A 72,089-nucleotide genomic window follows, 5' to 3' on the forward strand; every position below is an offset into this window, starting at 1 on the left:
AAATTGTCCCTCAGTTCTTCCTTCCTCACAACTCATCACCATTTCCTCCTGCCACTCTGCCTGGGTGGAGATGAGATGAGTTACCTTGAGGATGCTCGAGGAAGATGGATGGATGAACGCAAATATCAGTGTGCAAATGTGTGTGTGGCAGACAGTAAGAGTGAAATGAATTGCTGGAGAGAGACACGAGGGAAAACATCCTGCCGAATGTTTTCCAAGTTGTTTGCAAGTTGTGCTCTGAGTGATTTGAATATCAGAAGATTTTTTCCTCAGATATGTCGATCGCTGTAACATCCTGTTCTAAATATTTAAAGATGGAGTGTTATGTTGTAAATGTCTACAAACTTGATAAACAGAAAAGATTCCACTAAAAAGGCTGTGCACTATTTGCATATATACACTAACTAAATGACTATAAATTACATGATTTGTCAATCAAATTACATCAAACACTTCAGTGACATAATGCAACACCATTGTTAAATCTTTTCAAAGCCAACCGAAAAAGCTTCAAAGACTGCTGTTAATTGGATGTAGGCAGCTCCAAAAAAATCCCCTTCTGCAGCCATGACATCATGCCTGTAACAGGCTAGGTCCAGTCAAGCATGTGGACATGTTCGTGCCAGAATGGGTACAATGATGCATCAAAGGTCAATTTATGGATTTGTAAATACAATGCAGACATGCATAAAAAGATGAAACACCCTCTCTGAAAAGAGGACCTGGCACTGGACAGCAGGATGAGCAGGCCGGTCAATGGCTCCTATTGTCATGCAAAATGTGCTAACTGAGCGATTTCAAACAGATCTTGCGACAACACAATTAAACCATGGTGAATAAATAGACATTTGAAAGTCGGCTGAACACAAAAGAACCTCAGAGACCGCCAAAACAGAAGACCAGAGCAGAAGAAAGAGGACAAGCTGTCATAACAATCTAGATCGAAAGATATTTGGGGTCTCTATTCATGCGTGTGCATGTGTGTGCATATGAATTTATGCTTAATGTACGTGTGTGTGTGTGTGTGTGTGTGTGTGTGTGAAGTGGGGGAGGAGCAGTTACGACTTCTTGTTAACCAATAAGAAAGGAGGCAGTGAGGTGGAACCGACAGGAACGTTGCACGCTGCCTCTCCACCCAAATATTGGTGTGTGTCTGCTGGCCTGAGACCCCCAGCTGGGGCCTCCGCCTACTCTGGATGTGGGGACAAAGACGCCTTGATGAAACCAGAATCAACCTTCTCTCACCTTCCCAAGGGGGCCTGGAAAATGCCCCTGCTGGCCGGCTCTGTAAACCCCACAGCCGAAGGGCAGATCAATATGTACCTTCTGTCAGAAACATGACAACAAGATCTGATCTAACAGATCTGCAAAAAAACTGCCTTTACATCACTATATCAAGAGAAGTACAGTCTACTGAATTTTTCATAATATTTGTTACCTCCACTGTAGCTGCATACAAAAACTGTGTACTGTCTGAGGAGACTCTTTCACAGTCACTCTTACATAAATGTCCCTCGCTGCAAATCTCAAAACAAACAAAACATCTTTCTCTCCCATCTTCCTCTCCCATATATTCTCTCTCTTTCAAAATGTGTTTGTTTCATTAACATTGCTTTCATTAAGAAAGACAAAACAAGCCTGACCTTCTGTTGTCCTTCTTTGTGTCTATGCTGGTTGTGGTGTTAAATGTGTCTCTTCATCTTTCTGTGTCCCCCCCCTGACTGTGGGCATCTCTGCTGGCAGCAGTTCTGAGGTTTCAGAGCTGACTGAGTAAGCAAATGAGGAGTAAACAATGTGTGAGACAGATAGACAGCCAGTCAGACAGCCTAACCACTGGAGCGCATGCAGGGGTTGCCTTGTCCCTGCTGTCTGAGCAGGAAGTGTGTGTGTGTGTGTGTGTGTGTGTGTGTGTGTGTGTGTGTGTGTGTGTGTGTGTGTGTGTGTGTGTGTGTGTGTGTGTGTGTGTGTGTGTGTGTGTGTGTGTGTGTGTGTGTTCTTGTTTAACAATATTCGTGGGATCCAAAAACCGGAAATACAGTATACTTGTGGGGTCCGGACAGCTTTGTGGGGCCAAAATGCTGGACCCCACAACTTTAAAGGGCTGTTTGAGGGTTAAGACTTGGTTTTAGGATTAGGGTTAGAATTAGGTTATGGTTAGGGTTAGGGTAAGGGTTAAGGTTAGGCATGTAGTTGTACTTGTTTATGACATACTATACAATGGCTTTTTATGACATACTATACTTTGACCTGTTCATTAATTTCAAGACATACTATAACATTACTTTTTATGACTTTTTTGTGACATATTGTACTATGACTTTTTCATGACATACTATACTAGGACTTTTTAATGATTTTTTTATGACATACTATACTAGGACTTTTTCATTACTTTTTACTGACATACTATACTATGATTTTTTTCATTACTTTTTTGACATACTATACTATGACTTTTTTATGACATACTATACTATGATTTTTTTAATGATTGTTTTATGACATAATAGTTTTTCGTGAATTTGTATGACATACTATACTATGACTTTTTTCATAACTGTTTTATGACATACTATACTATGACTTTTTTATGACATACTATACTAGGACTTTTTTGATAACTTCTTTAAGACATACTACACTTTGACTTTTTAATGGTGTTTTTCGACATACTATACTATGACTTCGTGGTGACACACATTCTTTGGTGGCACACTTGCTAAGTGGTTAGCACTGCACCCAAGCGACAATAAGCATATAGTCACTGACCCAGGTTTGATACCCAGTCTGGGCTTTCGACATGCAATACTATGATTTTTTCCGACATAATACACTTTGACTTTTTAATGGCTATTTTTGACATATTATACTATGACTTTGTTATCACTTTTTTCAACAAACTATGCTATTACTCTTTTCAACATGCGTTCTTTGGTGGCACACTGGCTCAGTGGTCAGCACTGCTGCCAACGGGCCATTGTAGACTCTGACCCAGGTTTGATACACGGTCCGAGCTGGGCCTTTTCATGACGATGTTTTCAACACACAATAATATGACTTTTTTCGACATAACTATACTTTGACTTGTTAATGGCTTTTTCGACGTAATTTACTATGCTTTTTAACACTTTTTTCTATACTATGACTTTGTCGATAAGTATACTATGACTTTTTTCGACATACTATACAATGACTTTTTTCAACATACTATACTAGGATTTTTTTCAAACATTCTATACTATGACTTCGACATATTATACTATGACTTTTTTTATCACTTTTTTTGACATACTATACTATGACTTTTTTCGACATATTATACTTTTAATCTTTTCAACATCAATTCTTTGGTGGTACACTGGCGTAGTGGTTAGCACGGCCTACTAACAGGCAAGTAGTCACTGGCGACTCTGACCCAGGACTATACCATGACTTTTTTCAACATACATACTATAACTTTTTATCACTTTTTTTGACATGCTACACTATGACTTTTTCTATATTATTACTTTGTCAATTAGAATACTATGGCTTTTTTGACATACTATACAATTACTTTTTTATCACTTTTTCAACATACTATACTATGACTTTTTTCGACATACTATACTATGACTTTTTTCGACTTTGATTTTTTCAGATGTACTATTCTGTTATTATTATTCTATATTATTTTAAACATTCTATGCTATTACTTCAACATACTATATTGAGACTTTTTACGACATACTATATTCTAACTTTTTTTCGACATGCTATACTATGACTTTTTTTATGACTTTTTTTGACATACTAAGCTATTAATCTTTTCTACATGAATTGTTTGGTTGCACACTAGCTTAGTGGTTAGCACTGCTGCCAATAGCCAACAAGTCAGTAGTCACTGCAGACTCTGACCCAGGAACGATACCCAGTCCGGACTGACCCTTTTCATGACGTTTCTTTCGACATACAATACTAAGATTTTTTTTAGCACTTTTTTCGACATACTATACTATGACTTTTTTATCACTATTTTCGACATGCTACACTATGACTTTTTTTATACTATGACTTTGTCGATTAGTATACTATGACTTTTTTTGATACACTATACAATGTTTTTTTTTTAAACATTCTATACTATGACTTAGACATACTATTCAACTTTATTTATTTGGTGGCACTCTGGCTCAGTGGTTAGCACTGCTGCCAACAGGCAACCAGCAAATAGTCACCTGGGACTCTGACCCAGGTTTGATCCCAGTCAGGGCGGGGCCTGACATGCAATACGAAGATTTTTCTATGACTTTTTTCGACATACTATACTTTGACTTTTTTCAATACACTATACTATGATTTTTTTTAGATATACTATACTATGATTTTTTCAAACATTCTATACTATGACTTCGACATACTATACTATTACTTTTTTATAACTTTTTTCAACATACTATAGTTAGACTTTTTTCAAAATCCTATACTATGACTTATTTATCACTTTTTTCGACATACCATACTATGACTTTTTTATCACTGTTTTCGATATACTATACTATGGCTTTTTTCAAAATACTAAAGTATGACTTTTTCATCACTTTTTTCGCTATAGCCTACTATACTATGACTTTTTATGACTTTTTTCGACATACTATACTATGACTTTTTATGACTTTTTTCGACATACTATACTATGACTTTTTTCGACACACTATACTGTGACTTTTCCGACATTCCATACTATGGCTTTTTTCAACATACTATACTATTAATCTTTTCAATGTTAATTATTTGGTGCCTTAGTGGTTAGCATTGATGCCAAAAGGCAACAAGCAAATGGTCCGTGCAGACTCTGACCCAGGTTCAATACCCAGTCCTGGATGACCCTTTTCATGACGTCTTTTTCGACATACAATACTATGATTTTTTGCCAACATACTATACGATGACTTTTTCGAGATTCTATATTATGGCTTTTTTTAAACATACTATGACTTTTTTTAATCACTGTTTTCGATATACTATACTATGACTTTTTTTGACATACTATACTATGAGTTTTTTCGACATATTATATATAGTATGACTTTTTCATCACTTCGATATAGCCTACTATACTATGACTTTTTTCAACTATGATTTTTTAGAAATACTATTCTATGATTTCTTTAAACATTCTATACTATGACTTCAACATACTATACTATGACTTTTTACGACATACTATACTATGACTTTTTACCATCCATCCATCCATCCATCTTCGTCCGCTTATCCGGGGTCGGGTCGCGGGGGTAGCAGCTCCAGCAGGGGACCCCAAACTTCCCTTTCCCGAGCCACATTAACCAGCTCCGACTGGGGGATCCCGAGGCGTTCCCAGGCCAGGTTGGAGATATAATCCCTCCACCTAGTCCTGGGTCTTCCCCGGGGCCTCCTCCCAGCTGGACGTGCCTGGAACACCTCCCTAGGGAGGCGCCCAGGGGGCATCCTTACCAGATGCACGAACCACCTCAACTGGCTCCTTTCGACGCGAAGGAGCAGCGGCTCTACTCCGAGCTCCTCACGGATAACTGAGCTTCTCACCCTATCTCTAAGGGAGACGCCAGCTACCCTCCTGAGGAAACCCATTTCGGCCGCTTGTACCCTGGATCTTGTTCTTTCGGTCATGACCCAGCCTTCATGACCATAGGTGAGGGTAGGAACAAAAACTGACCGGTAGATTGAGAGCTTTGCCTTCTGGCTCAGCTCTCTTTTCGTCACAACGGTGCGATAAATTAATAATAATGTATACCGTGTAATACCGCACCCGCTGTGCCGATTCTCCGACCAATCTCCCGCTCCATTGTCCCCTCACTCGCGAACAAGACCCCAAGGTACTTGAACTCCTTCACTTGGGGTAAGGACTCATTCCCTACCTGGAGAAGGCACTCCATCGGTTTCCTGCTGAGAACCATGGCATCCGATTTAGAGGTGCTGATCCTCATCCCAGCCACTTCACACTCGGCTGCGAACTGATCCAGTGAGTGCTGAAGGTCACAGGCCGATGATGCCATCAGGACCACATCATCTGCAAAAAGCAGCGATGAGATCCCCAGCCCACCGAACTGCAACCCCTCTCCACCCCGACTACGCCTAGATATCCTGTCCATAAATACTACAAACAGGATTGGTGACAAAGCGCAGCCCTGGCGGAGGCCAACTATCACCTGAAACGAGTCCGACTTACTGCCGAGAACCCAGACACAGCTCTCGCTTTGACCCCCTCACCCCGTACTCCCGCAGCACCTCCCACAGTATCTCCCGGGGCACCCGGTCATGTGCCTTCTCCAGATCCACAAAACACATGTAGACCGGTTGGGCATACTCCCAGGCTCCCTTCAGGATCCTTGCGAGAGTAAAGATCTGGTCCGTTGTTCCACGACCAGGACGGAATCCGCATTGTTCCTCTTCAACCTGAGATTCGACTATCGACTGAACCCTCCTTTCCAGCACCTTGGAGTAGACTTTACCGGGGAGGCTGAGAAGTGTGATACCCCTGTAATTGGCATACACCCTCTGGTCCCCCTTTTTAAAAAGGGGAACCATCACCCCGGTCTGCCACTCCTTAAGCACCGTCCCAGACTTCCACGCAATGTTGAAGAGGCGTGTCAACCAAGACAACCCCTCCACACCCAGAGCCTTAAGCATTTCTGGACGGATCTCATCAATTCCTGGGGCTTTGCCACTGTGGAGTTGTTTAACTACCTCAGCAACCTCCACCAGGGAAATTGACGACAATTCCCCATCATCCTCCAGCTCTGCCTCTACCATAGAGGGCGTATTAGTCGGATTTAGGAGTTCCTCAAAGTGCTCCTTCCACCGCCCTATTACCTCCTCAGTTGAGGTCAACAGCGTCTCATCCTTACTGTACACAGCTTGGATGGTTCCCTGCTTCCCCCTCCTGAGGTGGCAAACGGTTTTCCAGAAGCACCTTGGTGCCGACCGAAAGTCCTTCTCCATGTCTTCTCCGAACTTCTCCCACACCCGCTGCTTTGCCTCTTTCACGGTAGAGGCTGCAGCCCTTCGGGCCCTTCGGTACATTGCAACTGCCTCCGGAGTCCTCTGGGATAACATATCCCGGAAAGACTCCTTCTTCAGTCGGACGGCTTCCCTGATCACCGGTGTCCACCACGGTGTTCGTGGGTTACCGCCCCTTGAGGCACCTAAGACCCTAAGACCACAGCTCCTTACTGCAGCTTCAGCAATGGAAACTTTGAACATTGTCCACTCGGGTTCAATGCCCCCAGCCTCCACAGGGATGCACAAAAAGCTCCGCCGGAGGTGTGAGTTGAAAGTCTGTCGGACAGGGGCCTCCTCCAGATGTTCCCAATTTACCCGCACTACCCGTTTGGGCTTACCAGGTCTGTCCAGAGTCTTCCCCCACCCCCTGACCCAACTCACCACCAGATGGTGATCGGTTGACAGCTCCGCCCCTCTCTTTACCCGAGTGTCCAAAACATACGGCCTCAGATCAGATGAAACGATTATAAAATCGATCATTGACCTTTGGCCTAGGGTGCCCTGGTACCAAGTACACTTATGAGCATCCCTATGTTCGAACATGGTGTTCGTTATAGACAATCCATGACTAGCACAGAAGTCCAACAACAAACAACCACTCTGGTTTAGATCAGGGAAGCCGTTCCTCCCAATCACGCCTCTCTATGTGTCTCCATCAGTGACCACGTGCGCGTTGAAGTCCCCCAGCAGAACTATGGAGTCCCCTACTGGAGCCCCATGCAGGACTCCACTCAAGGTCTCCAAGAAGGCCGAATACTCCGAACTCTTGTTTGGTGCATATGCACAAACAACAGTCAGAGTTTTCCCGCCCACAACCCGCAGGCGTAGGGAGGCGACCCTCTCGTCCACCGGGTTAAACTCCAACGTAGCGGCGCTCAGCCGGGGGCTTGTGAGTATCCCCACACCCGCCCGGCGCCTCACACCCTGTGCAACTCCGGAGAAGAAAAGAGTCCAACCCCTATTCAGGAGTATGGTTCCAGAACCGAGACTGTGCGTAGAGGTAAGCCCCACCAGGCTCCTTCCCCCACAGAGAGGTGACATTCCACGTACTCAGAGCCAGCGTCAGCGGACCTGCCCAGGTGTGGTCCGTCGAGGCCCCTGAACTTCACTGCCACCCATATGGCTTTTTACGACATACTATACTATGACTTTTTTTCGACATGCTATACTATGACTTTTTTTGTTACTTTTTCATGACATACTATACTATGACTTTTTTCATGACTTTTTTTATTCATTATTGTATATGGTATGGTTTGATACCATGATCTTAAATTAAGGATTCAATACCGATCTTGATTTTGCATGTCTGCCGAAATCTTTATACTAAAGTGACTTAAATGATGAAAAGGTGAGTTAAATTATCTTTTAGGTATGAAAAAACCCTCTGAAATCTTGGATCCATTACTGCAAGTGGCCTTATTGTCAAAATAGTGTGTTGCCATTATAACTTGACGCAGAGATGTGAAATTGCAATCAGTGCGGTTTACAGAGGCAGGCTGTTTTTGTAGACTTGATCCAACAATGTATCTCTCTCTCTCTCTCTCTCTCTCTCTCTCTCTCTCTCTCTCTCTCTCTCTCTCTCTCTCACTCTGTCTTTGTCAAAGCCACAAGTCTTCACTGCACAGAAACTCGAAAATAGAAGCAGTGAAATTAATCTGGTGGAGAGAGAGAGAGAGACACACAGAGAGAAAGAGACAGAGAGAAAGAAAGACAGAGAGAGAAATGTGGACATTGTAACAGGAGTACGCTTTTAGACTGGCCAGGATTCAGCCACAGTAATAGCTGTTTACACAATGGAATAATTACCCAGTAAATTGCAGGGAGGAGATTCGAGAGAGGAGAGGAGATGTGACAGTCAGAGAGTTAATTGTTCATCGTTCAGGTCTTTGATGAGCTCAGTTCTGTGCTTGATTCCTTGTACTTTCACTCAAGCTCAAACATGCAAACACACATCTAACAATTTTACTGCTATTTGCCTGCAGATTCAAATTCCATGTTGCCTATAATGATGACAAGAAAGCTTGTTTTCTTTCTTTGTCTTTGGTTAGTGTTGGAAAGTAAAGTAAGTATATTTACTCAAGTTGTGTACTTAAGTAAAATTTTGAGGTACTTAAGTACAGTACTAGTATTTCATTTTTCCAAAATGTCCAAAAATACTAATTTATGTAGTATAATTTCTTCTTTTCTACCCCATTATTCATATCACGACTCCCCAGATTTATCTTGAGACCCTTTGCAGGCAGCCCAAGCCCTATACACTGGACAGAACTACCTAATTGCATATATAGTAGGTAAAAGCGCCACCTTAATTAATTACAATAGTAAAATGCTATTTACACATGGATGAATTAATAATATAATAATGTCATACTTTGATTCTTTAAGTACATTTTTGCTAATGATAGCTGACTTCAGTAGAAAAGGACTTTCTCTTAATGGAGTATTTGTACATTGTTGTACTTATACTTAAGGACAGGATCTGTGTACTTCTTCCACCTCTGCTCAATATTTCATGAACATATGTGGTTGCATGGCTCTCTGAATGGCATTATTAAGATGCCTCTCCCCTACCATATTTTTCTCCCCCTTACAAAATGGGAGGACCATCTGAAATATGCACCTTGGCAGAATAGGCACACAAAGTCACAAGTCAAAGTCAACACATGCAGTTTCATACACAGTAAAAGGACACAGGCTCCATCCACTGACCGTAGCCGATGAACAACAACTGTTGTCAGAGCAGAGACGAGCCAGCGGACATTCTAAGCAAGCCTGGCATACTTGGATTAATGTGGTAGAAAAATTCTCTTCCTCTTTGTCACAAAGACAGAGCAAAGCCCTTTGTGTTTTTTTGAAGGAACTGAGATGTTTTATATATATATATATATAATTGACACTTCCTCTGACTCTCATTAATAAAACAGATTAATTCCCAGTTGGCCTCATTGCGAGGCTCAAGGGGGTTGCCGAAGGTTGGGGTAGCATGGAGGGGTTTGATATGTTGCCTGAGGTGACACATTTACACACACACACACACACACACACACACACACACACACACACACACACACACACACACACACACACACACTGCTTTCCCATGGGACCCTGACTGGGATTACAGTGTGCACAAAAACACACATGACGTATGAAAGAGTTTTTAAGTCTGATGCGATTGAAAGAATGAACTCAAAGTTAAACTTCAATATTCCGCACATTGATAGCTGTGTTGTAATTCTTTTTTTTTTTTCTTTTTTTCTAAGATTATTTTTTGGGCTTTACCGCCTTTATTCGATAGGATAGCTAGGTGAGAAAGGGGAAAGAGAGAGAGGAAGAAGACATGCAGGAAATCGTCACAGGTCAAATTCGAACCCTGGACCTCTGCGTCGAGGCATAAACCTCCAAGTATATGTGTGCCTGCTCTACCCACAGACCAACCCGGCCACAGCTGTGTTGTAATTCTGATTGAACATGAGGCATGAACACACACACACTGTTAAAAACCCCCCTTGCTTCCCTAATCAAAAGCCCCTTTCCGCTTGGAGAGAGAAAAAAAACTTCAAAAGCCTCATCCACAGCCACACTCCAGTTTCACAGCCTGAAGCTGGAGTGTGGCAGATGTAAACCCACCCTATGGCACATACACACACACACAGAAAGATACACCAAACAGAATTATGGAAATAAGCCGTGTGTGTGTGTGTGTGTGTGTGTGTGTGTGTGTGTGTGTGTGTGTGTGTGTGTGTGTGTGTGGCGACCCCTTCTGTTGCACCGTGTCCGGCTGACCACTTTGGATGAGATGTGACACTGAGGATGAATAATACAATAGAGAGATACTCGGACGTGTCAGCAGCATCTGTCTCTGTCTGGGGCTGACGTGTGTCGTCCTCCCTCCTCATTCAGAGCAGGGAGCAGGGACTTATACAAAACTAATGAAGCAGACACACGTATTAACACACACTCTCATGCGTGCACGCACACATACTGTATAGAGACTCACAAACGAGTGCAGCTCTGACTGAAAGAGGGGTGCAATGTGGCCACACCATGACTAGCATCTCTCATCTCAGATTCCTCAAATTCCCCAAAGAGCCTCACTCCACTTTTGATACACAAAATAAGATCTCAGTGAAGAGGAATGGTTCGGCAGAGGTGGGTCACTGCAAACACTTTCAAGCAAGACCAAACACTGAATGATTTATGATAATGAAAAGCTAGTTATTGCTGGGTGTATTGTTCAGAGTTGTAACTGAACTGAAGTGGAGCTTGTTGTCCTTTTCAAAGAAGGCAATGGTCCAACCGCTGTGCTCCCATTGGCTGACAGACGCCGTTTCCCAGAGGGCCAAGGGAAGGATTATTAAAAGAAAGAAAGAGAGGAATGGGTAACAGATGTAAAGAACAGAGATGCATGAGGATATGAGAGAAGAGATATGTATTTGAACAATAGTGCAGTCTTCTTTTATTTGTGGTGGAACAGGTTCTTGTGCAAGTTACAGGAGATGACAGCGCTTTCATTGGAGCTTGTGTCACATTATCATATTATCCTACTTAAAGCGCTTCAACACTCTGCCAAGAATCTTTGACATGTTAATGGTCTGAAATAAGACCCATGGATAAAAAAAGATTCATGCAGTTTGTGTGGGTGTGTTTACAGTGTGTTGTGCATGTGTGTGCACACACAAGAGTGATTACACTGGGTTGGTAAATAGTTTATCCTATGTTGCGTAAGTTTCTTTCTCAGAGGTGATGAGAACCTCAGCAGACGACTGAAGGCTGAAACTGTGAATAAAGTCAAGAGGTGAATCAGAGGCGCTCTGCATTCAGTGTTATTTGGCAAGAGAGAAACACACCACATTTAATCTGGATCTGGTCACTCCTCCAATTGAACATCACACCTAGCTGAGTTTGGCTACAGTATTTCTTTATATATTTTATATTTATTTCACCATTTTAGTTAGTGATTACTTTATATCAGGGATCTTCAAAAGGGGGTCCTCAGAGTCAATGCAGGGGGCCTCCAATTGTTTGATTTTTTAAGTCTTTTTAAAAATGAAAAAGTCTTAACATGAATTCAACATATTATTAGCAAATATAAATCCCCACTGCCTACTGGCCTATAGGTAAAGGAGTCATACACATCCCCAGATACAGGTCATCCTAAGGATTCACTGTGCCACATGTATGTTTAACATTAAATCACGGTTTATAAAACCATGCCAACAAATAGTAGAAGTATCATTTTATACACTTTACGTTAAAGTAAGGGGTCCCTGCTCCATCTTTCTTTCAGTTAAGGGGTCCTTGGCTTAAAAAAGTTGAAGACCTCTGCTTTATATAATAAGATTTTACATTAAAAAATAACTTAATATCAACTTAAAGATATTATCATAAATGAAACTATAACAGAATATAAAGTAGTTAAAATGAGCTCCACCATGACCAACTACAACAGTAAAATGCTTCATACACATTAAGGCATCAATAATAAAAATGAACAAATTAACTAAATAAGTACATTTTGCTGACAATACTTTTGTATTTTTATTTAAGTACGATTTTAAAAAGCAGTACTTTTACTTATAATGTAGTATGTTTACATGGTTGTATTTCTTCGATTACTGAAGGAAAAGATCAGAATAGTTCTTCACATGCATTTAGACTGGCAACATAATGCCACCTAAATTATTTTTATCAACATGATGACGAAACGTTTTCACTCAACGTATCTGCAAAGTCTAAAATGTTTATACTGAATGTATCCTGCAAAATATTCAGTTTTAAAGCATGATTAACGTTTTCATGATCACGTCTAGCTCTAAAGATTGAGTAAAGATGATCTTTATTAAATACTGAAAAAGTCAACAGTGCCTTGAGGCACAAGACGATTGTCCTCTAACCTTAACCAAAGTGCTTTTGTTGCCTAAATCTAACCACATGCTTTGTTTTATATGCTGACTATCCACCATGTCTTCGACCTGCCTGCGGCACAAGAACATACCACTTCCTTCACTGGACAAAATATTGCCAGTTGATCTAATCCGACAGCAGTTTTGTTTCTTGCAAAACGTATTTGACGGGATGTCATTTAATATTTATAAGTTGACAGTTTGAACTTTTTAAAATTTTATTTATACATTTTGGTTCAAGATATTTTGTAAGAAAGAAGGACATGCATATTGTGGTAAACGTCCATCTGGGTGGGCTAAGTTGCCCATTTGGACAACTAGAAAGACTAAAGTTCAGGGTGTTGGCTCCACAGATCCAGTGCAGGTCCTGCAAGATGCAGACAGGGAGCTGAGTATGCCTGTTTTCAAACAGTGGACAGTATGGAGATATTCAGCTTTAAATGGGCTTTGGAGTTTTGTACCTTTGAACTTTTTTTTCTGTCCTGTTTGTTGGGTTAGTAAATCATATGACACATCTCTGTTTAATGGTATCACCTTTGAGTAGTTGAATAAAGAAGTCTTAAAATTCTTTCTTTCTGCACGCTGGCACACACATCCACCCAGCTTTGTCTCATTCTGGTGTTTGGTGTTGCGGCAGTTAGTGGCCTTTTGCTCTTTTGGCAGCATCTTTCCGTCTTCCCCCCCTCCCCCATCAACAGCGGCCAGACAGCCATCCAACCCTGCCAGCTCTGGTGGGAGGCTGGCGACTGCTCTGTTCCAGCTCCTAAATCAGAGAGGCTGTGTTTAGATCCCCCCTGTAGAGCAGCACTACACTTGCGATGAGCTCTGCTTCGCTCCACTGTCCGAGTCTGTCAGATTTTTCTTGAAAACATTCTCCCTTTTCTCCTTCATCAGCTAATATCACATTCGAGAAATAGACTATCAGGAACAAAGAGTGTTGTGGCGGTTCTTGCAAAAGCACTCAAGGAAGATATCAAAGAGCACACAAAGTTAAAATACACAAAAACATCTTATTTAGACAGAGAAAGCTACTTTTCTCTGCTTTTGATGATGTTGAAAGGCTCGTACTGGAGTGAAGTGCACAACCTCAGGCTACATTCTTCGAAAGGGACAACAAATCCTCGGAGAGTTCTTAAAAATAATACAGGGAGGTTTAAGTGCACCATCAACAAAAGTGCATCTGCTTTACCTGATATAGTGAGACCCTACAGCTTCCTTTTACTCAATTTAGATTCACTTCACATGGCTGGCTGGTTTTAAAGGCCTCCTGCAGGCCTTTTGTTCCCTTTTAATCCAGATATATAGTATGTTTTCCACTTCTAATGCTGATTTTCTTAAAAGCAATGCTCATTTTCCCTAATGTACTTTCAGAAACAACTTTGATGATGCTAAGAAACTTTTACACAAAGCTCCTATTGGTCTTTCCAGAGAAAAACGTAGTTACTTAATTTGCCCACATTTTCACATTCTGACATGAAGAGGGTTTTCCATGCTGGCTGCCAGGAGGCTATTTGTCTTGGCACCAACAGCATTTGACTTTAGGTATAAAAAATGTGTGTGAGTGTGCATTTGTGAGTGTATAAGGGAAGTTCTTTCTACTTCTTTGAAAATCCCACAGAGACCTCCCACACTGCATCAACCTTGAACAATACTGCATCCTGAAATACAGATGGAAAATGCTTAATGCTGTGGACACTCATCTAACAATGTTGATTATGGTACGGAATAAAACTGTGCAAGGGGCCCTTGTTGGTGATCAAATAACTGCCATTTAGACTACAGGCTCTATATAAGAGGAATTTCCTTTGGTCACTAGCAGGAATCTTATTTCACTTTTTAAGGGAGTGTTAGTTTAACATTTTTGAGAAATATACTTATTTGCTTTCTTGCTGAGAGTTAGATAAGAAGATTGCCACCACTCTAATTTCTTAATGGTAAATACAAAGTTATTGGCAGTTAGCTTAGCTTAACTTAAAGACTAAAACAGGGAGAAACAGCTAGCCATGCTGTTTTCATGGATATTATATATTTCTATAGTTTAATATTTGTTTTTATGGTAAAACTGACACCAAAAGTCAGATTCTGGTCTTAACTCAGTTTTGACAAAGTATACTGCCGCTTTTTTGTAGCTCCAGCTTCAAATGGAAAGGGCAGAGTGGTGTCAATCTTGTTGTCTACTCTTGGAGAAAGCAAATAAGCGTATTTCCCCTAACCCTTCCCGAACTATTCCTTTAATCCTAGACTAAACATTGTTTTGTGATCAAATGATTTGTCGCCATGAAACTGAGAAGGACACTTCATGAGAATTTTATGTGTTTACTCTTCTCTGGAACAGGCTGATCTATCACAATGGTGACATTCATCACTTCCTGATGCAGTGTAATCAGCACACAGGCACATGGGAATAAAACTGGAATAACCAGACAGTCACCAGGGTACAGCTGACTGCAAAATGCAAATACTTTGAGCACAAAGAGCGAGTCAGCACAGAGCACACTTCCTGTATAATCCATCTTCCCCTTTCAATTCACCTGAGGCGTCCCTTCTGGCAGAACAATAACCATCCACCTGATCTGATTTCTACCTGCATAACCTTTCTCTGTGGGGGCCCACACAGGGACTTCCTTTGTTGATACAAGACGGAAGATCAGTTGAGCAGCCTTGAGGAACAATGATTCTTATTCATCTGGAGCAAAACTATGAAGCAGACAGCATGGAATCAATCCAAAGTTTACATATCACACTTTACAATCCATGAGAAATAACTCTGGTCAGGATGACATACTGTAATTATGTAACTACACACAGTTGTTTCAGGACACAGACCTTTACTGTTCTGCTCTTTATCTATCACTGATAGCAGCTACAAACTGAAAAATTCAAACCTTATCTTTTACCTTATCTTGGACAAACATCTCTTTTCTAGAATATACCCTAGAGTCTAAAGCAAAGCAGCCTTGGCTGAGAGACATGTTTTCCTGCCGACTATCTTCCGGTAATCACCTTGGGTGTTAGCAAAGAGGAGAGATATAGAGTCCGCTTTGTGTCTTTTCAACAAAAGGATCTTTGTGTCAGCCAGGAGCAATGAAACAATACCCAGCTAAGCATAAGCCATGCAGCACATTCCTTTATAACGTCACTTGCTAAACAGCAGGCACGAGGTTGAGAAGGATGCAATCTTGTTTAAAAACATAGCTGATGTAGGTTAGTGGTTTCCAACCTGGGGGTCCTAACCCCCACAAAGGGTTACAAGATAAATCTGAGGGGTTGCAAGACAAAATTGTTATTTTTTGTATGTTTTGTATGGCAATGGTAGCAACGTCGGTCAGTTCCACCACGTTGGTGCAGACTGAAATATCTGACCGCCACCATGAGGTTCACATTTGTGGTCTCTTATCAGAGGTAAAATTTAAATAATCAGACCTCTTACAACCGATGACACACAAAACCGGTGACGAAGTAGTCAGAAGTAGACACTGCTTTATTCTGTGGGGTCCCATGCCAAAAAGGTTGGGAACCCCTGAATTTGAATTGTGGTGATGCTCAGTGGCCAGGCTGCCCTCTTTTAACGGCCTAACGGCTCATTCCAACATGCATGCTGCCAAAGTGCAGAGAAGCTGTTACATCTGAACGGAAGAGCAAAAACAAATATAAACCAACTGCTGACACAGTCTTTCAAACTAAGATTTGTCTCAGCGTTTTATGAGCCTGCAGGGAGGTTTGTCTGCACGTCTGTCTCTGTGGAGCGTCTATTTGTTTAACTTTGCGGTGAAAAGTGCCTCCGAAACTGAATAACAACAGCCAAGACTCCTGACTTCATGCAAACGGCATTACATAAAATGCCTCTGAGCTGTAAGGCGGTTTGAGTTGAGGATTGGAGACACTGCATGAGAGGGGAAGAAACAGGGAGACATGAAATGGGCAGAGCAGTGGAAGGAGACAGAAACAAAGACGGAGTAAAATGCAGCTTCCCTCCACAGGGGAAGCAGCCTGGAAAAATAATTGTTGAGAGGAGACAGAGGAAAGCCACTAATGACAGCAGACAATAAAAACTGGCAACTATTGTAGCGTCTTCTCAGCCAGAATGACAATAACGCAGGAACTGACAGCCCTGCTCTTAGCAAGGTCTACAGAGGGATTGAACAGCCACAACCACAGCACCTGAAAATAGAGCTTTGTCTGGGAATAGACTGTTATTAGGTCTTCTAAACACTGTTACTGTACCTCCTAGACACTAAGGAATGGCCGGGGTGCTGGCTAATTGGGTGGTCAGGCTTATTTTGACAGGCAGTGAATAGAAAGAAATCTAAATAATGAGGCAGAATTATAGGTCACATGTGGTAGTTGTTGAGGGGGGGGGAGAAAACAAATCCTTGTAAATACAAATTTACTTGAATAGGTATCATTGCATGCTTGACTTTTGCCTAAACAGCAATGATCCAAATATGCAGCAAACTAAACAATTGTTTTTTGTCGATCATGATTTAAAAAACTCAAAAAAAGACAGCAAATACAAAAATCATTTAATTTATTTATTACTAATCTCTCTCTAAGGCAGCAGTTTGTGTCCACAGGTCGTTCTAACCTAACGTCTCGCAGTGAATAAAATAAAACGGTACAAAAATCAGTTTCGCTGTGTGCTACACACGTCATTAGACAGCTCTTGGTAAATAAAAGTTCACAGACAATAATAATAAGCATTATAAACATTAATTTTCCCCTTCAAGTATGCTACTATCCAAAAGTGACTAGTGTAAAATTGGCAGAGGAAATAAAATATGTTCCTGATTATTTACACATTACAGGTCCAATATGCCGAATGAGTGAGTGTATAAAAGAAAAACACACTGGAACCAAGTCGGTTAAAAATGTTTCCGTTTTTGGTGACACACACACGAGATGTGACTGACTTGCTTTAAAACAGAGCAAAGAGGTTAAGCATTTCAGTACAGCAAAAGAACATTTAAGACTTGAGTTGATCCAAACTGTGGCAGCAACAAGGCAGCATCCACCTCTTCTGTTGAGGTTCACATAAAGTCAAGTAAGCTACCTGGAGCAGAACCTAAGTCCTCTTACACCAGTTGTCCTGCTGCCCAATAGAGGTGTTGAAATGAATCAAATAATGCATTGAATCGTGGACATGGACGAAGCTGCATCGATAATTGGCCAGGCCATAATTGATTATTTCGGTTTACAATTTAATGTAGGCTTAACAACCTTTCTGTTTACATATTCTGTTATGTTTTGCACATTCAGGAAGTGCCATGTGCTCAGTGCTGTAGTTTTATGTATCCAATTTATTTAGTATCAGCACTGCAGAATGTTTTTGAAGCTTGAAAAGCTATGAATTAAATATCCTATATGGCTTTAACAGAAAAATGTATTTGACGCATCGTGATAGCGAATCGAAGACATGTAATCGAAAGATCAGTGAAGATTCACACCTCTACTGCCCAACATCTCTCACTCCGAATTACAGGAGACACTTGAAAATACAGGATGTGGACTGACATGGCAATGTCTTGAAAAGTCAAGCATGAAAGGTCATTTTTATTCTTGATAAATTAGTCTGACAAAACAATCCCGATTCAAGCTCCACTAACTTCTCGTCCGTGTTGGCCTTTAAGTCAAGCATTGGCTCAACTACACTGATGAAGAAGTGTGATATGGTTGAAAGCTCTGGACAAAAAAAAAGCTTGTAAGTGGACCTTAAGTTAGGATTGTTTTGTCAAAGTCAGAAAGAAATATTTACATTTTTATTGATTGGTATATTTATTGGTTATACCAAGTATGTTCACAGGCACATTGATATCACATTGTTGTGGTGTTTAAGAGATGGTGTATATACAGTAAATGCAATATCTTCTACAACTGTATCAGATGAGCTCATATCCTGATAATGAAAATGTCAGATGTTATATATGCTAGAATACTGGGGAACTTCAACACCCCATTTGATTTATTGTTTGTGTGCTATGGTTTTAAGGTAATTATAGGTGTATAAAGAGATATTTGTGATCTGGACAGGAGGATGGAAAACAAAAAAAACAGAAAACCCCAAAATGAGACCTGAAGCAGGATATGAGCTGAACTGCAATGTGCTGTAAACACATACTTTAGTACAAGTAGTAAGACTTTGTGGACGACCACACAACAAGCGCAGTGTCATTTATCCTTCATACAAGAGCACAGACAGGAACTCAGTCAGCCGAATGTGTCTTTGGTTTAACCAACTGAAACAAGCAGATGACTTCGTTTTTACAACTGCTACATAATCTTGGTGAAACACCACTCGTGAATCGCAGGAGAAAGACGACAGACAGTGCACCTCAACTTCAATGCTACAACATCAACACACATCAGGAGATTAAATATGCACACCTTCATTTTCAGTTCATTTAAAAACAACAGCATTGACCGATTGTGGTTTTAATTAAACTGCCACGAGTCTATCCAAGCAAGGCGTACCGTATTGTACACACACAGTATGTGTGTATTTTAAGTATATGTTCACATATGCACAAACAGACTTTTGGCTGACTTTTGCATCTTGATGCACATCAAATATCTGTTTTGAATACAAGAATGTGTAAGAGGGCAGCCGGTGCAGAAGATAACACATACAGTATGTACAACAATATACATAAAGACTCAGAAAACCTGCTCAAACTGTAGCTAGCGAACACAGTTCAGAGACAAGCTTACTTGGACTAGGACAAAAAGCTCTTCAGACATCTCTACCCTCCAGAGACTACTTCATGATTCAAAGGTTTGTCACATATATACAGGGAAAGAACATGAATATGGACATCTCCATATTTCTTCTGTGAAGAAAGATAAAGTAAAAATTTTAGCCGATAGTCGTTTTTGCTGCCGGACCCCTGCACCCAGTCACAGCACCGCTTTTCTGTCAGGCACAGCTTTCAAAAACATATCTTGTCAATCACACGAACACAAAAATTAGGACCAAATCCATAAACTTTACTTTGCCTCAATTTTCTGGCCACGTGTCCTGCAAGTCTCTAGAAGACTCATTACATGTTCATACGGTATATGAGGAAGAATGTGTATTAGGAATATGATGCACCATATGAGTAAAGCCACTTCAGAATAACTAAGACAGAGATATAAAACAGTGTTAACACCGTGCTCCAGTATGCACATTTAGGCTTTCTGTCATTATCTGACTTATCTGTTAATCTTAACTGTTTACATTTGGGAATAACACAGAGGCTTTCCTTTACATGTTCTATTAGTATGATGATGGAGCCTATAACCCCAAATTTTCTCTGTTCTCGGTTAAAAAGTTAATTTTGCCCTTAAAACATGCAGCCTAAAATGTCATGACTTGTACAGTAAACTCCGGTTCCACTAAAATGGCAACAGATGGGTTTGTCAAAGACGTTCCTCTTAAAGGGATAGTTTTTGTGCAAGGTAACAAACTCAGCAAGGCCTTTTTGATGTCTACAGGGTACAGTGATGCAACATTTAGTTTCCTGGATGTCTACAGGGTCAACAGCAACTCTGCCAAAAGTTTAGAAAATGTATAGACTTGAAGGTTAATTAAAATGCATAATAAAATGTACAAATGTCTGTATTAAAAGGAGGGATCTTTCATCAATTAGCTAACCCACTTGCTGTTAGAGCTTACAACCATGGTGACAGAAACAAAAATGCAACTTAATGTTCTTGTGAAATGGGGTTTAAAAAAATTAATTATGCAAGAAAAAGTACATGAGTTCATTGTAAAACCCACATTTGAGAAGAGTTACAGCTAAGAAATGCACTAAAGACCTAAAGTAGACCAATCTCACATAACATTAAACTGTACAGACATCATAAAGGCATCCCTGAGTTTGTCTCACTCTGCACGATTTGAAAAAACTGTAGAATTTGCTACAAGCTGAACTCTCCCTTAATTGAAATGAAGCATCATTACACAACAGCATGAAAAAAATTTTTTTAGGATTCACAACCAGTGGCAACACTAAACGTGTATTCCACAGTTCAGCCTTCTGTAATAAGCATGGTTAAGAACAACAACAAAATAAAATGAACCTTCACAATTTTGACAACTGTACACCCAAACAATTCACATTAAGTCAAAGTTCACTCATTAGTCTGGAATTGAGTATTTACACTGTGCAAATGAAAGTGTTCCTATTTTAAGAGTTGGATAGTTCCTGTTAAATCATTCCTTGTGGTTCTAGGTCCAGTAGAAGCAGATGGTTAAGGCCAGGGCACCATCGCAGCACCTTTCACTTTTTCATGCTTCACTAACCAGCCTGACCGACCGGTTTTCCTTTCACATTGTGAAATCCCCTTCAGCTCTCGTGGCTAACGTCTTTGGATTAGTTTAACTTCATTTTAACCTTTTTATACACGTGACAAGAAGCCTTTGCTTTGCCAAAGGTCTCCTCATAATTGTCGTCCTCTTGAGTTAAGAAACTAAAAATTAAATAAAAAAGAAACTGTGGCATCTTAAATACAAAGATGGAGTAGCAGTGTTAAAATAGAAATGTCATCATTCTTCAATAACATTTTTGTTTTCTTCATGAGCCACTGAAGTGCTGACAAAGGCTCTGCTCCGTTATGGATTGCTGTATCTTTGTACAGATATTTAAACCATCGTACCTTATCAATCCTCAATAACACTACACCTGCCCACACTAAACACACCATCAACATCACATTATCGCATGCAAGTGGCTCCTTGGAATGGGACACATGGTTGATTTGGGACCACCAACCATCCCATAATTCTTCTCTTTTTTGTTGTTGTTGCAAACAGTGGTTGATCCGGGGGCAGCAGACTGGACTTTAGAAGAAGATGACGTCCTCCTTATTGAGGTCTTCTGTGGCAATCTTGTAAGGTGGCGGCATGCTGTGGCTGTGAGTGAGCCCGTGAATATTTACCTGGACGTGGGCCTGGGCGTTCGGACTGAGGCCATGCGGCTGCAGATGGGGCTGGAACTGGAGGGAGCCGGTGCTCGGTGAGTGGGGAGGGATGGTTGGAGGCTGGATGGAGGGCTGAGGATGGGACTGTGTAGGAGGCATGGGGGGCTTCTGAACATTTGAAGGGTGGGAGATGCTGATGGAGGAGGTGGGCTGGGTGTCCGGCCCAGCATTGTCTGGAGGACTGAGTTGATCTGTCAGAGACATACAAGAAAGGCTATTAGAGAACAAGGATTAGTCCAAAAATAGCATAAAAACTACCAGCAGAACAGTCATTTATACCTGTTTACTACAGCTGGGCTTACTCAGCCTTACTGAAATCTATCCCCCCAAATCCTGCCAGTGTTTTTTTGTCAGTGGTAATTGTTAGGGCACAGGATTAAACAGATTACAACGTCTGTGTCAGCAGTACAGCCTGCCATTAATCACAGTGAAGCATTTGAAATTGATAGGTGTTTACATGGGGTGAGGCTGGGCATGAATGTAAGCTTTAGACAGGAACGTGATTGGGTGGGTCCGGTTTGCCCAGGTGGAGAATGTGTGTGTCTCAGGTTTGTGTCTGTGGGAACCAAGTTTAATAATGCAGTAGGCAAAGGCAGACGGGAGGAGATTGTGTTTGTCCTGACGAAGCAAAGGAAGGGGTGTGTGTGTGTGTGTGTGTGTGTGTGTGTGTGTGTGTGTTTGCGTTAAAAAAGGTACCTGCGTGGTGATGCAGGGGAAGAGACTGAGGAGGGGCTGACAGCGGGAGCTGCTGGTGGGGGCTAATGGAACGCTTGGCCTTGAGGGGGTTGTCGTCTCGGGCAGATAGCTTCAGCGGCAGCATCTGTTTCATATCCACCGAGGCTGAGAGGAGGGGGGAGGGAGGATGAAAAGAAAAAGGGAGACAAACAGAGAAAGAGGGTGATTTAATTGTAAAATTAGATTGCATTGGTAAACTAGAACAGCCTGGCCTCTCTTGAACACTTTTTGATAAATCAGAGGGCTGACACAATTTAGACAGCTAATGTGATCCTAATGAACCACTTTAATCATGCTGATCAGGTCAAGCTCATGTCAGGTACAGATGGCTTGTACATTGATAGAAAACTGAGTGAGAAGAATCAACCCTGAAAATACTGCACTGTTATACACCACCTGCAAGTCATAAACACATTTTTAAAAAGAGTGAGTTGAATTTGCCCACTGGGGATCAATAAAGGTGTATGTTATCTGTTATGATATGTTGAGGTTATTATGAGTTGGCAACAGATAAAACAGAAAAGTCATACACTCCACCCTCTCCAATTGTTGAGAGAGTAAACATACAGAGGATGGTGCTTTCCTGCTTACAAGCTATTCATTCACACTTTGTGACATTGCAGTATGATTAAAGTCTGAGTGGTGTTTCCATTAAAATATCAGTTACAAGGCCGCCATACTCAGAACTACTCATGTAGTTCACCCTGTGACCACCTGGTATCAAGACGCTCTATAACCACAGGGCCACCGTGCCACCTGTTGATTATGTAAACCTCAGTATCTAACTCCTTACCAGTGCTGTCAGTGCGATGTGAGGCTTTGCCAATCTTGCCTCCTTTCCCTTTGCCGCTGCTAAAGGCGGCCAGCTTTGTGGGGATCTGCTGCTGCACCCCCACCAGTTTGTGCTGCTGGTTGGTGGTGCTGAAGAGATGAAGGGGCACCTCTGTCTTCAGCGGCAGGGTGGAAGAGCTCGCCTCCCGCCGCAACATCACTTCAGGGCGCTCTTGATAGTCGGCTGGTGCAACAGACAGGCTGGCGCGCACCAGGGGCTTCTGAGGGAGGGACAGGTCCGAGACAATGGGGGAGGTGTTGAGGCCAGAGGACATGAGGAGCTCCCCGTTCAGACTGCCAGACAGAGGAGCCACCTAAAAGAAAAGAAGAATGGACGTTATTTGCTGAGAGGTGACTGAAGTCTTCTTTAATTGTTGCAAAAGTCATCATACAAGACTTCAAAATCAGTATTCAAGTTCAGAAAGGACGGCTTCCCAACTCTTCACTGTAATTATCCATATTTGTGGTCAGATTCAGGAGTTGTGGAACGTGTGTGTGTGTGTGTGTGTGTGTGTGTGTGTAAGCAGCAGCCTGCTGTTATGTATGAAGGTATATTTCTGAAGAAAACAAAACAAAACTTAAAACAGCTTAAGAGCACAGACGACACGCATACACAGATACACACTATAAATCGTCTGTGCGCCGTGTCATTACAGAAACACAATCTGTCGAGGAGCAGGGTATTTATACGCTACAGAGGGAATCAGAACCATGCGACTGCTTCTGCTGAGCACACAGTTTGGTCAGTTTGGTAACAGGCTTTTGATGTGTTCTAAGAGACAATGTGCACACATACACACACAAAATGAGAAACATAAAACCCTTAATAGTCCCTGTGCACATAAAGGCGTGTCTAACAAAACAGGCAGGCCTGTTAGACAAGCGGAGCAACAAGAAAATGGCTCTAATGGCATCAGTGGATAAAGGACACTGACTGCATTGTCCACCCCAATTACTAGACTGAAGGAAAAATGATCTGGAGATCGAGTCAACATTATCATCCAATCTGCATTCAATACGATTGACCAGGAGGATTTCTGCAACAATGGAGTGGTGTAGTGTTTGTACGTGTTGGTAATACCATGTTCTGCATTACATGAACTATAAAAAGCATCTTTTCACTGTTTTATAGTAAGACAAGTTAAAGCCCTTCTACAACTGTGACTTAATATGTTGCAGAAATTCTATCACACATTAAAATAAAAAGTCAAAACATAAAATTGGTCTAAAAGTTGCAATTTCTGGCCATTTAGAATCAGCTTTGCAATTATAAAGCAACATAAAAGTACTTGAGGTTTGGGCTAATTACAGCCAAGAGACTAACTGCAGGTCAGTGCCAATCTGATGAGAGCTTTTTAAAAATACCAAATAAGTGCATAATTAAAACTCAGTAGTCATCACACTTGCTAAAATCAGTTCTGAACATAGTTTGACCAGTATATACGTTTTTTTTTTTTTTGAGCAGCCTCAATGTTTTGACCACATGTCCTGCGATAGCAACATTTTGCAAAGGATGTTGTTTGTTTCTATGAATATGATTCCCAGCGGTGCTGAAAAGCCTCCTAAACATGCTAAACATCTAAAAAGGGTCAACTGAAAAGGCATGAGGATGAATAATAATAATAATAATAATAATAAACATTCATTCATTACAAGGAATCAGATACAGATTATAGGTTTCCAATAAACAACTAGTGGTTATTAATGGGAAATGATGTGAGTGGTACAAAAAATGAGTATGCTTGATTGGTTAAATAACAATTATGTAAGCACACCAACATCAGGAGCTGTCCAACAATGGTCCAATGACAAAATCTGATATTTAAAACAAGGCCAATATCATTGTGATGATATATTATCAAACAAACATCAGTTAGTCTATCACCAGTTCTAAAACCAGTGGTGTCTTTAACCTGAAGTCTGGCATCAGTCTAACTGTTCTGTTTGGTATGCAGTCCACATGCCGCATGATTGATGATGATGCAGAATACTTCCTGTGGAGAGGGGGAACGCATGATGACATTGTTTTACAAGGCATGAAGGTCAGACTCATCTGACTGTGACTGTGTGTGGAGACTGTAGCTTCCCCCAGTTGTAACAGAGAGAGGCCCTGCACTGGGAAAAGTCTCCACACCCCCTTTCTTCTTTCCCTCATCATTTTTCTTCCTCCGGCACTCACTCATCTTGGCACACAGATGTTGCATTGCTCCTAGAACAAGGTGACCGGCTTTAAGCGGTATAAACAGCAGGTTTCCAGGGCAGTAAACTGTGTGGAAGCTTCAGAACACAAAGAGCCCTGACTGACAGCGCATAAACAATTAGCACTGGCTGCTTTCCAGAGGCTTTGGTTAATGACAGGCTTGGACTAACTAATTATACAGCCAGGTTTCTCTCATCTTTAAAACTGCCTGGGTACTCCCATATCACACTGCACAACATGTTGCCTTGCACACAATGTGACACCAGTGGGAAGGAGATACTGGTTGTTGAATCTTAAATGGTCTAGATAATGTGTGGAACAGTTGACATGTGAGATATTGACTTGCGAGTTAGTTTCTATGTGCAGCTCTGATCTGTGGTGAATTAATGAGATTAGCAAACACTGTAGCCTTAAATCGGTCTAATCCAAAGTCAAATTGTGTCCACGTAATTCATACAGTTTATAAAATGTGAAGATCATGCAGAGTAAATACTGTTTTGTATGAAGCGTGATGAGGTTGAGCAATGACTCAGCCATTTATACAAAGACTCCCCGGACTTCACATTAGAGCGAAAATGATTAGTCAATTGTGCAACCATTTTAATAATTGATTTGATAATTAATAAAGTAATTTATCAATCAAGAACTATGGGTAATTACTATGGGTGATAAAACAATATTTCAGTTGAAGGAGGATACAGAATAGTACTGCACACAGTGTGCGGCAAACAGGTGAGGATAGCTTCAGTGACAGATGGTGCACAGAAAATATCTACCCTCAAGCTCAGTCTTCTATCTTAGCCTCTCTATGCAAATTCTACCAGCTGACTATAGAACAAGAGAGTCGCATGTTAAAGAGTTACTCTTAGGTGTTTGTTTTAAAATAGCACATGAACTCAACAACAGCATCGTAAATCAGCCTGAGGCCAAACAGGGGAAGAGATAACTCAGTCTAAAAAACACACATACGGGTCACCATTTTATGACTGACCTTTTAATGTTTCTTTTGAGCTTTGCTAATCTTCCCATGTAAGCAATGTTCTCTGTCATGTTCCTCACACCGAGCAGGTAGCAATCCAGTTTTACAGTTTTCTGCTCTTGAGCAAAAAGCAGGAGAAAGGGGCAGTTGTTAAATTAAGTGCTTTGCCTAAAGGCATCTCAAAAAAGTTACTAAAGGAAGTGCAATGGCTGATGCATTTCCCCCTAAAGACCTCCACATTAGGCCGGGGATTGAACCTTCGAACCTTTCTACCCTTTTAGTTTTTCTTCCATCAAATGTGGTATTTTTTTTTCCTTCCATCGACTCTTGCTGTATTGTGCAGGTCATTTCTCCTCTTGACCTTTTTCTGTCAATCAAATCCTCAACTCCAGCTCTAACCTTGATTATGGACAAGCTTTATGACTTTGCATTCACAGGACTATTGAGCAATCAGACCCGAGGCTCTGCTGGCGCAGAGCCGATAAAAAAGCCCGAGCCCAAAGTGTTCCTGATCGAGAGGCCAAGTGTGATCACATGAGATAACACTTGAAAGAGAAGTTCCTCTGAAGTCAGGACATGCCGCAACTAGCACCGCTCTTGCGCAAACACTCACATATGTTCACACACAAACAAAGAGGCATGTCTTTTTTTATGAGGTCTAATAATAGCTCTATGGGTTTGCTGATGAGTCTTAATGTTGGGTGGTGGTGGTGATTAAATGTGTGTTGATATCAGGCTGGCCCGAAGCCTGGAACAAATTCTGAGGTCACAGCTGATGAAAAGCCAGTGTGATGTTTTTGAGGCAGAGGGGGGAAAATCACTTCCAAATCTCCTGTAACCACAGCCAAGAAATTCCCATTGCACAGCCAACAGTATAGAATTGTAACCCATACATGTGCAAGTGTACAAAACACACAAACTCATTACTTACTCTAAAACAAATATTATGGGTATGATTAATGGGGTGCTGAGTGCTAATAGTGTGTAGATCTGACCTAGTTCAGGTCTTATCTTAGCCTAGAAATCTAGACGCACCCTAGCGGCAGCAAATTTAATTTGCAGCCAGGGTCAGTCTAGCAACTCTCCGTTGGCTTGCGATCTGAAAAAACCAAACTCTGGATCGGCCAATCACGTCGTGTATAGAGTCGGTGGGCGGGCTTATGGCTGCTGCTGCTGCTGGGAACAGTGGTCTTCTGGAAGACTTGGAGTTAAGCTTTTCTTTGAGAAAAGAACAAAGAACGGCACTGAAGTCATTCTTAAAAAAAGGAAGATGTTTTCGGAGTTTTGCAGACAGGATACAGCAAAAGTTTGATCTATCAACTAGCTTCGCTACCTTCTTCGTTGCTCTGCTTGGTTGTGGCGCTATCCTATTGCGTGCAGAGGGAATTTGAAAGACAACCGTTTATCCCACCCCTTGGATTGAGCCCTGTCAATGGTGAGTTCCCAGACCCAACATCTTGATGTGGGTCTGGCTTGTCAGGCTAGTCTTATCTTGCAGTCCACGTAACAAAAAAATGAGGGCCTGTGTAATTACCAGGGTCCCTGCATTACTCGTCACAGAAAATTAGGTCAGCCAGAGGCTGTGGTTTTCCAGGAGTCACTGAAGTGTTCTAGGTACAACTCACAGTTAAAGGCCTGCCTTCTTCAATAGCTCATGTCAGCTGATTGTGTTTTTGTCTTCAGTATCTTGAGTTAAGACTCCGGTTAACTGAGGACTAAGGCATGTCATTGAAAGATCTCATTACAGTGAAATCTTTGGAATGGTAGATAGGCAGCCAGATGTCTGAAGATGTAAAGCTGCAGTAAATGAATAACAATAAAACAAAACAAAAAAAACAAAAAATCACTGTAGCTTTTTTGGAGGGGACAAGTCAGGACTTGCACAGCATTGTGTCATCTGTCAGTTAGTGAGCTTGGTATGCAGGATGAAGAGGCACTGACCAATCACAGGTAACTGTCAGGCGTTGAAAAAGGTAGGAATGTCAGACAGCAGAGAGGGACTAATGACATCACTGGAGACAGCCTCAATCAGAAAAACCCATCTGTATGGGAGCATGTGTATCACTGACAAATGTTTTTTTTTTTTTTTTTTCAGCCGAAACCAGAAGAACCCACTGACTCATCCAGCTGAAAGGCTTTGGCTTTCTTCTGTATATGGGAGCATTAGACAGTGACATCATTAGATGTGTTTTACATGGCCTCCACCTGAATCATGTGTGTGACTCAGGAAGTGGAGCTGTCATTAAGGTCTCTCCCCGTGATCAAATATAGATCTAGCTCGTTTTAAAAATGTACCCACTAATCTAATGAGAAATTACAAAATCAGCCATAGGTTACTAGTGTACACCATACAGGAAAATTGTGTTTAACACCCCAGGAACATTTACAGAGTGGATGGCCCAAGACTTAAAACAGTTTCAACAGACAACCTAGATTTGACAACAGGTGACAATCTACCTGATGAGGGTACTGTTCACTCTAAAAACACTGTGGATAATGTTTATGATATGATTATATAAATTGTTAAGTAGTAAAAAATATCACACTACAGCAGAGTAGTTTTGACAATATAACAAATTGTTGCCATAGACAAAGTCTGTTTGGTTGTTTTCTTTTATTAGCCATAAATTGCTGTTTTATCCAACAACATCTTCTTTGATGTTCCAGAAAAGTATTTATATCATGATACATATCGAATTGCGATATAAAATTACATATACTGTGATGGAGGATTTTATCCATATAGCCCACCCCAAGTAAGGATAACAGAACTATGACGTTAGCCTGCATCTTCTTAGTTTGTTTAGAAGAGAAAGTCTGTATCAAGATAAAAATCCACATGCTACAGTTCCAGAATGCCAATGAAGCAAACTGTGATGGTGATACGGGCCTCTGAAAACCCTAAAGGCTGATATTAAGTTTTTTTAATATCATTACTGTAGCTTCTTGACAGATCTCTTAGCACCGGGCATGGAATTACAGTCAGCAGATCTTTCTCAAAGCTCCTCTCCCATGAAGTGTACAAACAATGACCTGCATTGTACTGGAGAGATAGAGGGATAGTGCAGGGAGGAGAGAGGAGAACAGGTAAAGAGAGGTGAAGAGAAAGAGACTGCTCCCTACGTAGGTGGGTTCCTGGGTTAAGTGGTTAGAGAAGTATTCAGTTGTATGTGTGTTTACCATTCGTCCATCTATGGAACAGACTGTGGATGCTGATACTAATGCTTCTTTTCTAGTAAGTAGGCGGACCTAAACTAAAATTCTTTCATTCATATATTTGGCCCATCAGTGCTTAAGATGCTTAAGTTCCTTATAAGGGTGGATAAAGGATTCATGCCCAGGGGATGGGATGAAAGAAAGAAAGAAAGAAAAAAAAAAAAAAAGGGAAAGTTTTGGGAAATTGACAACAAAACCGCGAAAAAAGAAGGAAGAGAGACGGGAAAGCCCCTTCTTATTCTTTATACTGTGAGTAATCATCACCAGCACTATAGCTCCTGGTATTACCTCTTCACCTCACTGTCAAGAGCACCTTGCTGTTACCCTCATTTCCCACACACAACTTTAAAAGGTGCTGTAATATGACCTTCGATTTAGCGTTTCATTTAAAAAAAAAGAAGCATTGTTTAAATCAAAGTCCCCTACAAATTATAATTAAAAATCTTTATACAATTAGTCATCAATATTACAACTTAAACATTCCTTGAATTTATGAATTTTAAGTGTATCTGAAATTAATCACATTGTGTCGCAAACTGAACTAATTTTACACATTTGTTAGCTTCAGCTTCATTGATAGTCTCCGTGTCTGTGAAACTCCACATGACGTACGTTTTGCCATCTGCTACCGAATGTACCGAAAAACATGTGAACATGTATGCAGACATCTAATGTAGTATAAACAGGCAAAGCATTTTGAGTCTTGCTAGTATTGTATGGTGAGCCATTTCTCCAAATACAAGGTATACTGTGTACTGTGACAAGTTCCTCACCTCAATAGTCTTCCTCTTGATCTTCTTCTGATGCTCCAGGCGTTCCTTTTCTTTCTCCACAGCTCTGGTGGACTCTCTTAGCCTCTCCAGGTCTTGCTGGTACGTCTCCCTCTGACTCTCCAGCTCCTTCCTCTCTTCTATCAAATGCCCCTGCATTAAAAAAAAAAAACAAGCAATGTTGCAAAGTTTGTGTGAAATATAGATATTTGTAAAATACATCCTGTCTTTTAGGGCCCAAGCACAGACGGGTGCGGGGACCCTAAAAAACTGAAGGAATTATTATTATTTCGGGGAATGAATAACATTGTTATGGGAGGCTTAAGGTGCTCGAAAACTCACCAATGCATCAGAACTGGTGAAAATGTTTATATTTTATGGTTTTATGATCTTATGCTGGCAAATTGTGGTCCAATAGCACCCCCTAATTTAAACCCCCCCAACTTAGGCCTCTTGGAGGTATATCCTAAACCCAACAGGAAGTCCATCATTTTGAGGAGGAAGTGGTATAACATTTGCAATACATGATTTCCAATACCACACACTCCACAAAGGAAATAAAGTCTAACTTCTGTGCACAGTGTCCGACGGTCGCACAAATGCACAGCCGCTTCGAGCAGCATCCCGCCAGCACCCTGACATGCAGGGAGGTGCGAGGGCCAGTTCATTGCTGCTTGCAGCTTTAATCTAGTTTTGTCTATTTTTAAATTACTAGTGTGCAAAATGTACACACTTAACTGAGACATGAACTTGAAAAGGAAATACAAAATGTGTGTACAGGTCATACAAACTAGAATACAAATAACAAAATCACACACAGAGCTGCAAGGTCATGAAATTAAGCCTTTTGCACATGTGTTTTACAAATTTTAAATAGATTAAAATCAGTTTCACAGCCCTCAGGTAGGACGGAGTACCTCACCTCCAGCCGTCTACACTCCTCCTCCCTTTGTCGGAGCCTGGCTTCAGTGGCCTCGACTTGCTGCCGGTGCCTCTCCCTCTCCTTCTCCCAGCGCTGCTGCTCTTGTCGGTGCTGAGACTGCAGCTTGTGGAAGCTGGCCAGCTCTTCTCTCTGCAGGGCCAGAGTCCGCTGTTTCTCCTGCTCCAAGAGCACATTCCCTCTGTGGCGGCCGGGCAGGGAGGCCCGCTCCGTCAACGAGGCCCGCTGCAGCTCAATGTGACTGTCCTGCTGTGATATGATGGCCTGAAAACGGAGACAGGAGAAAAATAACATATGGTCATTAGGCAACGTATTTGAATTTTGTACTGAGACAATGTTTACTCGCCATTACAGTGACTCAGAAATTGCAAACATACAGAATATATCATGTTTCAGTTTGTTATTTCTTTCACTGACTGCACTTGTAAACATTTGCATTAACAGTGGAGGGGACAGTGTTACCTGTAGACTATAGAGCCTTTGGGAGAGCATCAGCACTCTGTCAAAGAACTAAAATAGAGACACAGGCAAGGGTATCATAATCAAATAATTACCAGAATCACCAAAACAACACAGCATTTAATTGGATTAGCAATCTTCTCATGTGTATATATTATATTGTATAGTTCAGCAGGCATGGCTTTGAACATCAAATCCAGCAGAGTTGTGTAGCATAAGGTGACAGATCAGAGAAGGAGAGTTTACCTCAGCCTCGGGGAAGGAGGTGGACCAGATGCGGTTCCATCTGGCAGGAGAGCAGCAGCTCTCATCAACCTGAGCAACAACAGTCAGACACACAGCTCATACTAATGAAATAACATCACAAACACTGCGAGTACTGTACACAGTACAACACATTACAAAACAATATAGATACTGTGAAAACATTTAGAACATTTGAAATTTGTTGTGGTCATATGTGATTTTAAAATGAGTTAATATGACTTTTTTTTAAGCTATACTTTGTGTACAATAGATAATACTAGCTGGTACTCGATTCAGAATGAACTGACGCTATGCACACCTGCGAGAACAGGGTTACAGTAAACATCGGCACATGGAAACTTTCCAGATCACTATTTATTCTCTGTTAATTACTATTTACAGGAAATAACACTGTGACTCATCCCAAGATATACTATCTGTATCTGTGTGTGCATGCGTTTGTGTGTGTGCATGCGTTTGTTTGTGTGTGTGTGTGTGTGTGTGTGTGTGTGTGTGTGTGTGTGTGTGTGTGTGTGTGTGTGTTGAGCCCCTACCGTCTGCTCCAGGGTGTGGCTCCCACAGAGGTCTTTGAGCTGAGGGTCAGAGCTGGCTCTCTGGCTTCTGTCTCGGTTTCTACACTCGCCAGAAAAGTTCTTCTTCACACTGCCATCTGGCACAGACACAGCAACACCGACACACAGAGAAAGGGACACAGTGACAAACACACACGAGTAATTAAACCAAACGCACACATAAAAATATTGACAAACACTGCACAGAAACAACACACATATATATGTATTCGCCCATAACTGTCTTGAAATGCTTTGGACATCAATTAAAACATTATTAGAAAAACTGTACAAATAATTCTAACTAAGAAAACCAATTTAAAGAATCAATAGTAAAATATGTTTGTTGTTTAATAATTCATGATTTATTAATGGCATAAAAGGCCACTGAAATACAATTGCAAGTCCATTAGATGGTAGATTTCCTCAGGGCAAGGATTGTGCTGGACTCACTCTTACTGAGGATGGTGGGGCTGCTGTCATAGCCCCCAAAGGTATCTGCTCGCCTGGGCAGAACCCCAGAGCCGTTCCCTTCCTCCAGCCGTGAGGTTGGAGCCTCGTCCCTCACTCCAGACTGCAGCAGGTTCTGCAGATTCTCCACTGAAGTGAAAGCGATAGCAAGTTAGGTTTGAAAAGCTGAACAGAGTGAGAGGTTGAGGGGAACAGTAGCAAATTCAGCAATGCAACGACCTACTGATTTAATACATGGCTGCAGCGAGCAGTATATGAGATTGACTAAATCTGTGTGTAAAAGTCACACAATGCCATACCTCTGTATCTAAAGCAGATACACATATCATGCAGCATTATCCTACCCTCAGTGATAGCTCCTTTAAGAAGGGACTCCCCCTGCTGGAGGTCTGAGGCGTCTCCTCGAAGCAGAAGTCTGGAACGTGAAGCTGTGTCCTCTAGACCTGCCACAGACTCTGCCATGTCCGCAAACAGCTGCAGCTTCTCAGTAAGAGCCTGGATGACCACTGCATCCTTCTGGCTCAGCCGTTCTACAATGGAAAACATGAAATTGAATAAGAGAGGACTTAATGTCTTAAAACAACGGATAGGGATGCAAGTTTTGGCCCATGCTCACTTCTTGTGCATTTATACTCTGTTTATTGTGTTTACCACACTCAAATATGCTTAAGTGTTGTAAACAGCTTTTGTCGTATGGAATATAATTTATGTGTCCTAAATCAGTTTTGATCTACTGAGATGAGATGTAGAGAAAAAGTGTAATCAACTTCTAACAATGTTAAAGTTAATATGATTACATGAGCACCCCCTTGTGGCCTAGTACATCTACTACATGATTTTCTGGGCAGATTCTTTATGAATGTCATTGCTTACTTAATCTGCAGTTACCTTGAAATTCTTTGAGCCTGAAAGCTCGGGCCTCTTCCTCCTCACTGAACAGCTTCTCTTCTGTATGAGGACAACTAAGAGGGAACAGGACAGAAGCCATTACAGATGGGGAGACAGAGGAAGCAAACTGAGTAAGGTTCCTATACATTTTCTGTTGTATCTAAATCATACTAATATTACTATTTTTGTTTTGTTATTTCCTCTCTGAGTAAATACAGCTACCTCTCAACAGTTTGCCGTATGTGTGCCATCCAAGTGTTTCGCTCCTCCTTGGAGTTGGTATGGATCTCGTACATCTCTGGCTCATTGGACGAGGCACAAATAAGAAACATGGCTTTCTCCTCATGGGCCACTTCCCTGACAATCAGCTTCTGAAGAGAGATCACTGACGGCTTGTTATCCTGCGTGGATAACGATAAGAAAGAGAAAAGAGACTTTTTGGTTACTGGTACTTAAGGTAGTACCATTTTATGACAGAGCCGTCACGTATGACTGATTAAATTCCGTTCCCACTCACATCTTACTGCACACTACTCTTACTGCGTATTCCTCTTTGATACACATATTGTTTTTGTTAGTGTCATACTGACAGAACTGATCACTAATCACTCACCACTAGGGTTGGGTATCGTTTGGGTTTTTTCCGATACCGGTGCTAAAACGATACTTTTGAAATGGTGCCAGTGCCTAAACGATGCCTGAACTAAAATATTATATATATATATATTGTTACGTCCCGGTGTTGGAATCCTCTACAGGGAAATACAGTCACACTTTACACTGCTTAACGTAAGCTGTCAGCATTTTAACCATTGCGTTTAATCCAGCTACTAGCTAACGGTAATGTAGCGTCCCGTGCATCGATGCTTCTAAAAAAGAAAAAAAAAGTCAGGCACCGAAATTTTCGTTCTTATTCGGTCTCGTCACTACCATTTACATCGGAACCGGTGCCCTATTGGCGCCACGTTTCGGTACCCAACCCTACTCACCACTGTAGCAAACACATATCGCTGATCCTTCTCTTGTAGCAAGAGCAACACATCTGACAGGAGCACTGCAAGAATATCTGGAAGGACAAAAAAAACAAATCACAAATGAAGAAGGTAGATTATAATAGCCTAATCACATTTCAAATGTATGAGTATTTTTTTTATTAAGTAACAAATATATATATGCACACACCTAGATATTAGATCAGTAAAGTATTTCCATCATGCCATATCATACCTTTGAGCCTGCCAGAAGCAGCTTTCCAGTTGACTGTGCCCTCATGCAGCAGTCGTCTCCTGCCCTGCACCAGGTCCTCCCTGCGAAACACTCGGCTATCTTTGATTTTTCCCAGTGCCTTTGGCTCCATCTTGTTGTGTATTTCTCGGAGTCGAGAGTTCTTTTCATGGAGATTAACTAGCGTGTCAACCTGAACGATGGTGTCTTTAATAAGACCCAGCGCCCGAGTCAGATCCTCATGCTCCTCTGAACCCGCTGGAGACAGAAAAAACATGCAATGCTTTATAGATACAGCAAAATGGAACTATAATGGGTAAAGTTATTCCTCATTAAATATATAGGAGTATTCTCTTCAAAAGTGATTTATTTAGCAGAAAGTTGCATGTGAAATACTGGACCTTCAGTGTTTTGCACAATGCGCTCCACTAGTACTGGGTACTTGGTAATGCGCTGCGTCACCAACAGAATACACTCAGTTACTCCTAACCTCCGCACAATGGACAGGTTGTTGATTCTCTGAGGAAAAAAAAGACATTATTTAATTTTATGTTAATGTTAATTAAATTCGCTTGCAGACTGCAAGCGGATTTAATACACCTAAATACAGATGTACTGTGCATTAAATCGGATTTTTTTTTAAATCTGAAGACTAATGTGTCTCACCCGTATGATGTTTTGGAACTTTTTGTTGTTTTGCAGCTGCTCTTTGTAGTAGCTGACAGCCTCCGTGTGGTGACTGCAGAAATCTCCATAGCTGTCCTTCATCCTCTCTCCTATTTCACCTGAGAACTGGAGAACAAAGAAAAGTGTCACGTCTCTGTTCTGTTTATGCAGTCTGTGTGTGTATGCTGGCCCGTATCGCACCGCTGCACAAGTACTATGCTGTTTAATAATTTGTGCATCATATTCTGCATGTGTAACTCCATTATGTGATGTATTCAAGAAATCAATGCTGCCGTTTGTATGCATGCGTGTTCTTCTTGGACACCCTACCTGTGTGATCAGAATGTCTGACAATCTGTTGATTGCGTAGTTCCTGTCGTTGGGCGAAACAAGGTTTTCTCGCCGTCGCTCTTTGAGACGAGACAGGAAATGTGTGTGAAGCTCGAGGAGGTTTTCCAAGCGGGGGAACAGGCAGTCCAGCTTGCCTGAGTCCATCTGGAGGTTCTCCTTCAACTCACGGACGTACACATGCAGCATTATCTTCAGTGTTCGCACATGATGCATCTCCGTCTGCATCAGCTCTGTACAATGACAAAGTTAGATTTTTATGTTCTGCCATGTAAAGCACATACATGTATAACATGCATTGGAATGCTATGGACTAGCTCACATTGGGCGCTGCACGCCATCCAAACCTTCCATAACCTATTTTCCTCATATCTGTTCCTTGTACATACATCTGGCTAAAGTTGTTCTTTAAAATAGTCCTAAAATTAAAAAGGGAATACCACCACATCAGAGCCTGTTTACAGATATTGTGGAGTTCTACTGCATATGTGAAAAAAGTAGTATAAAGTATTTTGTGGCTCCTGAGCGAGCCACAAAGTGATGTCCCTCAAAATTGAGCTTGAGGAGTTGAAAAAGAAGTTGCGCCTAATCTGCTTGAGGATAGTGGCTCAGCCTACAGCAGCTACTAATACTATAACAAAGCTACTACAACCGTGAGTCCAACCATGTTGGAGTGCGATGCTAAATCAGTGGAGTACACTTTTATCAGTGCTACACACAATCGCCCCCCTGCGATTGTGTGTAGCACTGATGAGCCAGAATGACAGTTCTCCAAAACTATCCAATCAATGAGCTACCCTGTCAATCCGGAGGACAGGTGACTCATTGATCCGACAGGTACAGGTGTGAACACGACCCAAGAAATCACACTTACCATATATCACATCCTGTCTCTTCACCATTTCTTTAGAGTGCTTCTTGACAAACTGCTGGTCAACTGCCAAACTCCATGACTCTGCCTCCAGGTCCTGGGCATCAGACTCCAGATCAGCCCGCACTGCTGCATAGTGAGCATCTGAGGAGAGGCATCAAAAACTATCACACATTACAGTGTTATAATACAAATGAAAACTTTTAAGTTGGCGGGAAATTGCACAAAGTTGGGGATCCATGTTCTGGTCAGTGTTTTCACTGAAAGATCAGCTAAAAGTAAAAAGTAAGTAGAACAGCAGAAAATCGTTCACATCATCACCAACTCTCAAACACTCTCAAAATGATTGATGACATAAAATGAACAGATCTTGTTTCCTCTAAAGGACAACAGTAACTCAAGTCCTCAGATTACTTTAACAGAATTCTCTACATTTAGTATCACTCATAAATGATGAACAATGATATGCTTCTCTCAGAAAAGGTCTCCCATTAATAACTGTGAAGCATCCAAGTTTAGGAATAGTTCACTGCTGAGGTAATGTCTCGTCTTTTTGTGTTTAGGCCGGGCTGAAAAAGATACACGGAGATAGTAATGAGGCAATATGAACGGAGTAATCTTGATTCAACAACACAATTTGTCCATACTGAAAATCTAAAATATAAGGCATTTACCAGCCCATAATTATGACACTACTGTGTGTGTCATCCAGTATGACAGAACAAAGTGAAAGATCGTATAAGTACATAAAAAGGAAAGGAGGTTAAGCACATTTAAAACTGTGCTCCAATAAAAGACTGAACTTGTGGATTAGACGATGATAACCATCATTGTTGACCTACTCTCAGTTCAAGACATGCTGATTTTCAGCCGACCCTGCACTCTATACTTTTATTACATTACTATTCATGAACAGGTAATACTTCCTTACAAAAGCTGTTTGTGGTTAAGAGTTTTTTATTGATACGGTCAGCTTGGTGCTTCAAATGATACGTAAGGTACAAGACAGTAACCCAAATGTTTTTATTAGTGGTCATTCAGGCAAAGTTTTTCTGCAGTTACTTCAGCAATATACTGCAAGACAACATAGAGATAAAATAAGAATCTACATGCTCCTATGTGAGTACTAGTGGTGCTGTAGCGCTTTGATGATAAGCATGTGTCTGAAAAAACAAACCTTAAAACAGGGCGGCTGGGAGAAAAAGATGGTGCAGTAGCTCTTTGTATGTGGAAAGCTGATACCCAGTTAAACTGTCTGTCTCTCCCACACACTACAACTTAATGAGACAGGGTGAGGTCACCCCTGACTCCACAAAACACACTCCATACTCTCTCCTCCCTGGATTTAAAAAAAACTCCCTTAATACAAACTATCACTCTGCACTGGCAAACGCAAAACTCTTAAGGACTGTACAGGTTGTGATAAAGGTATTGTTACCATCATAAACCATTTCCCTCCAGGAAACCAAGTGTGGAAAGTGGAACTGTTGAAATTCAAGTTGAATCCCCTCCTCAGTCAGTCAACTTACCTTCAACGATGATGGACTCGGCGGTGGAGGGAGCAAGGGAAATGGCGTCTTCGTTGCAGCGTTTGGAGCGGAGAGCATCCGTCTCATCCATCTCCCCAGGGAGGGATCTGAGGGACGACAACCACAGGTCCAAGGTGGCATACATGCTGACACTGAGCCAAACTTAATCCCACTAGCTGGTGTTAGCTTAAATACATTTAGGAGCCAACATGTGCATTTACAGGTCCACAGTAACAAATACAAAAATGTTGCCATAAAAGAGAAACCCAGGCAGCTACGTGTTTATTTCCTATTTATTGTTGCTCATCTATGACTCCCTGTCTTGTGCTCGTTTACACCTTCCCTATGCCTCTGTCTGTCTCTCCCTCTCTCTCCCACAGCCTTACCATCTCGTTACACGTGTCTTACTTCTGAGAGCCGTCTAGACTCAGTTTCATAATGCGGTTATATTAGAAAAGACAGCTTGCCTTGATATGTCAACTATAAATACACATATGGCATAGAAAAAAACAGTATTTCAGCATCAAATAATCTAAAAATATACGGCATTAACATACAGCAGGTCCTGTAAACATCTACAGGATTATACATTTGAGAGAAAGAAAGTGGTGGTTTTTGCACTCCAAGTAAAAGTGAATCCTGTCATTCAGGAGCAATCTTTCTTTTTAAAAGGAAACTAGCTACAAAGAAAGGGAGAAATAAAAAAATAAAAAATATTCTGCAAAAAAAAAAAAAAAAATAAAAAAAAAAAAGCCTTTCAGTGGAGGAGTAAAAAAGTCTAACTTGAAAGGCAGAGAAACTCACCCTAAGCTGTTGCGGTGACGGAGGCTGTGGCCAAGGCTGGAGGCTGTGGTGGAGCTGGTGTACTGAGTGCTAGGTCCCCACAGACCTATGGTCATGCCTGGGGTGCTGTGAAAACCTGGGTGGCCATCCAGGGCCTGTGATGAGGCTGGGCCCAAATGCTCCCGCTCTCTGTCCCGGTCTTTTAGCGCTGGGGAAGAAAGATGAGAGACAGGTGAACGGAGAAAACGAGAGGATACAGAGGAGGAAGATGAGGAGAAACGAGGTGAGGAGAGAGAGAAAGGAGAAGATGACCAGCGCATAGCAGAAGAGGACGATGAGGACGAAGAGGCAGACGGGTGCTGTACGCGTCGACCCCAGTATTTTTTCAGCCAAGATCGAGGCAGGGATCGGAAGAATCGACAGGTGATCAGGTCGCGGTGCATCAACACTCGGACACCAACGTGTCCAGACAGACCCCACGATGAGGCGGAGGAAGATGGGGTTGAAGAGGAGGATAGGTTAGCAATACTGGAGCAACCTTTGGAGGTCCCCGTCATTTGGGTAGCGCCTTTGGTAACCGCTAGCTCCATTGTTAATGGCTCAAACTAGGAGGAGCAGCAGAAGGAGCTTTGTAATAATCCAAACGCCAAGGTAAGGTACAATAATCTCTGTCGCAGTATCAGTATTATTGCAAAAGTAATTAGTGATGTGCCTTCACTGGTGTAAGCCGAAGACGCAGAGGAAGGCACAAAGCCTGGTTTATATATGTGACTCGCCCAGATCCTTTATGTCCGAGCCCTCCTGTTCTCGTAATTTCTGATTCTCCACTTTTCCTCCATTTCTCCCTCCCCATCTTTCCGACCCCCTGCACGAGCTACTGATTGGCCAGAGCAGAACAAGAGAGAACTCAGGTGTGGCTGACAGGACTCCAGCTGTTCAGAAGAAAATAACAACTGCTCCAGGAGATTAACTTAAGCTGCTGTCTCCTGCGGGTTCGATCACATGCAATGGGACCTGCTGAATTTTACAATTAGTACTATATAGTATTATCACTTGATAATAAATTAAATCAGTCTTGACCCCTTAGCATTCCACCCCTTTTTCTACAGCGGTAGATGTGGGGGACAGGGGATGTTTAGGGGGTGATAGCAGGTCAACAGTAGAATCAACATAGCAGTGGTATCAAAGATCCCCTATACTAAAGATCTAAAGCATCTCAAGCAGCGCCAATGGTATGAAACGGAACACACTTCCTGTCTCCTTAATAGGTGTGGCCTTGTTTGAAAGTGTAGTGAACGTCGTGTGGATGGATGAAAAGTTATTTGTATAATTTATTAACATTTTCTTTTGCTAACGTAATATGTAAGACATATTTGGCATAATGGAGATTAGTTTTTTTAGGGCGTTTACGAACGTTAGTTGACGTTCGCTTATTCGTGTTGCCAGATCTCGCGAGAGTTTGGTCCTAAGACAGAAACAGGTCTCAAACAAGGTCTCCTGATGTGTCCGTCTAAAAAACGTCATTTTAGTGTCAGAATGTTCTGGAGATATGTGGCTTGGGAAAATTGGATCCAATATTTACTTTGGTGACTATGTGGCGAAAGAATCGGTCATAATCTTTGTTCACGTTCACTTCTCTCATTGGAATCAATACACTCAGGACCTGCTGCTAGTCTCCCATAGAGGCGTGGCCGTGGCGGAGCCCACGTGACACAAATACAGGGAAACTACTCAGTTTTTCTAGTCATAAATCAGAAACAAAAATTAATTAACTGATTAATTAAAATAAATTGTGAAAGTGCTTAGTACATTATGATATTCGTTGTTGCATCAGTTTTTGTTACGTAGATTTGGTGCCCAATTTAACCATTTACCATACCATATAACACTCGAGAATTGATAAAAAGGTCAGAAATCCCTCCAAAATACCACATTTAAACATCATGACCTTGAGGAACACCACAGAAAAATCCATGCTGTGATTTGGTATCAAAACCTTTTGACATTTGGAGATTTCTGCAAGAATTGCATTTTTTGGCAAATGGATAGCAAGCACTTCTGTTCTGGAAACTGCTGAGAAACCCTCTTATTTTCAATATACCTAGGAAAACCATACATCTTCTGAGTGCCCTAGGTCTCTAGTTTGTGGTTGTAGAGTGTTATAAGGCTGTGATTATCCTAGAGGTCACAACAGGTCATTTTATACAGTGACAAAAGGTTCAGAAAATGGTCTCACTAAATTGAAATGGCTACTATGGGGATAAACATCATCACACATGATTACAATTGGTCTAATTGAATCCACAAGTCTCACCTTACCAGTCATAGCCAATTTATGCAACTCTAATACCCCAGTATGCAGAAATATTCAAATAAACCTTTTTTTTTTTTTAATAGACGACAATAACATTTATACTGCATGAGAATAAATGCATGCTTATTGCCCAAACTGCGTATAATTAACATTAAGTGGGCATTTCTGTAAATAAGAGACTTGTAGGTACCCATAAAACCCATTTTCATTCAGATATTTTGAGGTGAGAGGTTAACAGTCCCCTTTGAAAATGGCCATGCTAGTTTTTCCATCGCCAAAATTTTGCCACCTTCCCGAGAAACTAGCATGATATGGTTGGTACTGTTGGATTCCTTAGATCGTCTAATTTGATATTATAGCAACATCTTCACTAACTTCACTATGTCCAAATTTAAGCCTGGTACAGCCTCTGAAAGACAAAAAGTCAGCCGATGGGCCTTCGGATTGGCAAGAGGTTAAAGAGAATTTGCAAAGATTACGATTTTTGTTTTTGTTTGTTTCTCTCGCCTCCGGGGTGGGCCGTAGTGCAATAGACATACAACATTAAAAGTTAGTTAAAAGAAATAGCAGCAATTCTTGATCTTATGGCCCAGACAAGCCACTGTGTCCATGCATGGCGCCAATCCATCTACCACTGTGTATAAATAGTACAATATTACAAAATCTTTTCTGGGTTTGAACCAGAGGTAAAGCTACTGACTGTTGTTAACAATGGCCAATCATCACCTTTGCCTACAGTCTGTCGGAGGCCAATCACCACCTCTATGCTCAGTGTGTAGGCAGACACGGTCTCACACACACACACACACACACACACACACACATTCATATCAGGCTCGTCACATCTGTTTAATCTGCTGTAAACCACCAGAGACACAACCTGCTTTTTCATTTTACACATGGGGACTAAAACCATATTCCATAACCAAAGCATCCATCAATGTATCCCCCCCCTAAATCAATTGATACTATGGTGAGTCATGCACATTCTGCTTACCAAGATTAGGAGATCCCGAAGAGCCAGTCCTCGGTGGAAAATCTCTCTGTGGAGAAAATAAAGAAACACAGCATTTTTTTAAGGCCATTCACTTCTTTTAAATTGTATGTCTACTGCAATCACATGGGAAAAGTAACTACATTTACATACTTTTTTTTTTTTAAATCGAGAATCGAAAATCGATTTTGAATCGAATCTTGAGCCTAAAAAAAAATAATCGATGAATTGAATCGAATCGTGACATTTTCTGAATCACGACACATGCATGATATTAAATTCATTGTCTGTGCCCCTGATGCAATGTCTGACCTTATATATATATATATATATATATATATATATATATATATATATATATATATATATATATATATATATATATATATATATGCAAAATAGTAGAACACATTGGAAGTGAAGGTACTAGGGTGACTTCACTATAGCCTTAGTCCCTGTTTTTCTATGCTCCAGTGTAGTGTTTACCTTATTCCTGCTGCTGGTGCACTCACCCAGCAGAGACTTGCAGCTCTTGTGAACGTTCACAGCACAATCTGAAAAACAGCAGGAACAGGAACACAGAGTCAGTGTTGCATTAGACACACTGAGTATACAGTACACAGAGGCAACAGCGGGGGCTTCTGGATTGAATATGGAAAGAAAAGATTAAAACAGTAGGAAAAAGTTTGAAATTTCAAAACCAATAGGACAGCTCCCTGAAGGCAGTGTTCAAAGTAAAGGAGGCTGTGAGTGATTCAAACAAAGCACTGCAATGGTGCTGAAACAAAAGTCTGGAGGCATAGCTTTTTTTCAGCTGCCGCTATCAACAATCACAAAGTCAAATATTTGTTTTTTAGACAAGTATTCTCATCATGTCAAAGAATCACTTCTGGCTCCATGAGATTGGTGCTTTATTATCATAAAATATTGTATTTTTTCCTCAAATGAACATAAAATTGATAAAACCATCAACAGTCATCTCCCTTGGCACCTTAGCTCATGTTGGCAATTAATTGCGGTTTAACAAAGAAACGGCGATTACTTAGAAAATATTGCGATTAGACAATTACGTAATAATTGTTACAGGCCTACGTACAAGATACAAAGTCACACTTTAGACAGGCCAGGCTCTCCCTTTATCTCAGTAATAGGTTTTGCTTTTTGTCCACCATTGTCCAAAACAAAGCTAAGCTGTCAGGTTTAGATGACATGACTGATTGTATCTCAGCTGATTAACACACAGATACTATTCAAAGTTGTTTTGGAAAAACATACTGCAACGGAAGCCTTTCCTGAGGGACTAGGCTGGCCAAACAAATGAAGTTATCACTATGCAAAGTCAAATCCCAACACAGCCAGGTAACCAGGCTGACGTGGACAAGAAACATATGGCCTTCGATACAAAACACATACAGATGAACACAGGGTAAGAAATACATATACACACTAAAAACGAGAGCTGCTTCTCTGTATAGAGACTGATCAGTGGAAACAGGGTTGGTGAGTTTAACAGCCTGATATAATGCATCTATTAGTGAAAGGCAGACTTTAGCTGCACCGAGTGAGTCACTCATTCCAGGAAAATACCAAATAATCTGAAATTAGAATCAGAAACAAATAAGGGTGGGAATCACCAGAGGCCTCACGATACGATATCATCACGATACTTATGTCACGATACAATATTATTGCAATTTGAAACATATTGCAATATTCCACAAAATATTGCAATTCATTACTTTTTTCCCCAACTTCAAATTTTTCCCAATTTCAAATTATGTCCCCAAAAGAAAACTTTGTCAACATTTGTTTTATCTAAAAAGATACATTTCTCTTTTTGTTCATCTCACTTCAATTTTATTGCTGCAAAATGGGATTGTCAAGCAGACAAACTGACCAACACATATATAATAAAAGATCGATACTTGGCGTCTGTGTATCGATACAGTATTGCCACGGAAAAAACTGCAATACTATGCTGTATCGATTTTTTCCCCCACCCCTAAAAACAAATCATGTGTCATTGTCTTATGTGCGTTTATCATTCACTGGTGTTAAAAAGTGCTCAGATTTTTTATGACAACAATGGTCTGAATGTTGTCATATTTTTTAGTTTACCAGTTATTTACTCAAATGTAAAAAAAAAATATATATATATGTTTTTCTTGTGGAATGATTAGTGACCTAAGTGGAGAAACTAACTCACTTGAACGATAGCTACCGTTTATGAACAAGTTAGTTTTAAAAAGCAGCTTTCCCCAACACTTCCCCCTTTACATTCACCATGTTACACAGCAGTATTGTGATTGTTTGAATCTGGCTGAGTAGCTTGTTGACAAAAGTGGCACTGCTGTGAACAACACAGTTTAAACATGACCCATTCTAGCAACTTCCACTAGCTGCTGTAAAGCCTACAGTAAAGGCCTCTACTGCATACTCCCCGTCTGTGTGCCAGTACAATAGAGACAATGACAAAAAAAAAAAACCTCATCCTGTGCAGTAAAGGCATGGATAGAAAAAAAGAGAGATAGAGAAAAAAAAAGGTGCATATACAATGTGAAAGTGTTTGTTTAATCTATCGTCTATCTTGCCCTTTTAGCTCCAGCCCCAACCACTTTTCCTCTATTATTTAACTTCATTCATAATCTCTAATCTACCCCCGCTGTCTCCCTGTCTCTGGTAATAAATGAACAATTACTGGCTGAGCTGAAGGAAAAGAAAACAGAAACTGGCTTCTGAATAATCTTCTCCAGTAGTGCTGTGTCTGTCTTTGAGTTGGGTCCAGCAGCAGTATTGAACTGCTGCACATTATGAGTGCAAGCCCAATGAATCCCAATGTAGACACAGAGGAGTGCATAGTTTGACCAAAAACACCAAATATATACTAACACCTTTTCAGAAATGATTTCTTAAGATCAAATAGTCCCGGTCAGATTTCACTCCATTTTTTTTTTTTACCTTTAGATGGAAGACAGTGAGTCAACACACTACTCAGCAGTCAAGCAGCCAGACTCAAGAGATCATTTTCCACCTCGCTCCAACTAATATGCAAAATTCCAGTCTCCATGCCAGCCTGGCTCTTTCAGACAAGTATAACAAGCCTTCGACGTCTAATAAAGTTTATCAAGCCAGTAGTGCATCTTCAACAAAGCACAAACACACACTGACTGGGCAAGGCTGGGAAAATATAGCGAAGAACAGGAAGAGATAGGAGATAAAAGATAGATTGAATAAAAAGCCATGCCATTGCAACAACATCCCTTGAAGTCATCACTGAAGAACTCAAAAGTAAGCCATTTCTGTTTAGGAATTTGTGTAGAGGTGATTATACTCAAACTGCATTCAGAAAAATGTTGCTTAATGAAAGTAAAAAAAAATATCCTAAGATAAGCAAGAACACCCTGTATTCCGTTTACTGATATCACAGAGCTTATCAGCAATGACTCATTGCAGCTACAGACCACCTCGACGTTTGGTAATAGCACAATACCAATACAAGTGCTGCACCCAAAAACTGAGTCACAAACAACAGATCAAAGTATACAGCTTAGACATTAGGCCACTGATTCATATCATCAAGCGGACGTAGTGGCTGAGTGCGGAGAAGCTCTGCCACTCTTGAGCAATGCAATAGGTTCCAGTCACTCGCTCATGTCAGCAGCACTGTGGTTTGCAGCTGATCCACGGGGCCCTCAGCCCCCCCCATCTAAACCACCACCACACCCAACATCTGCTGACTAGTAACTACCCTATCACACAAGAAGCACTTGTGGTGTACAGCGTACAATTCATCGAGTATCTCATAAACAAGTAAAAATGCAAACGAGGCCTGCAACTGCGATCTATAGTGCAGGTTGATAGATGAGCAGCATTTTTGTTTGGCTTGCCCTGGGCGGCGAAAAAAGAAGCTTACCAACTAACTAACAGAAAAGGGAAAATAAAAAAATAAAAGCAAGTTCAAAAATCACACAAAAATCAAAACATTTGAACTTTTTTTTCCATTCAGAACACAAGACAAAAAAAATAGTTTACTAGCAAAACTTAATGTGTAAAATAATCATTTTTCTCGATTACCGTTTTTGTGATAGCTAGGAGCCCAAATCGTAAATGCGATTACATTTTGGATTAATTGCACAGCCCTACATTAACTCTTATAACAGGAAACTTAAAAGTTGTTTTATCATATTGCCTTCAAACTGTCAGATTCAAGACAGTGTGTTTCCAAGACTAGGGGTTTTGCAAGTTTCAACACATTAACTAGGAATTGGGTACACCGGTAGTATAGGCCTGGGTACCAAATTCAATACTTTTAAGGCTCCGACCGAATTGCCCCTAAAGTATTGAGTATCGAAAAATGCCTTGTCATTCAATACCCAATTTCAATACCTAAGGAGAAAATCTCATCAGCGTCAGTGAGCCAATAAGCATGCAGCATGCTTCTACCAAGATCTAATAATGCTTGTGATTGGCTGTTTAGCATTACACGTAGGCCTAGTAGAGGTAGGCAGGAAAAATCTACTTTATGCACAGAAACAAGGCTCACTGAGTAGGAGCTGAAACAATAAATAAAAAGATGTGTGACGTAACGTGTAATGTTGTAATTTCTTTTTGTTTTATAAAATTGGTATCGAAAAAAGTATTGTTTAGGAACCGGTATCAAAGTCACAGTATTGGTATCTGTACTGAAGATTTTTGACCGATACCCGGCCCTACTGGTACTTCACATTACTGATGACCATTTCCTAAAACATGGTGTAGATTTTTAGATGCTGGTTTTGATTTAGTTCACTAAACTTGCAGACTTGAATGTGCTTGAGATAGGCAATTCATCACATAGTTTACAAGCTGTGTATTTTTGTCAATCTTATGTTGGAATTGTGCTGTAAAACTCTTCTTGCCGGTGTACAAGGACACTTATCTAGCTGCACCGTTAGACGAGCAGCCAAACAGCAACCTTTTAAAGCAAGAAAAAAAACTAACTTCAGATGGTGTAGTTCCACCATCTGAAGTGAAACTAACTTAGATAGTGGGTTAGGCAAAATGTTGTTGTGGTTTCCTTACACTATTCTTGGTATAGTATAAACCCATGTTAAAACCACATATGCCCCCTACCACCCTATGCAGTTCATAGGAAAAACCTTGCTACCACAAATGAGGAAAAGAGGTCACAACACCCGTTTTGAAAATATTACTTTTTCACACAGCAGCCGAAAACTGACATCACCTGCTTGGTTAGTATGTAAGAGGTTACTCTTAATTCCCTGAGATAATAGTGACAAAAACATCAACAGTTGGGGAAAACGCTGCAGCAGCCAGCCAACCCATGACATCATCTAGTGAAATAGGAGGAACTGGGGCTCGGGAAGCGATTTACTTAGTGAAGTGAAACATCTCCACCGGTCACATTTCTCGCCCAAATAAGAGGGTCATGATTACCATTAGAGACCAGTAGCATACAGATAATACTATAAGGGGAAGCTTGGTGCTGAGATATGCTGAGAAAGTCAAAGATCAATTATTTTACTCATTCAACTTATTTCTCCTCTGCTGATTAGCACCCTTTATGGGACCTATTCTGACTTAATCAGGCCAATGGATATCATGAGAAGTAGATGATAACAGGTTTGAGGGGAAAATCTTCTGACAGGTACTCAGAGAATGTAAATGGAGGCAGTCAGACTTTAAATCTAGTAAAAAGGCAGACACCCAGAGAGTCAGGCATGCTGGAGGACAAAGCAGTGATGCATGTAGAAGTGGTGTGCTAACAGGGTGAGATGGGTGAGACCCAGAGTCAGTGGAGTGGGCTGTTATGCACCGGCGGACCTGCCAAGCACAATTAGCATGTGACCCAGTCAGAGAGAAAGCTTAGTCCGAACAGAGAGGTAGAAGAGTAAGAATTTGACACTCAAGAACAACATAATTTAACACATCGAAGATTATGGCGTTTCATAACACCGAGCCAGTTAGCTGCCCTCTGAGCCAACTACTGTATAACCCACCAGAATAAAAACGAGACACAGCTTTGACTCACACGACAGATCACGATCAAACTGTAATGTGAATAACTTGTACTAACATTTGACTTTCCCTTCGTATTAAAGGCAACCTCTGAGCAGGCTAGTGTATTTCAACAGCTGACTTCGGGTATAAATAACAAGTTATCTTGGAAGCTAACGTTAGCTAGCAATCACCTGTTGAGCTCCATGCAAAGTCTGCAGCCAGCAGCAAAGACAAACTCCCAAAAGACCCACATAAAGTTAAACTGAAGGGAAGTTGTGCAACATTAAAATACGAAGACAAACAGAGTCGATGTGGTCTGTTGTTATCACTTTAAGTTAATTAAACTGAACTAACATAGCTAAATAGAAGCGGTTTAGGCAGGCTAACGCGCTAGCATTACGTGGCTAATAGTTAGCTAGCTCTACGTTAAGAATGATTAAATATGGGCCAGTTTGTGATACATTAAATATCGAAGGAACCTTAGAAGTGTGTTCCCCTTGTTAACACAATAACTTAAACCAGACATAACACAAAGCCTACAGAAAAAGAATGTAATATATGTAATCTGATTGGGTATGATTAGCATAGCTATAGCTGCCTAGCTAGCGGCCAGGATGCCCGAAATGTCCATTGAGCGAAACAACGGGAGTTATCCACCTGATCCCGCTTGAGACCGTCGCTACAGTAGCTGCCTCTTACCGTTCCAACAAGACCCGGGTTTGTCTGAATTAGCTGCACCCAGAAGGGAATGTAGTCTGCCCGTAAGGTAGATAAATCAGTTCGGCCATTGAGATCAACAGCAACAAGTATCCCACATTCTTGGTTTTGTCCAGTTTTGTGTCCTACTCTCACCGGGAACAATCTCTGGCATACAAACGACGCATTCCACAGGCTGAATCCCCACAGGGCTTGGTTCAAATTAAAGGGACACTCCAAGGAGACACGAATGGCCTTTTCTCTTTCTGGAGCCCTGTTATAGATTTTTTAGGAGAGGATAGGAGAGGACTATGCTGAAATCATATTAAAAGGTTTTGCAACTTTGAGATCTAATATAAGTGATCATGGTCGTGTGGTAAATTCCACACGACCATACACATTTCATTGTTATTGTAGTTATTTATAATATGGAGGATGACGTTATGTTTGTGTTTCTTCTCCTTTTTTTCTTTTCTTTTCTTTCATCTGATTGTTTTTATGGTTAGCTGTTTTCTGAGTTTAGTAAGGCATGTGTGTGTGTGTGTGTGTGTGTGTGTGTGTGTGTGTGTGTGTCAACAAGTGTCAAAATGTAGAATTTGTAACTTAGTCATTCTCGGCAGCCATGCTTGATTAGTGGGGAATTGTCTCAGAGGCAAAGCAGGAGAGATAGATGTGTTTCTGGTTAATGTCTAAAGAAGCAGTGCAGTCTGAATCACACTGGATGTGTGATGCCTTGTGAAATATGCCAGAACAACTTTGTTTAATAAGCACACTATTAAAAACAATCATACATTATAACCCCTTCTGCTAGACTGCAGGATTTATAATTGTCCTGGACATATTATGGCCTTTGTCTCCCACAGAACAGGAGGAGCGAGGAAACATATTTGGTTACAGCCAAGAAATAATGAAGTGGTAGCACAGAATGACTAACTGCTTCTCCCCTGGCACTGCTGGAAATTGTCCAGTTCAAAGAAAATGAAATGGCACTAATATTGGGAACAGTTCTGTTTATTTGTTCTTTGTTTGAAACTGAAATTGAAATTATAATTGAAATTTGGTGATGTGAAATTCTCCACCAACAGACCACATGGCTTAGGAGAAGACTCTCTGAATTACAATAATGTCGGCAGATGTGTGGCATAAGTCCAGCTGTGTAATCAGGAAATATCCTGTTGGAGTATAAAAGTATCACTTTCAAAAACCTTATATAATGGATCTATTACCAAAGGCTGGGGTTAGAGTTATAAAACACAACAATCACTTTCTAACAAATTTTACCCCACCCATTTGATCACTTTAAACTTTTTTGATTATTTCATTGATCCATGGCCTTTTTTTTTTTTTTAAACATAGCTTATAATAAAAGGAATTACTCCTGCTATTTAAAAGTACTATCACAGTCTGACTTCCTGGATCAGAGTTTTTCCACTTTACTCACAAAACCTCTTACATGTCTTTTAATAGGTATTGCAGTCTTATCAACTGACCTGCAGGCTGCATAGGAGTGACATTAGAGAGACAGAAAAAACGAGCTACGGGTTGTTAAAATGTGACAAAGCAATGACAAAGCAACCCAACACACAAAAGACATAAGAAATGTGGAGAATATTTCAAGCCAGAAAAACAAAGTTAAGATGTGCTGTTGAGTCACATAAACAACTGTCAGATGATGGTGCTAAAACATCTAAGCAAGTGAGCTGAGTTGTGCAAAACTAAGACCCACAGTGATGATGCAGTGTGAAAAAAGTGCAGAGTGATTTGCAGACTATGTCAGTGTGTTTGAGTATGAAATACTGCAGAAGTTTAAATGCTGTTAAAAGAGGAACTGAAAGGGAACACCATCTTCTTTTTAGCAGAAACACGCAAAAAAAAAAAGCCACATTCAATATGATGAATGGCATGTACTGTGAATATCACTTTCTAAGTTATTATTAATGCTGTAATCTGCCACATAACACATATGTTAACAACTGTAATAAAATAACAAAGTCAGAAATACTCATACCTAAAAAGAGTATTTGAGTGTTTCCTGAATAATTCATGAATGTTTCACACCCGTGTGATTGTATGTGGGGTTGGCTCTGTTTGTTTGCCGCTGTGCTTGAGATCTCCAACAAGTGGGTGAGTGAGCATGCGTGCAGCAGCATGGGTATAAATAGGTGCGAGTTTGTGTGTGAGCGGAGCACCTGTGCACGTGTGTGTCAAGCTGGAAACAAGCGTGGGTGCATGTACTACACCTATGGTTGCAGTGTTACTCACTCATGCACTGCAGGCCATGCTTTCTCTGCAGGGTCTTGCTGCACAGTGAGCAGGTGGCACAGCTGGAGAAAGCGCATGGCATCAAATAATGACTGTTGCTGCTTCTGCTGTCACACACTTTCTCTTTTGCCTCCCGCTCCTTCTCCTTCCCCCTCTCTTTCTGCTGCTCTTTTTCTCGGTTCTTACCCTGCAGAAGAACAAGAAAAGCAAACACAGCAGGAGGTTTTTACATGCGCATTTGTGTGTTCTCTTTCACTGTGGCACATAAGTGCATGGATGGGTATGACATTGCATAACCATGTCACAGGCAGGATATCTAACAGAGTTTGTGTAAGTAGATTAGTGACTTGTATGTGCAGCAACATGCACACCAGGGAACTGTTTACACCTTAGGATTGGGTCTCTTTTTGCACAGAATTCTAAGCTCTTAAAATGCTTTTTAATGCTATAAGGTGATACATTCCATTGCCGTTCAGGCAGCATGGTCTATTAAACTATGAGTTCATAGTGACATTGTGCACCATGTGTGGTATAGGTTTACCTTATCTTTATTGAAGGAGCCTGTCACCCTGTTCCTTAGAGAGCTTAGAGTCCTCTTCACCTTGGTGCCTTTCTCTACCTTCTCTGTACGATCCTCCTCTTCATCATTCCTGGTCGAAAAAGCAAAGAATGAAATACACACCAAGAAAAAAAGGAAATACAAACATACAGAAACACCTCTATGTTTTTTTTGTCTGACAGAATTTATTCATCTGGTACTCACATTTGATAATCATTAATGTTTATTGAAAATTGTTTATTTCATCAATATTTGGATCATCAACTTTTCTTTTACTAATATCTTTTAAAAGTCAAAATAGGACAGTGTTTGTCTTGTGCAAGTTATATGATATATATAATATTCTTTTGTGATTGACAATGTGGAAATCAATACACATGAAATTCTTTATGAGAAACGGGTGATTTGGTAACTACAGTTGCAGTTGCAGTGAAGAGACATTTACAGTAATTGGATTGTTTACATGAAAATAAACCACATTATTGCAGAACCAAGACGCTTCACTGTACAGACATGTTTGGTTTTGACCATACCCTGTTATAGATGGCCAATGAAACACCTCTATACAAATACACAAGACACAGCAACCAATAATTGAGCAGGTATTTATGTGGATTTTATTATTTTTTAATTTTATTATTTTACGTAATTCAAAACTTCCATAATTGTTAAAACGTCTGCAGCTTTAGTTATAAGTGAACACTGATAAGGACAGTACTTACTCATTATTGAGGAACTCGTACCAAGTGACATTTCCTGAAACTTTGTTGTCTGTTCTGTTGTTCCTCTGCTTCACTCTGGGGAGGACAATGAGAAGGTTTTAATGTGGAGAGACACTCAGTTTCAATTGATAACTGGACCACATATTAACCATAAATAACCATAAGAGACTTTTAAAGCAGCAAGTGAATAGACAACCTGAGTGTGTAATATGGTTTAGCCAACAGTGCACTTTTACATAAATGATGTTTCACTCCGTCAGCTGGGTTTCATTGTCAGGTAAACTCAACGTCACCAAACGATTTTGTAAAATAAAATAAAAACTCTAGTGTTCCACAGACACTTTCAGGGATGATGGCACACAGTGTCAGTGCACAAACACACATGCAAACACACATGCCAAAAACATGCATGCACATACACACACCCACACAGCACAGTGTTATCCCCTGGTCACAATCTGGCTCTGCTGCTGCTCTGAAGACTGGGACGAGCGTTTGAGCAAGCAGACCTCCCTCTTCTGTTTACTTACCCATGGTACAGCTTTAGCTCCTGCAGAACTTTCTGTACCATCAGCCTAAGACAAACAAAACACTAAGGCTGAGTAGGCCTGTGAGAGGAGAGGAGAGGAGAGGATAGGGAGAGGATAGGGAGAGGAGAGGAGAGGAGAGGAGAGGAGAGGAGAGGAGAGGAGAAGAGAGGAGAGGAGAGGAGAGGAGAGGAGAGGAGAGGAGAGGAGAGGAGAGGAGAGGAGAGACTGTTGGGAGCTGGGTGTCAAACAATTTGCAATTTAGAGAAGAATCCTCCCTGTCTGCTGTGTCAAAACAATCACCAGAGTGTACACACACACACACACACACACACACACACACACACACACACACTGGAGGGGCCATCTAAGGAGCTGGGAGAGAGGACTGTTGTGGAGGAGGTTGCCGAAATATGACAATTTATAACTATAGAACAGTATGTGAACTATTGTATTAAACCATTCAAAAGCTGCAGGTATTAATTACAGGACACAAGTGAACAGTTGCCTCCTGTGCATCAAACAAGAGGAGTATCCGTTTTGTTTCTTTCTAGCATCATTAAACCTGGGCTACCAGTCACACTGAAGCATCCTCTGGAAAGGAAATAAAGGGGTGTGTAGCCTAACGCAAGTTTAAATATAATTGATTTGCAGACTTACATATGTCCTTCAGTAGAATGCAAGTTTTCTTCAGGGTCAAACTCCTCTGCTGCAGAAGAGAAAGAAGCAAAGGTCTCATGATAAATATGATGAAAATAGCTGCCTGCTGAGTAAACTAACATGTACTCTACATGTACAAACACTCAGCCTCACCTCCTGCTGCCCTTGCAGCCTGTTTGGATGTCTGCACAACACGAGAAATGTGTGCAGCACGGGAACATTCGTCTGTGGCGAGGATCTCTGAGCGGGAGTACAGATGCCTTGCACCACCAGCCTGAAAGAATAAATACACTAGACATCACATGCACGTTTGATCTGTTTTACAACTTCCCCACATTCAGCTCAAATACTTATGATGATAACTTTTACTTACAATGGCCTTTATTAGTTGGCAATTTATAGATAGTCATTTTTGGACACTTTGATCTTTTAGTTATTTTTCACATTACACAAAGACTCAGTCTTCGCATGAAATCGCAAAATCGCAAGAAAAGACCACCAACAACAATTAATTGATCTGTATCATCTGTGCAAAAGCCTGAAATATCTTATTAGAGTTCCATTGTTGCCGAAAAGAACATTAAAAAACATAAATGAGCCACACCGTTGCACTGAGCGACATGTTACTTGTTTTTAAGGATTTATTTCTTCAGTGGAAACTAAAGCGTACGGAGCTGGAGTTTTGGTCTTGAGACAAGTTTTGTTGATAATAATATGTATATTGTGTCACTGTTGCTTTATTACCATGCTAATGACCCTGGCTCTTGGACGGGGGACAGTCAGCCTGGGGTCATCTGTTTTCTCTCCAGGACATGCTGTGCAGCTGTAGGTCTGCTGGGTCGACTGGAAGAGACATTTCTGTCCCTCCTCATCATCCTCTCTCTCTCCATCGCTGTCCGTGGCCATGGCATCCAGACTCAGTCTGTTAGCACAGCATAGCAACAAACACACACAGCAGAGGGTTTACCAGGCAGTGAAATGTATCTATTAACGAAACAAAACTTTTGAGCGAGACACTCTATGTCCCCGAGTTTATTTTTGTGTTGTTTTTTGGTTTTGCTTTTCATTAAATATTTTTGGTGCACTGCATTGTTTAAGAACAACCAACTAAACCACCAGAAACACTGAGCTCAGCCAAAGAGCACAGCATTTTTTTTATTGTTGTTTTTTAGAGTGATCATGAGCAATGTTAAGTGAAGCGAAAGGTTATTTCAGGTAAAAACATATAAAAAGACTTTAGATATGAGTCATGAGTCAAGGGCAGTGGGTGTAATTACATTAATCTATGAGATTGCTCCCTCCAATTCTTTCCATCCTTTACAACCATCCATCCATCTTACCTCCTCCCCAGGTTGATGGGGGACACAGGGACACCCCAGCTGTGCCTCCGAGACGTTGACATGGATCGGACTAAAATAGGAACGCTGTCCAGGTCTGACTCTCCATCAAAATCCATAGTGGGTTGCTCCTTTACTTCCTCTGGTCCTGTTATTCCTTTTGCTGTTTCCATTGACCCCAACAGTCCATTCAGATCAATTGTCACGGTAAGCCCTACTGCAGGGCCTGAGGAGTCACTGCGATCAAAGGTACAACCTGGCAATAACTTCGGACTTAGCTGAGTGACCACAAAGTTTTGATGAAGTTCTTCTGCAGGGTGTATATAATAGGGGGAAGATAGCGCATTGTCCTGAGGGGAGAGTGTGCTCAAAGAAGTCTGTGCAAGCTGGTTGATGGCAGGACTGTCTGTGTTTAGGGACACCTGTAGGCCAACATTTAGGGTTTTGCTCTCTGGGACTGTAGTTACTGTGGAAGGTGCTATCTCTCCCTGCAGGTCTTTAAAGTACTCCGAGTCTCTGAGAGAAGAGCTGAGGCCCAGTAGGTCCTCCACACTGCTGCTCACCTCCACACAGGGGCAGTCGTAGTCACTGACTACTGAACACGCATCCTGCAACTCAGCAAGCAGGGAAAAAGGTGTAGGATTTAAAAACATGGCGGAGAGAGAAGAAAGACGTGGAGAACAGAGAGTAGATAAACAAGATTCAGCTCTAATCCAAAATTCAAGTAACGCAAGTAAGTCTGTAGCCGTGCTAGCAGCTCTGTGAGGCTGTACTAAGGCAAAGCGCTTTTTTAGCTTATTGCTAACATGTTCACAGTGACAATGCTTATGTTGCTAATCTTTGGCAGGTATAATGTTTTATGGCCACGTTTGTCATTTTATTTAAGAAGATTAGCATTTGCTAATTAGCTCTAAACACAAGGTGGAGGTAGTAGGTTGATGGCAATGTCAGTAGGTATTTGCTCATAAACTAAAGAATTGGACAAACGGAAATTGAACCTTATGATGGAAGGTCAAAGGATCAAGGTTATTACAATGCATCCCTGGGAACATGAATGTCTGAACCAAATGTTGTTTTCAAAAAAAAAAAAAAAAAATGCGTGGCTGGGTTGGTTCAGTGGTAGAGCAGGCGCACATATACTGAGAGGGTTATGCCTCGGCGCAGAGGTCCAGGGTTCGAATCGGACCTGTGACGATTTCCTGCATGTCCATTCTCTCTCCCCTTTCTCACCTAGCTGTCCTAAGGCAAAAAGCCCATAAAATAAACTTAAAAAAGAAATATATATATATATATATATATATATCATTAATCTCATGATGGTGTTAAATACAAAGTCAAAGGATCACCAAAGTCAGAGGATTCATCGTCCATGAATGTCTGTACCAATGAGATATTTAAGTCTGACAGACATTGCCATCCCTACAGCCAGGCAGCTAGCATGGTTAAAAAAGGAAGGAAAACAACATTTCCAAATGATTTCCAATTTAAGAATACAAAGAGCTTTACCTGGTCTTTATTGGTGGTACCAAAGAAGCCATCCTCAGTTATAGAGGCAGGGGATAGTGAGGAGGAAGATCCTGTCTCGCTGGGAGCATGAGGCTGGACACAAATCTGGGCACTGGGAGGCCCACAGGACTGACATGGCTTGCACTCTGATGCTGAAAGATAATGGATGTGATGTTTGTGAGTTATAAACATTTCCTGAACAGTCAATAACTTCAACAGTAGCACAAGGAGAACAAGAACACACAGAAAGGCAGACATAGCTGATTTTAACAGCTGCACAACACCTGTGTAACCAATTTCAGCTATTTGTGTTTGATGGAAGAAAAGCCAAGTTACTGCCCCTTTTCTCCATCCTCTCACTGAAAGCTCCTTTACATTTCCATTGCATAAACAGATTTCTGGATTCATATGATGCCACAAACCGCTGTCATCATCGCAAACTGCTTGGTGAGCCTGCATTAGTCTCCATGTCAGTGGTGGAGAGCTGGAGATTATTCCCTCACTGAGCTTTCTGCGGCCTGAGAAGCTGCTTGTCTGTGGTAAATATTGTAATATTCTACAGTAAGTCATGCTATATGAAGGAACTACAGTACAGTACAGTACAGTACAGTACAGTACAGTACAAAGGCATATATGGAGTTTGGCATCACATATTTAAGATCAAAAGTGTAGTTGTAACATTTCTTACATTTTACTTGAATGAAAAACAAATGTTTCAGTGTCCCGTGGTGTCTGAAAAGTCTGGTCAGGCGTCTAAGTATGTCATGTTCACTGTTAAGGTTTCAGCCACACCATGCCCATCTGAGGAGGGGAGAGCTGCAGCTATGACAGGTTACATAAGCCTCATTTCATAAAGCTGTGAACCCAAGCCTTACCCTAAGCCAGCCTGACTCCACAGGGCCTTACTCAATGCTCCTTCAATAGATTTTGCCCTGTTTCTGTTCCTTTGCGAAAGTTCATTTTCTGATTAACCACGACCAGTGTAAACTGCATCTCTTGCCGCTAATGCTATACATGCCATGTTATATCTGTGATTTCAGTAATGAAGGAATGGTGAAAGAGATGCTGCTCTGACTCTCCGAACTATAAAACAGAAACATGCTAGGAGTATATAAGTTGTGGAGCACAAAAAGCTTTTTTTAAAGTTTCTTTTTAAGAATCTAATTAAGTTTATCCTTTTTGTTTACACATCTAACAGAAATGGAGCAACATTAGCATTAGTCATGTTCAATATTCACTATAGAGATATATTCTTCTCTTGAGCTGCTCCACTTTGTTCACCAGCTGGTCGGTAAATGTCTGTCTGCTCTTTGGTGCTGGGCAGGTTAGCCTACAGTGGGTTTATCAGACATTTTTTGCTAAAAACAGCTGCTGCAAACAAGGTCGATGAGAGCGGTGGGACTCAACAGTAAATTTGTGGGCTAAAAGATCATAAAATGCTACGTGGAGTAACCCTTTTCACGTTACACATAGTTATTTGAGATGTTGGTGATATACACACATTAATAAGAGCAGCTTTGAAGACAGAAAAGATATAATCCATTATGCTATAAGTTATGGACGTTAATTTCACTTCATAGCTTTTCTTACATATAATACTAATAATCTCTGTTTGTTTTTTCTCACTCCTCGACCACTTTTGTGTTGTGCAGTGAGATCAAATGCAGACAGGCCACACTCAGAGTCCTGCACCATGTCCTGCTATAAACCAGCAGCATCCACTCCCTTCTTCAGCGCCACAGCCAGAGATGCTCTCACATAAACACACAGACAGACACACTGTGGATCTACAGTATTTTCTGTATTACTAAATCACTCCCTGAGGCTGCGGGGATGGCAGTGTCCCCGCCGGAGGGAGAATTTGTCTGCATCCAAATCCCACTCGTGTTAAGTGTAAACTCAGACACTCGGAGTGCAGTGGCTGCTTGATGTTGTCTTGTAGTGCTGCTGTAGCCTTTTATGGTTGGCTTCTCATATCTGCTAATACATCCCACAAGGATGAAACATCAGCGTGTGTGTGCCATTTTGGCACTGTCATACATAGTCAGCTGTTTTCTCAATAGTTTGGCTCCACATAACAAAGGTGGTCTGCTACTAAAACTAATGACTATTATAAACTAATAAATAACCAAATTACATGAACACTTCACCCAAAACTCTTTAAATTATTACACTTAATATTTAGTCAATATAATAATGAATGTACTTTATAACTTGTATTTGTTCCTCTTTTCTCTATATTGTTATTCCACAACTTTAACTTCTGTCTGCTCTGTGGTAAATGGTTTTTGTGGACTCGCTCCTTATTCAAGTCTAAGGATTGAGGGTTTACATATATTGCACAGATAAAGTCCTCTGACACAAAGTTTTAAACTTGAGCTATATAAGTAAAATTGACTTGACTTGGATTGACAAATGCCCTACAATCAATCAACTATTTTACTGAATGTATGTACCGTAAGATGATTTTTTAGAGTAACAAGTAAAACCATGTTTGTGAGAATTGTTCTTGATAATGAATACAAGCTCCAGTGGTGCAGTGCTTTCTTATATATTTTTCCTCAAAATGATAAACAGTTTAGTATTTTGTTAAAACTGAAGGAGAACAGTGTTTCAAACAAAGTAAACACAACTTTTAATCTGTATAAATAATAAGAAATATTATACACAATTATGTATAAGAAATGTAATTTACATCACGCAGAGTGTAGATGACAGATTTGTGTGCCACAGTATGTAAGTCTGTTTGTGTTTGATGGGCTTGTGACAAGAAGGAAATGATGTCACATGTTCACCACAAAGCTTACTCTACATACATTTCCAAAGCTCTATGACAATCACAAGAGGAACTCTGGCATCATCTGATACGGTCATTTGATTGCATGACAAGTTTATGACAAAGCAAATTGATCTACAGATGAGTCTACAGATGTGTAAGTCTGTGTGTGTGTGTGTGTGTGTGTGTGTGTGTGTGTGTGTGTGTGTGTGTGTGTGTGTGTGTGTGTGTGTGTGTGTGTGTGTGTGTGTGTGTGTGTGTGTGTGTGTGTGTGTGTGCAGGTGAAAACACAACACAGAGCCTGTTAGAGCTGAGGTTGAAGCATACATCAAAACACCTGTCATCTCACAGATCCTCCTTTGATCAGAAATCGGTCCGACTAGTGTTTCAAAGCTCCAAGCTACACAGACACCACGGCTGAAGCTAAATGGAAGCATTCTACACGGCTTCTTTATGTCTAAAGAAATGTCATATTCCTCTAAAGATAACAGCATGGGAACAAACAGCATGAAATAATTTAAGCTCTGCCTGCTATAGAGAAGGATAAACTGAAAAAGTGTTGTGTCTGCAGTGTGTATGAAACTCCACTCTTTTTCTCAGTGAACTCAGGTTTTTTTAAATGGATTTATAAAAAAAAAAGAAAAAAAGAAGTAAAATCACACCAATGCTACACCAAACATAAAACCCTTCATTTAGTCTCCACAGGTGGTACAGTGGCAGTGCCAGTCAGTATCATCATACAAAATGATAATTTTACAATGAATGATCAAATGTTTTTTTTCTCAATTATAGATGCATGGTGACATTTGTGCATTCTCACATCCTATACAATGCACTAGGGTTAGAGATGACTCTCTGAGCTTTGCAAAAAAAAAAAACTTTTATCTGATAGACAGCAACCTTCACTCACCACAAGTCCAAATCAGGTCAAAATGGTAAACAACAGCCAACACCTCCTCCTGAGGTCACATCCAGTTCACAACCTGTACTGGTTGACAATCCCCTCTTATCTCGTTCCAGTTTTATCCACTCAATGTTCTCTCTGAGCTACCCAACAAACCAAAAACACCTGAAGTGTAATCTAGATGTAAAACAGGTACCTCTCTTGAAGGACCATCTCTTCATCCAGAGTTTGGAGAAGGAGGGCCAGGAGTTGTTAAGAGGAGAGTCCGCCATACGAGTAGCGCAATGGGGAGGCCAGCTGGAACTGGAGCTCGCTCACACTGGAGCTCTGGCACCCAGCGAGAAGAAGGGGGTGGGAGGAGGGGGGAGGAGGGACGGAGGGAGGGGAGAAAGAGAAAAAGAGGGAGAGAGAGTCCAAGGGAAGGAGAAAAGGGAGCTGCTGGTTGGGGATTACCTCCCCAAAAAAAGGACAGAAAAGAAGCAGGAAAGCAAAAAAAAGGTGACAGTGGGAAGAGAAAAGGAGGCATAAAAATGTTTTGCTTTGGATATGTGAACATTTTTGTCATGATGCTTTCGTCAACTTGTCATGATACAGTGTAAGAAAAAGGTTTTAAGCTTTAGGTTTTATTTTAAGACCATCAGGAGCAGGTGCAGGTGTTAAAACACAACAGCTTCAGGTACTCAATTTATATGTTCTAATGAACAGTGGATCTCATAGTTTCTTTTTTTAAAGATTGGGCATTTATTTTTTATGGGATAGCTGAAGATATGAAAGGGGAGAGAGAGGGGAAATGACATGCAGCAAAGGGCTGGAGGTTGGAGCCGAACCTGTGGCCACTGCGTCAAGGAGTAACCTCTATATATGGGCACGCGCTCTACCAGGTGAGCTACCCAGCCGCCCAAATTTCATAGTTTCTGATAAAAAGTTAAGGCATATCTTCACTATAGAGTAGACATTTTATAAGATGATTGCTGGATGACAAGAGACCAAGGAAAAGGTCAGAAATGGGTGTTTGGGGTGACACAGGGGTAAGCAGAGGGGTAGTAAAGGGAACAGGGTTCAAAATTAGCACCATCTACTAGCCAAATGCTGGTAAAATATGCAAGTGGCTGGTAGATTTGCTTCACTCACCAGCCAGAAAAACAATGGTTATCTATTGTAATAATTGTAAACCCTGAAAGGGTATTGTGTATTTTAATAGTCTAAGATCTCAGAAATGTCAGAAAACATGTTATACTGTTCCAGACCAGTTTAAAGATGCGTTGTTTTAAGGAAATAAGGCAGAAAAAGAGAAGGAAGTACACGCAATGAAATCATAGGCCAATAATACATGCAGTCTTTTTCTTACTTATTCTGAGTCACAGTGGCACGAACCACTACATCTTCTGGGAAGCAGTAAAGCAAATAAGGTCTTTTAAAAAGCTTAAAGAAACTGTGTAGAGGAACGATCACCACACAGCACACAGAGGAAAGTGTAACTCTAACTGCTCCAGCTACAAGACACAGAGGCTGACAATTGTTGCAACCATTGTGCTTCTTAATTTGCACAAGTGTAACTACGGATGACTGTCAAGTTCAGCTCACTGCACATCAAGTGGAAAAGTCTTCTTACTTTCCCACAGACAGAGAAGGCAGAACACTGGCACAGAGAAGTCGAGTTATGAATGTACTAAAACAGAAGTCTACTGCAGAAAAACACCTCACACTTTAAACAATGCATAGACAAATGCAAGGAAAGAACTGGGCCTTTGTGTGTAGATCACAGTTTGAAACTCCAAACTCAAAAAAGCAACATAAACTCTACTTACATTTGATGATAGGTAACAGATGGCAGCATGTAAATCTTCTCTGTTGACCTAAACAAAGCAGAAGAGCAGAGAAAAGATGGTTTTAAGTCCTTCAGGCCTGACGGTGTACGTTCTATGTTCACACTGACTGCAGAGAGCCAGCAGCCAGCCACAGGATCTCAACCCTGCTTCCTCTTTTTCTCATTATTTGCAGCTGAGAACAAAGTGCTGCTGAATGGCCCACGCGTACAGTTCCACACATCGCCGCTGCTTTAAAATGTGTTGTGGCAGCTCACACATTTGATGGTAGCACAGCACTATAGGATAAGTGCACGTTGTGTGACCTATTGGCAATAAACCTCACAGACTCTTAAAAACAGTTTTATTGTGACAGATAAATTCCACTAAACTGAAGGCGATGCATTCGTGATTTAGTGCACACGTCATTGAGTTGTAGCGTTATCTTATGACTTCCATTAGTCTGATCTCTGTTCTTGTGTTGTGCATCTTCATGTTTGGCAGCTTTGTGCTCCCCCAGCACAGCCCTGAGGAACTGGGTTAGGAGGAACTAGCTGTGTTTGTAGTGGTTACAGTCAGAGCATAACTTCATCAGAATCTCACGTTGATGCACGCTGTATCTCTACTTCTCATCTTTTATTCTGAGATCTTACTGTAGTGTGTGAATGAACACAGAGGCTCACATGAATTAGCTGCCAGACCGGATGTTTTCCCCTGAAATACAAGTCACAAACAGTAAGGAGGGTACGGGCTTACAATGCATGAAAAAACAAACATTTACAAGGTGTGGTAGAATTTTAAAAAAAAACATTCTTCAATAAATAAAAAACAATATTTCAAATATAAAAATAAATAATAAACTGTTGCCAAGTTTAAGGTTAAAGGACAATTCTGGTGCAAAACCTAGGGGTTAATAACAGATGTGTACCCGAACGATCGTTCTCTGGGAAATGTTTTCATGCTAATCGAATGTGTTTGCAGCTTTAAACAAGCTAGCGTGGACCGCTGATTAGCTTACAACGCTAGTATTCGGGGCACAGGGAAAGTAAAAACAAATCGCTATTTATACCACTAAAAAGGCTCAAAATATCACCACATTTCAACGGTAGCATAATGAGGGTCCCTACATGTTAACCGAAGCATTGAGAACATTATAAGTGTACAGACAGTTTATTAAAAAGATAGTTTAGAAAGATAGTAGCTCCCAAGACGGTGGTCGCCTGTATACGAGAATGTCTTTATAATGTATCTTTTAAATAAACTGTCTGTACACTTACAAAGTTCTCAATGCTTCGGTTAACATGTTGGGACCCTCATTATGCTACCGTTGAAGTTTGGTGATATTTTGAGCCTTTTTAGCCTTTTCAGTACTTTTTAGCGATTTATTTTTACTTTCCCTGTGCCCCGAATACTAGCGTTGTAAGCTAATCAGCGGTCCGCACTAGCTTGTTTCAAGCTACAAACACATTTGATTAGCATGAAAACATGTCCCAGAGAGCGATTGAGGTACACATCTGTTATTAACCCCTAGGTTCATTTTGCACCGGAATTGTCCTTTAATGAGTTGATTTCATTCTTTCTTTTGCAAAAAAAAATGACAGGGAGCCCGTTTGAATCTTTGACTCACTGGGAAAATCTGGGCAAAGGAAACACTAACCCTTTCTACTACTGTCAAGATGCCCTTGAGCAAGGCACTAAAGTCGTGTGATCTGATCATGCAGCAGCAAGAGGTCTATGGCTGAACTTAGTGAAGACAAAAAAGCATGGTGTGCAGTGGATGGAGTATTCAGAGCTTTTACTTAAGTAAAAGTAGCAATAACACAGTTGAAAATACTCCATTTCAAGTTTTACTTAGGTAAAGGTAGGTAAGTATTATCAGCAAAATGTACCAAAAGTAAAAGTACTAATTTTGGAGGCCAAATGGCCCCTACCGCACCTATTATACCATGAGGATTATTAATACAGAAGCATTATCTTGTAAGCAGCATTTAAATGTAGCTGGTCGAGGTAGAGATATAGTTTATACACTATTGGGTAGTTTTATGTAAAGCAGTGCAATCATGTTTATTAAAGGTAATCTTATATATTGTACATGCAAACCTGTGCTTGTGGTATATATAAGCAGTATCTGTCAAACAAATGTAGTGGAGTAAAAGTATTAAGTATGGTAGCATAAAATGGAAATACTAAAGTAAAGTACCTCATAATTGTATACAAGTAGCGTACTTGGGCAAATCTAGTTTGTTGCTTTCCTCCACTGATGACAAAAATAAATACATCTCAAGTTCAATTTAATAGCGGTTTCTCAGAGCTTTCAATAGCATCTTCAGTCTTCATCAGTGAAGTGATAACAATTATGTATATGGTTGTATATGGATTAAAGGGTGAGAATTTTCTGGCTACCTGCCTCAGTTCATAGTTAAGAAGCATGAGAAGACACGTATTCTCCAATAATTTTATTCATAATTTTAATATAAACAATTAATTGTTGAATAATTTACACACAGCAAGATTTTTATTTTCATATCATTGCAACATTTTTTGTACATGTCACTACTTGGCTCTCCTTTGAAAACATAGAAAAAATAAATTGTCAAGCGTTCATTTAGTCATGGCACATTTTTGATCCTGTACAATATGCATGTATTTCTGTGTGTGTGTGTGTGTGTGTGTGTGTGTGTGTGTGTGTGTGTGTGTGTGTGTTGAATATGTTGATATATGTGATACATAAAGATAATGGCACATTTGGATCCAGTGTGAGGGATGAAGCGATCTCTGTGGGTTGCAGGAGTTTCGGACTGTACATACACACATATACACCTGCTGTCTGCATACGACCGATGTCTCGACATAATGTATACACAACATATCCCAAAATTAATACATCAGCATATTCATCGGCAATAAATGACATTAATAAAGAGGTATCCTGCAAGACTACACACAGCATTCTGGGGATCACCTATGTGCACTGAGGAGAGAAAGACTTGAAGGACACAGAGAGGAGGAGCAGCGATCAGAGACAAAGAAAGCTGTGGTAAAGACTTCAACAGAGGACAACAAAGACACAACTCCATTGATTTAAACAACATACAGCACAGGGAACAGAATAGAGATAAATATAAGGTATTGGTGTGTAAACTGGAGCAGACCACTGGACCGACAGATGACTAAACTAAAGAAGAGGCTGCTTTTCCTCAGATTGGTCATCTAACAAACAGGGTCACCACAGACCTGCAACGCCCCACATTGTCTATCTTCAAACAATGGAGTCTCTCTCCCTAATCAATAACACAAATATGAACAGTTCATCATCATAACACTACTGACAGACAGTACTTAACTCATTCATAGCTGAAGGTTTTTTAGCTTTATGCTGAGCCTCTTTAATAAAAGGGAATAGTTCAGCATTTTGAAAAATACGCTTGTTCACTTACTGGCAGAGCCAGAGAGTTAGAGGAGAAGAACGGCGCCACTCACAATCTGTCCGTTACATTTATGTTCACACCGCTCGCGTTTTCAATTCTACAGCCCCATTACATACAAAGTCAATGTAATAATTAATAAACAAAGTTTATTACACAAAACATACTGCTCGACGAAGCCAGGCTTTCCGTTTCCCCATTTCTATTCTTTGTGCTAAGCTAAAGCTAACTGGATACTAGCTGCAGCTTTTTATTACCTCCGCCAAAAAGCCAAGGAGGTTGTTTTCGGTTTGTGTCGTTTGTTTTGCAGCAGGATTACGAGAAAACTACTGGCCCGGGTGTAGCATGGTCCAAGGAAGAACCCATAACATTTTGGAGTGGATCCAAATCACAAGGCGGATACAGAAATTATTTTTCACACATTATTTTTCGTTAACTTTACGAGATAGGACATGGACTTGGCGCAGGTCTGCACTCTCCCTTCTAGTTAACAATGTAGAAATCTTATTGTCTAACCCTCGGCAAGCAAATAAGCGTGTATCCCAAAATTTCAAACTATTCCAGTAACACCTCCAGCTTTACAGTCTAAACTTTAAGATGCATTATTGTTGAACCATCAGTAGGCCTGCCAATAGTTTTCTTTTTAGCTTATTCAGGATTTTATCACTCATGTTTCCTCTTCTTCAAAAGGATGTACAGTGGTCTTTTCCAGTTTTTCACATAGCCTACACACACACAAAAAAACATTTGCAAACTAAACAAACGTCTTTTGTCAGAAACTATTTCATACAACATCTGTGATTGGTGACAAATTTGTGACACAAGAAAGGCTTTATGGGTGACATGCTGCTGTGGCTGGGTGGGGTGGTTGAAATGCATGACAACATTCAGAACATGCACCGGATTAAGAGCAGGGTTCATTGTGAAACGTTTCAGGCCACACACTGTCTTGTTACACAGGGGTAAGCCCTCAGACTGGAGTTGTGCTGCTCCTGTTAAGTACATGGACATATTTGACTCTGCTCTTTTCTGTGTAGTGGGTTGTGTCATGAAACAAAAAAGAAATCTCTTTTTAAATTTAGAAAAAAGTTATATACACATTGATAACAATGTTAAATTCATAATGTACAAGAGTAGTAAAAGTTTACAGTCAGAAAAAAGTAATTGTATTTGCCCTCCATACTTTGGCTAAAAAAAATAGAAATCAACATCTCTAAAATGTAATACTTTTTTCTTTAAAACAAAACAATAATACATACAATGCTTTGTTCTCACCCTGCGCTGCGTTACTAGCATGCTCTGCCCAACCACTTTTTAGGTCATCAGAGTTCAACAAAACAAACCTAAACTTCACTAAAAGAAATCAATTGCTTTTGTTTTTCAGGGGATCTGCTGCTATTTACAGTTAAGAGCTTATTAACCAGTTCATTTCTTTTAAAAATCATGGAACAACTGAATGCATTTCATATGGAAATCCCCAATTGTAATGCAATCACTTCTTGCTAATCATGGGTTTTTGCATGTGCTTTGGGGCATTGCTGTCAAAACAGACTGATGAGAAGCAAAATCAGTGAGAATCAAATTATCAAGCTATCGGCTGGTATAGATAATTCATTTTCCATGCACAAAGCAAGCCAGAGCTTAGCAGAGTAGAGACTTCAACTGTCATAGAATCCACATTAGTTTTTTTCCCACCAAGCAGTGAGAATGTTTTTCTCTGCAGTTACAACTAAAAAACACAGAATGCATAAAAACATAATTCCCATGTTTTCATCTCATGTTTGGAGTTGGAAAAATCCTCTTTAGTGATTGGTGGAGACACTGTTTCTGCTCTGAGGGGAGTGGACTGCGTGGGAGGGGTCAAGTGGGTCATTAGTCTGAGCAAGGCACTATGGGTCGGGCCCTGTTTGCTTTGCCACCCCTGACCTGCAACACTCCCATCCAACCGCTAGAGGGCAGTCCAAACCACATCGAGAGAGAGAGAGAGAGAGAGAGAGAGAGAGAGAGAGAGAGAGAGAGAGAGAGAGAGAGAGAGAGAGAGAGAGAGGAGCATTCCTGATTATCTTCAAAGGGGCAGAATGATTTCAGATTTATGAAAAGGTTGTTTGGGTTTTTGTTGTTGAAAACTTGTCCTTGGACTTATCATCTCCGTTTTGCATTTTGCAAGGGTGCTGAGAACTTGCGCTTCAGTCAGAGTAGATAAAAGGTAGGTAGGTAGCTCTTCTTCCTCCTCGTCCTCTTTATCCTCCAACCACAAAGCATTAGGCCGCCTCCCTGAGACGAAAAGTTACAATCTAGAATTCATGTCTGTTAATAGTTCTTATGGCACACAGGATTGTCCCAGTCCAGCTTTTTTTTTTCTTTGCAGAGGGGGGGTCCTCCTCTTTAAAACTTTTTAACCAGCCCAGATGTCAGTGTCCTGATCAGCTAAAACAGACCCAATCCATGGCATTGACAGAAAATAAAGGTTATTTCTTGATATTCACAGTAGAAAAAATATACATACAAAACAAATATCAGAACAGAGAAAGACAAATAAGCCGACAACGACTGGAGGAGATGTGGGATTTGAACGCTAACTGTTTTGACCAAAAAGAGACATTGATAGACTGAAGAAGAAGAGTAGGGCTTTCTGCCAGACAACAGGTTTAGTCTAGATGTTACTTTAAAAAAGCATGAGGGTCCAGGGCTGAGCTTAGTTAGCCTTGGCTGCATGTAGGTTATCACAGATATGCATTTAGAGCCAAGAGACTCTTTTTGACTCATGCTAATGTCACATCCCCAGAAACCAGTACAGCCGATACTACATTAAATACAGTCTAGAGGATTGGTGTATATGGAAAGGGGGAATACGCATAATAAAGCTACACTGCATCTTCCAGCACACGGGGGAAGCCTCCTGTGAGTAATTTTATAAACTGAAAATATATAATGCCAATTTACTGCCTGATGTTGCACATTTGATAAGGTGGGGTAAAAAAATTACAAGGAGAGGAATAATACTTGTATATCTTGTAAGCTTATCCTTAAACTCTAAAATCAAGACATTTTAAAACACAAAGGGCCAGAATATGACGCTCCCAACAATACCCACATACTGCAGGGGTCGATGACGGCTTCCCCCGAGACACAAGAAGAAGAGAAAACTGAGAAACAAAGGAGGCAGAGGGGTTAAATACACCACAGGGGAAGGGAATTCATCAGCAGTGTTGGCAATGTATGATAAAGTGATATTATTTGAAATCATGGGATATTGAGAGACTCACGGGGATGATTTAGGCTTTTTAGACTGATTCCTCCATATGCACTGAGGTAGACTCTGGCCAAACACAAAGACGACGACAATTACTAACTAACTAACTAACTAACTAACTAACTAGCACTCCTGCTGCTCACCAACAGCTACTCCACTTGTACAATAATAAACTAGGACTTTACATCGCTCCACTCTCACAACACCTTAAAAATGCTTCACTAAAAAGCTAACTGTGTTCTTCTTATACAATGACAATGATCATAATAAAATAAATATCTGGTATTTCAAAGATATGGGCACCATCTTAATTAAAAATTGCATATGCGTGTGAAGACCACCACAAGATAAGCAACCTAGGTCAAGGTGGAAACAAGAGCTATGTCCCACTTCCATACTAAATCCTAATTTTAACTGGGTATGCTATGTAGTGTAAACAAAGATGTCCTAACTGCCAAAACAGTTTACTAGTAAGATAAAAGTGTAGTATTAGTATATAGTGTGGAACTGCACCACAGCTAAGGTCCACCATTTTTCTGTCATGTACGCAAAACTGACGGGCATCAGATTTTTTTTTTTTTTCCGCTTTTATTTTCCAAACTATGTCACAGATTATTTACAAAGTACAAAAGCCCAAGATTGTAACTCTTCAGAATAATTAACTAAAATCGACATCATAACCTCGGGCGCCTCTGAGTGCACAACAGCACAGACTCTGGCCAATCCACAGTGTTGCCGCCAAAGCACTAGGTGAACATTGGTGTTCAAACCTTAAGCGGCAACAAGCTCAAAGGAAAAAAATGCAGAGACTTCCACTTTTCTTCCAGCAAAGAACAAAGTTGTAACCCTAAAAACATAAATGTAGATGCAGCTTCGATGTATAGCCCTCTTATGCCTCTCCTGCCTCATAAGAAAATACAGAGAGAGCACAGAGGCCTGTGTATGTGTGTGTGTTACTAGCCGATATAACTAGCCTGGACGTGGCTCTGGGTTTGAGAAGGCACTGGTAAAATATGGAGGCAGCTTCTCTGCTTTCTCTGACTCTGATTCTGTGGGTTCTCATTGTTGACAGAAAGTTGCCAACACTTTGGCTATACTATAAGTGCTGAATGCTGTTCGACCACGCCGGTCTGTGTCCAGATAAAAAAAAAAAGTCTGCTGACTAACACCTCCCATGTCATCAACTGCTGTGGTTAGAGAGTGAGAGAGGAGCGCTTACGGAGCATCTGCTGTGAAACTCTGATGGCCTTTGGGCTCTGAATAGTGAATTAATGATCTTACGAGACACAATGAGAGGTCAGCAACTAACTTTTCTGTAGCTTTGTGTAAGGGTACGGTTGACAGGAATGTTTTTGATTCCTGGCAGGAGGGGCAACCTTCAGATATTTGATAATTAAAAAGAAAAAACAAAGTCTTTCATGTTTATGTGTTGAATCTGATGGAGTGATGGTTTCAGGTTTGCCAGCAGGCAGGCAAAGTGGGGGGGGGAGGAGAGATGAGGGAACAAGCAGTTCCAACTAAATCCTGGAATGTCAGACCTGAGTGAAATAGCTGCTGCACACCATGTCCTGACTGCCTAACTACGTGTGATAGCAGAGAGAATAACAGGATTAACAATCACTCACACACTCCCTGTCTCTCTGAGAGAGAGAGAGAGAGAGAGAGAGAGAGAGAGAGAGAGAGAGAGAGAGAGACACAGCGCACACACACACACACACACACATAAACGGCCTCTCTCTCTCCACTACCTGCTGTGGACTCTGAACATAGTTGGAACTTTCCGTATTTCTCTCCAGTCCCTTGACCCCAAAATGTGGAAATTTCCAACAGCCTGATTTGGAGCAGTGAGTTCAGCAGCCAACGGGAAGCCTCAGGAAGACTGAGAAGGGAGAGCGTTCAGGAGGTGTGTGCGGAACGACAACGAGAGGGGACTTTAATAGAACCTTCCATCTAACACTGAGGCCCTGAGCTGAGCTCCCAGGTCAGATGGGAAGGGAATGCAACCGTCTCTTTAAATTAAAAGGGCGTTTTGGGCTGGTCAAAAACAAACATTTTTACAAAAGAGCCTCATCATTTTTACTTCACCTGCATTTGTTTTAGAGCTGGTGTTAATTCCCCACCCTGCCCTGATCCAAGCAGCACCGACTGAAAAACCATCACTGTTAGGCCAACATAAGGAAGTACAATCACCAGGCAAAGGACAAGCTCTCCACACTCCCTAGCCTCACTGACAACCAGCACAATCACGTGAAGGACATAATAAACCTGCGATAACAAACAAGAGCTCAGCTACAGCGTGATCTGACCAGAGAGAGACCGCAGACACAGAGACAAACACACATCAGGTGCACTTTCACCTAGAAATACCTCATTCCCCTTTTATAAAGCTTTTTTTTTTTTTTGGTTATTTCATTGTTTGTTTTTTTTCCATTGTTGTAGTAAAGTTGCCTACAAATATTGACAGCTCTCAGTGGGAACAAGATTTATAAAAATAAAATAAAAATGAAGAGGTGAGTTGACAATATTTTGGGTCTTTCTCCTTTCCCATCCACATGGAAAGAGAGCACTCAAGGGGGACTGGAGGCCTAAGACACAGAGAGCACTGATGGTAGATTAGTGTGATTTCTGGGGCTATAAAAATAAGAAAATAAAACAAAAAACCAGAAAAATAACCTGGCAAAACAAAATACTAGCAAAGCATCTGATGAAAAAT

At 40.8% G+C, this 72,089-nt stretch overlaps 2 protein-coding genes across 6 annotated transcripts in view; both read right to left on the bottom strand.

Moving 5' to 3' along the window:
- Positions 1 to 20,252: 20,252 nt before the first annotated feature.
- On the bottom strand, positions 20,253 to 55,973 carry arhgef18b (rho/rac guanine nucleotide exchange factor (GEF) 18b). Of its 4 annotated transcripts, none has more exons than XM_078258936.1 (29): positions 55,711 to 55,973; positions 55,115 to 55,292; positions 54,524 to 54,644; positions 54,371 to 54,419; positions 53,184 to 53,258; positions 52,444 to 52,552; positions 51,903 to 52,089; positions 43,431 to 43,498; positions 42,948 to 42,993; positions 39,658 to 39,844; positions 38,854 to 38,960; positions 37,328 to 37,468; positions 36,436 to 36,686; positions 36,106 to 36,231; positions 35,841 to 35,958; positions 35,443 to 35,697; positions 35,205 to 35,281; positions 34,438 to 34,616; positions 34,216 to 34,289; positions 33,672 to 33,857; positions 33,316 to 33,456; positions 32,839 to 32,954; positions 32,285 to 32,353; positions 32,042 to 32,089; positions 31,562 to 31,843; positions 30,643 to 30,792; positions 23,437 to 23,788; positions 22,605 to 22,748; positions 20,253 to 22,099 (listed from the first exon to the last, which is right to left on the bottom strand). In XM_078258936.1, the coding sequence occupies exons 1-29, from the start codon at positions 55,878 to 55,880 to the stop codon at positions 21,771 to 21,773; spliced, it is 4,335 nt and encodes a 1,444-aa protein (XP_078115062.1). In that variant the 5' UTR covers positions 55,881 to 55,973; the 3' UTR covers positions 20,253 to 21,770. The 4 variants fall into 4 exon arrangements, with proteins under 4 accessions (XP_078115062.1, XP_078115061.1, XP_078115063.1 ...); XM_078258935.1 differs by having other exon boundaries at positions 33,310 to 33,456; XM_078258937.1 differs by lacking the exons at positions 51,903 to 52,089; positions 52,444 to 52,552; positions 53,184 to 53,258; ... (2 more) ...; positions 55,115 to 55,292; positions 55,711 to 55,973 and adding an exon at positions 49,644 to 49,710 and having other exon boundaries at positions 33,310 to 33,456.
- Positions 55,974 to 65,139: 9,166 nt separating this feature from the next.
- Positions 65,140 to 72,089, bottom strand: part of insrb (insulin receptor b) — a 91,897-nt gene continuing 84,947 nt past the window's right edge. The window contains exons 23-24 of one of the 2 annotated variants that reach the window (XR_013502500.1): positions 69,390 to 72,089; positions 65,140 to 69,269 (exon numbers count right to left, since the gene is read on the bottom strand). The exon at positions 69,390 to 72,089 is cut by the window's right edge and continues 1,333 nt beyond it. The gene's annotated coding sequence lies outside the window, so the exon portion shown is untranslated. The other variant, XM_078258939.1, reaches the window with a different exon arrangement.

This window comes from Sander vitreus, chromosome 9, assembly GCF_031162955.1.
Source record: "Sander vitreus isolate 19-12246 chromosome 9, sanVit1, whole genome shotgun sequence".
Classification (NCBI taxonomy): Eukaryota; Metazoa; Chordata; class Actinopteri; order Perciformes; family Percidae; genus Sander; species Sander vitreus.

Coding starts and splice junctions, on each gene's coding strand:
- arhgef18b (XM_078258935.1), bottom strand. CDS start 55,880: ATGGAAACAGCAAAAGGAATAACAGGACCAGAGGAAGTAAAGGAGCAA. Junction 36,232..36,435: donor CAGACATTCTGATCACACAG/GTAGGGTGTCCA, acceptor TTTGTTCTCCAG/TTCTCAGGTGAAATAGGAGA. Junction 34,290..34,437: donor ATACGGCAAACTGTTGAGAG/GTAGCTGTATTT, acceptor GTTCCCTCTTAG/TTGTCCTCATACAGAAGAGA.